The sequence below is a fragment of the Mercurialis annua genome, linkage group LG4, assembly GCF_937616625.2.
Source record: "Mercurialis annua linkage group LG4, ddMerAnnu1.2, whole genome shotgun sequence".
Taxonomy (NCBI): Eukaryota; Viridiplantae; Streptophyta; class Magnoliopsida; order Malpighiales; family Euphorbiaceae; genus Mercurialis; species Mercurialis annua.
The window spans coordinates 6,392,697-6,464,785 of NC_065573.1; positions in this window are offsets into that span (position 1 = coordinate 6,392,697).

The window sequence follows — 72,089 nt, forward strand, 5'->3', positions numbered from 1 at the left end:
TAGTTCCTTAGACTATATTACTCGAGTATCGGCAATATTACTGTAGACACTCTAGTCTACAATATTGCTCTGATACCGAGTTTGTCAGGACCCGATTTCCACTCAGAAACTCGTGTTGAGACCGGCGTTAGGGAATGGGAATGGTTGTTCTCAAACTCGTAGCAAGCCTAGGAAAAACAGTAAAAACTTTTTGCATTTTGAAAACATAAAAGGTCTCAATCTCTTTTTGCAAGTATTTCAAAACCTTTAGATAAACGTGTAATCAAAACTGTGCGATTGCATTTCTGGAGTTAGGGTAGGACGTGTACACTGCACGTATCCTAACACAACCCTGTCTGAAAACAATGCCAGCGGTGCAAACCGGTTATCACATCAAGTAACCTGTTTAAGCATTTCAAACAAATAATCAAAAAGCTTTTATCAAAACCAGGTTCTTTATAAACATCTGGCAAAAGCCCTTTTTGTATAAAACATGTCTTTTTCCCAAAATGATACTGACAGTAGTTTCAGATCAGAGTTTAAGCATTTACAAATGAACTACTGTGCGGAGCTAGAACTACTCTGCAGCTCTAGAGTGACCTTTATTTAATTACAACTTCCGGAGAAAGAACTGGAAGTCTTGTCACGTCAAAATATCATTTACCTGTGAAAGGGAAATCAACGGGGGTCAAATATGAGTAAATTCACATAGTTACTTAAGCATATTTGTAAAAGCAGAAATTGCACGTAAATACACTTTGTGCATCCAAATAACTGATCCAAATGAAACCCTAACAGAAACCCCATTTGGTTAACTATGGTTAATGCCACAGTTTATGCTCACGTGTTTAACACAGGATGAATTATGAACTCCTGTCATCACAGTCATCTTATCTCTGTGTAAGGTTTGTTGGGCCGTAAATTGAATTATTGGCTCCCTAGGATAACCTGTTAGGTCTAGGCCGCTTTGCAAGCATCTGGCCGAAGAACCCAACTAGTATGCAATGCAATGATTTATTAACACCGTGATCATACAGTCCTATTGTTGCCCAATAGATAGCACGTTCCAGTGGATCTATATAATGGTTTCAAATTGACTCTTTGCAATGCAATTTCAAACACATTTTTAGTTATTAATGTATTGACATCAATATTCAAAAGTAAATATGTGAACTCACAAAACCGTTATTTACAAAACCGTTTTCAGTCACTCTCTACTCTCCTGTTCCGGTAGCTTGCTTGCTCGTCGAATCTAGTTAGAAAAAAATTGTTAAACACAATTGAAGCAAGAATTCTAACTCTAAAGAGTAGACTCTCTACAGACAATAATAGACATATAACATATAACATATATAGTCTATTCTTATCATCGATACAAACTCATAGTCCTCTAACTATTAATCACTTTGATTAATAGAGGACCTAATTAAAACATCTCTAAGTTTTAATTAATCGAACTCCCTTAATTGTCCAAGTTCTTTTAATCCTTTAAACGTCCAGGTTTAAGGTTTAAAGTCCATTTGAATCATCCACAGTTCGACAATTACTTGCGTCGAAAGTTAGGGCAAAAAGCCCCAAAACATTCCTCCCTTCGAGTCATGGCAGCACGATCGTGCAACCCCGTGCACGGTCGTGCTGCCTGGTGCACGTTCGTAAATCCAGGCTAGAGCACGGTCATGCACTTTTGTGCACGGTCGTGCACCATGGCTGGTGCATGTTCGTGCACTATAAGTTCACGTTCGTGCACCAATCGTGCACAGCCCTGGGAAACGCGATTTCCCAGGCTTTCCAACGTGATTAAACATCAATTTTTGATCCTAAACACATATATAAACACCAATCTATCCATTTCCGCTATCGGAACGTAAAATCATTACTTATTCGTTCGATTTGATACGGTAACAGTTATATATTCGAATATAATCCATTTTCTATATAACCAAATTCAAAATAATGGTTATAACTTCGATTAATAATGGATTACCGAAGAAATTTCAGTTAAAAAGTAGAAACCGGATCCAAATAAAACATTTCATTTGAAATGTTTTAATATATAGTTTGGCTAAAAGCCAAACTAGCCCCTAGGTATTTACGCGTTGCTTTAACCTAAATTCTTAAATACTCGTCCCTAACAAAAACGGATAACGAACTCCGAATTTTAAGAAATTTTAACCACGAATTTCATAATTCGTAATTAGAATAAAAACGTAATTTTTTATTCTCATGAGACTTATATTTTATTTTTAATAAATCATTTAAGATTTATTAGGGCTAAATTAGACCCACTTAATAAAATTCCTATCTCCAAATTCTATAAAATTTTAGGAGTTACCCCTTAAAAATATTCCGTGAATATTGATTCCAAAAAGATTCACACAGGACTTATAAATTATTCTATTTTAATTTATAAGCATTTTTTAATTCCCCTTAGTTAAAATATAAATATCCAAATTTTATATTTTAACTTCTATAAATATTTTATATTTCCGGAGATACTATAAATTAAATTTATCCTAAAATTTAATTTACGTTCTCCCGGTCCTATAAATTATTCCTTACGTGGAATAATCTAATCCTTTAATTTTATGGGTTATTACATAAGGGGAACGTTTACAAACGTTACGAAACATATCCAAACGTTTCACATTTTTAGCGATTTAATCCAAATGTGAACAAACGTTATGAAACAAATCCTAACATTTCCCCTTTTTAGCGATTTAAGCCAAACATTTACAAACGTTACGAAACAAATCACCACGTTTCACCTTTTTAGCAATTTAAGCACCCTTTTTAGCGATTTAAGCCAAACGTTTACAAATTTACGAAACAAAACCAAACGTTTCTCCTTTTTAGAAATTTAGTCCAAACGTTTACAAACGTTACGAAACAAATCCCACTGTTTCACCTTTTTAGCAATTTAAGCCATACGTTACGGAACAAAACCAAACGTTTCACATTTTTAGCGATTTAAGCCAAACGTTTACAAACATTACGAAACAAATCCAAACGGTTCACCTTTTAGCGATTAAGCCAAACGTTACAAACGTTACGAAACAAAACAAAACGTTTATAAATGTTTGGCTTAAATCGCTAAATTGGGGAAACGTTTGGATTTGTTTCGTAACGTTTGTAAACATTTGGCTTAAATCGCTAAAAAGATGAAACGTTTGGATTTGTTTCGTAACGTTTGTAAATGTTTGGCTTAAATCGCTAAAAAGGTGAAACGTTTGGTTTTGTTTCGTAACGTTTGTAAATGTTTAGCTTAAATTGCTAAAAAGATGAAACACTTGGATTCGTTTCGTAGCGTTTGTAAACGTTTGGCTTAAATTGATAAAAAGGTGAAACGTTTGGATTTATTTCGTAACGTTTGTAAACGTTTGGCTTAAATCGCTAAAAATGGGAAACGTTTGGTTTTGTTCCGTAACATTTGTAAACGTTTGGCTTAAATTGTTAAAAAGGTGAAACGCTTGGATTTTTTCGTAACGTTTGTAAAGGTTTGGCTTAAATTGCTAAAAAGGTGAAACGCTTGGATTAGTATCGTAAAGTTTGTAAACGTTTGGCTTAAATTACTAAAAAAGTGAAACGTTTCCCCTTTTTAGCGATTTAAGCCAAACGTTTGAAAATGTTATAAAACAAATCCAAGCGTTTCACCTTTTTTGCAATTTAAGCCAAACGTTACGAAACAAATCCAAACGTTTCACCTTTTTAGCGATTTATGCCAAACGTTTACAAACGTTACGAAACAAATCCAGATGTTTTCCCTTTTTAGAAATTTAAGCCAAACGTTTACAAACTTTACGAAACAAATCCAAATGTTTCACATTTTTAGCGATTTAATCCAAACATTTACAAATGTTACGAAACAAATCCAAGTGTTTCACCTTTTTAGCAATTTAAGTAGAACGTTTACAAACGTTTCGAAACAAATCCAAACGTTTCACCTTTTTAGTGATTCAGGCCAAACATTTACAAACGTTATGAAACAAATCAAAATGTTTCACCTTTTTAGCGATTTAAGCCAAACGTTACGAAACAAAACCAAACGTTTCACCTTTTTATCGATATAAGCCAAATGTTTACAAACTTTCACTTTTCAGCAATTTAAGCCGAACGTTTACAAACGTTATGAAACAAATCCAAACGTTTAAACTTTTTTGTGATTGAAGCCAAACGTTTACAAACGTTACGAAACAAATCCAAACGTTTAGCCTTTTTAGCGATATAAGTCAAACGTTTACAAGCTTTATGAAACAAATCCAAACGTTTCACTTTTTTAGCAATTTAAGTCAAACGTTTACAAACGTTACGAAACAAAACCAAATGTTTAAAATATTTTAAAACAAACCCAAACGTTTTACCTTTTTTGCAATTTAAGCCAAACGTTTACAAACGTCACAAAACAAATCAAAACGTTTCTCCTTTTTAGCAATTTAAGCCAAACGTTTACAAACGTTACGAAACAAATCCAAGCGTTTTACCTTTTTAGCAATTTAAGCCAAATGTTTACAAACATTACGAAACAATTCCAAATGATTCCCTTTTTTTAGCGATTTAAGCCAAACGTTTACAAACGTCACAAAACAAATCCTAACATTTCACCTTTTTATCGATTGAAGCCAAACGTTTACAAACGATATGAAACAAAACCAAACATTTCACCGTTTTAGCAATTTAAGCCAAACATTTACAAACGTTACGAAACAAATCTAAAAGTTTCACCTTTTTAACAATTTAAGCCAATCGTTCACAAACGTTACAAACAATTCTAAACGTTTCACCTTTTTAGCGATTTAAGCCAAACATTTACAAACGTTACGAAACAAATCCAATAGTTTCACCTTTTTAGCGATTGAAGTGGAACGTTTACAAACGTTACGAAACAAAACCAAACGTTTAAAATGTTACGAAACAAATCCAAACGTTCCACTTTTTTAGCGATTTAAGCCAAATGTTCTCAAACGTTACGAAACAAATCCAAGCGTTTCATCTTTTTACCAATTTAAGCCAAACGTTTACAAACGTTACGAAACAAATCCAAACATTTCACCTGTTTAGCGATTGAAGCCAAATGTTTACGAACGTGGCGAAACAAAACCAAAACGTTTATAAACGTTACGAAATAAATCCAAACATTTCACCTTTATAGCGATTTTAGCCAAACGTTTATAAAGGTTACAAAATAAATCCAAACGTTTCCCCATTTTAGTGATTAAAGCCAAACGTTTAAAACGTTGCGAAACAAATCCAAGCGTTTCACTTTTTTAGCAATTTAAGCCAAACTTTTACAAACAGTACAAAATAAAACCAAACATTTCACCTTTTTAGCGATTTAAGCCAAACGTTTATAAAGGTTACGAAACTAATCCAAACGTTTCCCAATTTTAGAGATTTAAGCCAAACATTTACAAACGTTACGAAACAAATCCAAGCGTTTCACATTTTTAACGATTTAAGCCAAACGTTTGTAAATGTTATGAAAAAAATCCAAAGGCTTCACCTTTTTAGCGATTTAAGCCAAACGTTAACAAACGTGATGGAAAGACACCAAACGTTTCACATTTTTAGCGATTTAAGCCAAACTTTTACAAACGTTACGAAACAAATCCAAACGTTTCCCCATTTAAGCATTTTAAGCCAAACGTTTACAAACATTACGAAACAAATGTAAGTGTTTCCCCATTTTAGCAATTTAAGCCAAATGTTACAAACGCTACGAAACAAATCCAAACATTTCACCTTTTTTGCTATTTAAGCCAAACGTTTACGAACGTTACGAAACAAATCCAAACGTTTCCCCATTTAACGATTTAAGCCAAACATTTACAAACGTTACAAACAAATCTAAACATTTCGCCTTTTTAGAGATTTAAGCCAAATGTTTACAAACGTTACGAAACAAATCCAAACATTTCCCCATTTTAGCGATTTAAGGCAAACATTTGTAAACGTTACGAAACTAATCCATGCGTTTCACCTTTTTAGCAATTTAAGCTAAACGTTTACAAACATTACGAAACGAATCCAAACATTTCCCTATTTTAGCGATTTAAGTCAAATGTGTACAAACGTTATCAAACAAATCCAAACGTTTCACCTTTTTAGCGATTTAAGCCATACGTTTACATATGTTATGAATCAAATCCAAACGTTTCATCTTTTTAGCAATTTAAGCCAAACGTTTACATATGTTATGAAACAAATCCAAACGTTTCACAATTTTAGGTATTTAAGCCAATAAAAACGACACGAAACAAATCCAAACGTTTCACATTTTTAGCGATTTAAGCCAAACGTTTATAAACATTACGGAACAAAACCAAACATTTCACCTTTTTAGCTATATAAACCAAACGTTTGTAAACGTTACGAAACAAATTCAAATGTTTCCCTTTTTCAGCGACTTAAGGCAAACGTTTACAAATGTTACGGAACAAAACCAAACGTTTCACATTATAGCGATTTAAGCCAAACGTTTACAAACAATACGAAACAAATCCAAGCGTTTCCCCTTTTTAGCGATTTAACCCAAACGTTTACAAACTTTAAGAAACAAATCCAAATGCTTTACATTTTTAGTAATTTAATCCAAACGTTTACAAATGTTACGAAATAAATCCAAGCGTTTCACCTTTTTAGCAATTTAAGCCAAACGTTTACAAACGTTATGAAACTAATCTAAACGTTTCTCTTTTTTACTGATTGCAGCTAAACATTTACAAACGTTACGAAACAAGTCAAAATATTTCACCTTTTTAGCGATTTAAGCCAAACGTTTACAAACGTTACGAAATAAATCCAAACGTTTCATGTTTTTAGCTATTTAATCCAAACGTCTACAAACGCTACGAAACAAATCCAAGCGTTTTACCTTTTCAGCAATTTAAGCCGAACGTTTTGAAATGTTCTGAAACAAATCCAAACGTTTAAAATTTTTTGGGATTGAAGCCAAACGTTTACAAACGTTACGAAATAAATCCAAACTTGTCACCTTTTTAGCGATTTAAGACAAACTTTGCAAATGTTACAAAAAAACCAAGCCTTTCACCTTTTTAGAAATTTTAGCCGAACGTTTACAAACGTCATGAAACAAATCCAAACGCTTCACCTTTTTACGAAACAAATCCAAGCGTTTCAGACGTTTTAAATCCAAGAGTTTGGCTTCAATGGCTAAAAAGGTGAAACGTTTGGTTTTGTTTCGTAACATTTGTAAACGTTTGGCTCAAATTGCTAAAAATGTGAAACGTCTGGTTTTGTTTCGTAACGTTTTAAACGTTTGGTTTTGTTCCGTAACGTTTGTAAATATGAAATATTTGGATTTGTTTCATAACATTGGTAAACGTTTGGCTTAAATCGCTAAAAAGGTGAAATGTTTTAAACGTTTGGCTTAATTCGCTAAAAATGTAAGCCAAACGTTTAAAACGTTACCAAACAAAACCAAACGTTTCACCTTTTTAGCTATTTAAGCCAAACGTTACGAAACAAAACCAAGTGTTCAACTTTTTCCCAATTTAAGCCAAACGTTTATAAACGTTACGAAACAAATCCAAACATTTCACCTTTTTAGCGATTTAAGCGAAACATTTACAAACGTTACAAAACAAAACCAAACGTTGACAACCGTTACGAAACAAAACCAAACATTTCACCTTTTTAGCGATTTAAGCCAAACATTTACAAACTTGACGAAACAAACCCAAACGTTTCACCTTTTTAGCGATTTAAGCCAAACGTTTACAAACGTTTACGAAACAAAACAAAATGTTTAAAACATTACAAAACAGACCCAAATGTTTCACCTTTTTAGCAATTTCAGCCAAACGTTTACAAACGTTACGAAACAAATCTAAATGTTTCACCTTTTTAGCAATTTAAGCCAAACGTTTACAAACGTTATGAAACAAATCCAAGCGTTTTCCTATTTAGCAATTTAAGCCAAACGTTTACAAACGCTACGAAACAAAACCTAACGTTTAAAACGTTACGAAACAAATCCAAACGTTTCCCTTTTTTTAGCGATTTAAGCCAAACATTTACAAACGTTACGAAACAAATCCAAACGTTTCACCTTTTCATCGATTGAAGCCAAACGTTTACAAATTCTATGAAACAAAACCAAACATTTCCCTTTATTAGCAATTTAAGCCAAATGTTTACAAACGTTACGAAACAAATCCAAACGTTTCCCCTTTTTAGAGATTTAAGCGAAACATTTACAAACGTTACAAAACAAAACCAAACGTTGACAACCGTTACGAAACAAAACCAAACATTTCACCTTTTTAGCGATTTAAGCCAAACGTTTACAAACTTGACGAAACAAACCCAAACGTTTCACCTTTTTAGCGATTTAAGCCAAATGTTTACAAACGTTTACGAAACAAAACAAAATGTTTAAAACATTACAAAACAAACCCAAATGTTTCACCTTTTTAGCAATTTCAGCCAAACGTTTACAAACGTTACGAAACAAATCCAAATGTTTTACCTTTTTAGCAATTTAAGCCAAACGTTTACAAACGTTATTAAACAAATCCAAGCGTTTTTCCTATTTAGCAATTTAAGCCAAACGTTTACAAACGCTACGAAACAAAACCTAACGTTTAAAACGTTACGAAACAAATCCAAACGTTTCCCTTTTTTTAGCGATTTAAGCCAAACCTTTACAAACGTTACGAAACAAATCCAAACGTTTCACCTTTTTATCGATTGAAGCCAAACGTTTACAAATTCTATGAAACAAAACCAAACATTTCCCTTTATTAGCAATTTAAGCCAAATGTTTACAAACGTTACGAAACAAATCCAAACGTTTCACCTTTTTAGCAATTTAACCAATCATTTACAAACGTTACTAAACAAATCCAAACGTTTCACCTTTTTAGAGATTTAAGCCAAACATTTACAAACGTTACGAAACAAATCCAAACGTTTCACCTTTTTAGCGATTGAAGTCAAATGTTTACAAACGTTACAAAACAAAACCAAACGTTTAAAATGTTACGAAACAAATCAAAACATTTCACTTTTTAATTCAGCCAACTGTTTTCAAACGTTACGAAACAAATCCAAGCGTTTCACCTTCTTAGCAATATAAGCCAAACGTTTACGAAGTTTTCAAAACAAATCCAAACGTTTCACCTTTTTAGCGATTGAAGCCAAACGTTTACGAATGTGATGAAACAAAACCAAACGTTTATAAACGTTACGAAACAAATCCAAACGTTTCACCTTTATAGCGATTTAAGCCAAACGTATATAAACGTTACAAAATGAATCCAAATGTTTCCCCATTTGAGCGATTTAAGCCAAACGTTATGAAAAAAATCCAAGTGTTTCACCTTTTTAGCAATTTAAGCCAAACGTTTACAAACATTACGAAACAAAACCAAATGTTTCCCCTTTTTAGCGAGTTAAGCCAAATGTTTATAAACGTTACAAAACATATCCAAACGTTTCCCCATTTTAGCGATATAAGCCAAACGTTTACAAACGTTACGAAACAAATCCAAGCGTTTTACCTTTTTAGCGATTTAAGCGAAACGTTTACAAACGTTACGAAACAAATCCAACCTTTTTAGCGATTTAAGCCAAAACGTTTACAAACGTTACGAAACAAATTCAAATGTTTCACCTTTTAGCAATTTAAGTTAAACATTTATAAAAGTTACGAAACGAATCCAAACGTTTCACCATTTTAGCAATTTATGCCAATCGTTTACAAATATTACGAAACGAATCCAAACATTTCCCCATTTAGCGATTTAAGTCAAATGTGTACAAACGTTATGAAACAAATTCAAATGTTTCACCTTTTTAGCGATTTAAGCCAAACGTTTACATATGTTAGGAATCAAATCCAAACGTTTCAGCTTTTTAGCAATTTAAGCCAAACGTTTACATATGTTATGAAACAAATCCAAACGTTTCACATTTTTAGTTATTTAAGCCAATACAAACGATACAAAACAAATCCAAACGTTTCACATTTTTAGCGATTTAAGCCAAACGTTTATAAATGTTACGAAACAAAACCAAACATTTCACCTTTTTAGCGATATAAGCCAAACGTTTGTAAACACCACGAAACAAATTCAATCGTTTCCCTTTTTCAGTGACATAAGGCAAACGTTTACAAACGTTACGGAAAAAACCTAACGTTTCACATTTTAGCGATTTAAGCCAAACGTTTACAAACGATACGAAACAAATCAAAACTTTTCCCCATTTTAGCAATTTAAGCCAAACGTTTACAAACGTTACGTAACAAATGCTAGCGTTTCCCTATTTTAGCGATTTAAACCAAATGTTTACAAACGTTTCGAAACAAATCCAAACGTTTCACCTTTTTATCTATGTAAGCTAAACGTTTACAAACGTTACGAAACAAATCCAAACGTTTTCCCATTTTAACGATTTAAGCCAAACGTTTACAAACAAATCCAAACGTTTCACATATTTAGCGATTTAAGCCAAACGTTTACAAACGTTAGGAAACAAATCCAAACGTTTCACCTTTTTAGCAATTTAAACCACCTTTTTAGCTATTTAAGTCCAACGTTTACAAATTTACGAAACAAAACTAAATGTTTCCCCTTTTTAGAAATTTAAGCCAAACATTTACAAACGTTACGAAACAAATCCAAGCTTTTTACCATTTTAGCAATTTAAGCTAAACGTTTGCAAATGTTACAAAACAAAACCAAATGTTTCACATTTTTAGCGGTTTAAGCCAAACGTTTACAAACGTTACGAAACAAATCAAAACGTTTCACCTTTTTCGCTATATAAGTCAATCGTTTACAAACGTTATGAAATAAAACCAAGCGTTTATAAACGTTTGGGTTATATCGCTAAAATGGGGAACCGTTTGGATTGGATATGTTTCATAACGTTTGTAAACGTTTGGCTTAAATCGCTAAATATGTGAAACGTTTGGATTTGTTTCGTAACATATGTAAACGTTTGGCTTAAATTGCTAAAAAGGTGAAACGCTTGGATTTGTTTCATAACGTTTGTACACATTTTACTTAAATTGCTAAAAGGTGAAACGTTTGGATTCGTTTCGTAATGTTTATAAACGTTTACTTATATCGCTAAAAAGGGGAAACGTTTGGATTCGTTTCGTAACTTTTATAAACGTTTGGCTCAAATTGCTAAAAGGGTGAAACGCTTGGATTTTTTTCGTAAAGTTTGTAAACGTTTGGCTTAAATTGCTAAAAAGGTGAAACGTTTCCCCTTTTTAGCAGTTTGAGCCAAACGTTTATAAACGTTACGAATCTAATCCAAACATTTGACATTTATAGCGATTTAAGCCAAACGTTTGCAAACGTTACGTAACAAATCCAAACGTTTCCCCATTTTAGCGATTTAAGCCAAACATGTACAAACGTTACGAAATAAATCCAAACTTTTCACCTTTTTAGCAATTTAAGCCACCTTTTTAGCGATTTATGTCAAACGTTTATAAATTTACGAAACAAAACCAAACTTTTCCCGTTTTTAGAAATTTAGCCAAACGTTTACAAACGTTACGAAACAAATCCAAGCGTTTCACCTTTTTTGCAATTTAAGCATAACGTTTACAAACGTTAACAAAACCAAACTATTCATATTTTTAGTGATTTAAGCCAAACGTTTACAAAATTACGAAATAAAACAAAATGTTTACAAACGTTTGGCTTAAATCGCTAAAATGTGGAAAGAGTTGGATTTGTTTCGTAACGTTTGTAAACGTTTGGCTTAAATCGCTAAAAAAGTGAAACGTTAGGATTTGTTTCGTAACTTTTGTAAACGTTTTGTTAATACCTCTAAAATGGTGAAACGATTCGTTTTGTTTCGTAACGTTTACAAAACGTTTGGCTTAAATTGCTTAAAAGGGAAAACGCTTGGATTTTTTTTGTAATGTTTGTAAACGCTTGGCTTAAATGGCTAAAATGGGGAAAAGTTTGGATTTGTTTCCTAACGTCTGTAAAAGTTTGGCTTAAATTGCTAAAAAGTTGAAATGCTTGGATTTGTTTCGTAACGTTTGTAAAGTTTCGCTTAAATTGCTGTAATACCCCGTAAATTTTAGCGCTTTTCCGACAACTTTTCCGGTCGTTATGAATTAAAAAATTTGAAGTTAATGGTCCGGTTCGAGTTGGTTCGTGATGGGTTGATGTGGTGGTTCAACCATTTATATTTTTTAAAATCAAAAAAAAAGGGGGGGTTTTATTGAATTCTCGGTCGAGAATATGGATTCTCGAACGAGAATCCAATTCCAGGCCTGGTCTCGTTCGAGACCAGGCCATTCTCGAACGGGAATCAGGCCTGCAAGGCCATTCCCGTTCGAGAAACCAACATTCCCTTGGACCCTTTCGTTTGGCCCTTTTCGACCTCGTTTACGGCCCGCTTCCTTGCATTATTTTAAGTCGATTTCTAAACAGAAAACCTAGATCACGCTGCAAGGTAGCCCTAGCCGTTTTTCGTTTGTTCTTTCGCTGAGAAACGAAGCCGTAATCATCCTCCAAAGATCGTTGTTCAGTAAGTATCTTTGATTCATTTGATTTCAGTTTTCTCTTGAAACGTCCTTCGGTTTTCTGATTCGTTCTTGCTCGTTTCTTAATCGAAATCAGAACCGTTTGATTCCAGACGTTCTAGACTCACGTACCTTCGATTTCCCATCTCGGTTTTGCTAAACGGTACGTAATCGATCCCGTTTCAATAGCCGCCGTTTCATCGTTTTTGTACGCAAATGTGTTTCTGTTTTGCTTAAATGGTTTCTGCCGAACCATTCCTTCCCTTTGGCTTGGATTTTGGCTTCCTTTATGTTATAAATATCTTAGAGGATTGGTCCTTAATGGTTTAATCTTTGGTCGTGGTTTTAAATCCGACAATTCGGATATATTGTAATGTATGTTTCTCGGTTTCATTTTTGTTATAGAGTTACTGTTAACATGTTTTCAATGTTTGGTTCTTGCCTAAGATGAGTTCTGGGTTGGTGTTATGTCCTTTGATCATACTCTAGTTGGATTATGATCTTAAGCTTGATTATGATTAAGAAATGGGTTTAGTAGCTTTAAATGGAAAATTTTGGTTTGTTAAGTTCTGTGCGTAGCCTCTCTGTTCATGGGCATATGAATTGGTTGTTCATTAGGTGAAGGTGATGGCTAAATAGCCATAAAGGTTACCAATTTATTTTGACTAAAACAAATGAATTCCTTTAGTTATTGTAAATTGAATCTATTTAATAATAACTTTGAATTTAGATATGTTATAAATGATATATTTAAACGATGGGTGTTTATAAATTAAGCTAATATAATTACTCGAGTAATTATAATTAATTTCAAATTTAAATTTGGTTTAATTGGTTAAATTACAATTTAGCCCCTGAACTTATTCTACAACCTTATTAAATGGTCTTTTGACTAGTAACTTTATATTTGGTTTTTATTATAAGCAAAAGCAATTAATTTGATTATGGATATCAATTTGGCTAAAGTACAATTTAGTCCTTATTTGGCAAAAGTACGATTTAGTCCCTAAACTTTTATTAACTTAAAATGATTAAGTTTTTGATTTGTAACTTGGGTTACTTAGAATTGAAGTTATTGAGTTCCGCTTTTAAAATGGATTATTATTTTGTTAAATTGTTTTATAAATATAAACTCGGGTTTATATTTGATAAACGTTTTGAGTCGGATTAGACTTGGGTCATCCGACAAGTGAGGTTAGCTTGGTAGTTTGTGATAACTCGGCTAACCCACTATTTGGAAATTATTTATTATTTAAAGTTATTAAATAATATTTATAAATTGGATTTTAAGCAGGAACTCAGTAGACTTATATTAATTGGGCTTTATTTACCTAATGGGTATTATTTGTGTGTGCTTTGGATTTTTTAGTCCGACATGTTATTTGTGCTAGTCCTATGTGGTGTTTAGTACTCTCTAGAGTTAGGGTCTGTTTTTAATAATTATTTTATTTGTCTAGACCCGTCTACTGTTCGTGCTTCAGAGGCGAACCAGGATTAGTTGCTTGCCGGTTTTTCACGTGGATTAGCAAGCAGTGAGTTTGTACTTACTATTTACCGCTTTATTAAGTAAATTGTTATTTTAATATTAATTATATACTGTACGTATATTTCGAACTGTTTTTATATTATGGCATTCTAGTTGGAACATGCTACCTAATGGGCATCATTAGGACTGCGTGCGCACCGGTATTGATCTGGGTAAGGTATATATGGAAATGTGGTAACTCGGTGTGAGCATAGCTCTCGGGACCAGGTAGAGTAACTCGGTGTAGCTCAGCTCTCGGGACTCTGGTATAAGTGTGGTCAGTGGTAACTCGGTGTAGCTCAGCTCTCGGGACCAGACCTATTGGATTGTGATATTTATTTAGAATTGTGGATTAGGGTTCCAACTATTATCCGTAATATCGTTATTAAATGTTTTAAACGTTTTAAAGGTTTTCAGCTTAATAAATGTAAATAGTGGTATGAACTCATCTCAGTATATCTGACCCCGTTGTTTTCCAAATTTTCCCCAGGGTTATGATCTGAGAGAGTCCAAGTGATCTCCGCATTTACTTTTCCTCGGAGGTTCCATTTATTTTAGTAAAACTGTGAAACTGTTTTATTATTAGACCGCAGTAGTAACTAGACGTCTTTATTATTATTATTTATTTTGTCGAATTGGTTCGACTGGTTATATTGCTCTGGCATGCTGTATTATTTACATTGATTTATGATGAATCTATTTTAGACTCGGAATTGAATAAGCATGTCATATTAACTGTTAAATATTATAACTGCTAGTTTTAGGCTGAAGTCTCGGTTGCCCCCGAGCATTGGTTTTCTGCAGGTTTATGTGTTTATATATTAAATGAAAGGCTAGCTACGGGTTTCGGTACTACATTACCCATACCCCAGCGCCGGTCGCGATTCATGAAAATGGGTCGTGACAATTGCTAAAATAGGGAAACGTTTAGATTTCTTTCGCAACGTTTGTAAATGTTTTGTTTAAATCGCTAAAATGTGAAACGTTTGGATTTGTTTCGTAACGTTTTAAATGTTTCTTTTTGTTTCATAACGTTTATAAACGTTACGAAACAAAACCAAACGTTTCACCTTTTTATCGATTTAAGCCAAACGTTTATAAACGTTATGAAACAAATCCAAACGTTTCACCTTTTTAGCGATTTAAGCCAAATGTTTACATACGTTACGAAAGAAATCCGAACGTTTCACCTTTTTAGTGATTGAAGCCAAACGTTTACAAACGTTAAGAAACAAATCAAAATATTTCACCTTTGTAGCGATTTAAGCCAAATGTTTACAAACGTTACGAAACAAATCCAAACGTTTCACCTTTTTATTGATTGAAGCCAAACGTTTACATATGCTACGAAACATATCCAAACGTTTCCCCATTTCAGCGATATAAGCCAAACGTGTACTAACGTTACGAAACAAAACCAAACGTTTCCCCTTTTTAGCTATTTAAGCCAAATGTATACAAATGTTACGAAACAAATCCAAACGTTTCATCCTTTTAACGAATTAAGCCAAACGTTTATAAACGTTACGAAACGAATCAAAACGTTTCACCTTTTTAGTGATTTAAGCCAAACGTTTACAAACGTTACGAAACAAATCCAAATGTTTCCCCATTTTTGCAATTTAAGCCAAACGTTATGAAGTAAATCCAAACATATCCACTTTTTAGCGATTTAAGCCACCTTTGTAACGATTTAAGCCAAGAGTTTATAAATTTACGAAACAAAACCAAACGTTTCACCTTTTTAGCAATTTAAGCCAAACGTTTACAAACGTTACGAAACAAATCCAAGCGTTTCACCTTTTTAGCAATTTAAGCCAAACGTTTACAAACGTTACGGAACAAAACCAAACGTTTCATAATTTTAGCGATTTAAGCCAAACGTTTACAAAATTACGAAATAAAACCAAGCGTTTATAAACGTTTGGCTTAAATCGCTAAAATGGGGAAACGTTTAAAAAATTTAAAAAATTTCGAAATAAAACCAAACATTTACAAACGCTACGAAACAAAGCCAAACGTTTCCCCTTTTATGCAATTTAAGCCAAACGTTTACAAACGTTACGAAACAAAGCCAAATGTTTCACCTTTTTAGCGATTTAAGCCAAACGTTAATAAACGTTACGAAACAAATCCAACCGTTTCACCTTTTTAGCGATTTAAGCAAAATGTTTACAAACATTACGAAACAAATCCGACAGTTTCACCTATTTAGTGATTCAAGCCAAACGTTTACAAACGTTACGAAACAAATCCAAACGTTGCACTTTTTAGAGATTTAACCCAAACGTTTACAAATGTTATGAAACAAATCCAAACGTTTCACCTTTTTATCGATTGAAGCCAAACGTTTAGAAACGTTACGAGACAAATCCAAACGTTTCCCCTTTTTAGCATTTTAAGCCAGACGTTTATAAATGTTACGAAACGAATCCAAACATTTCACCTTTTAAGCGATATAAGCCAAACGTTTACAAACGTTACGAAACATACAAACGTTACGAAACAAATCCAAACGTTTCACCTTTTTTGCGATATAAGCCACCTTTTTAGCGATTTAAGCCAAGCGTTTAAAAATTAACGAAAAAACAAAACATTTCACCTTTTTAGCAGTTTAAGTCAAACGTTTACAAACGTTTCGAAACAAATACAAGTGTTTCACCTTTTTAGCAATTTAATACAAACGTTACCGAACAAAACCAAACATTTCACATTTTTAGCAGTTTAAGTCAAACATTTAAAAAATTTCGAAATAAAACCAAACATTTATAAACGTTTGGCTTAAATCGCTAAAATGGGGAAACAATTGGATTTGTTTCATAACGTTTCTAAACGATTGGCTTAAATCTCTAAAAGCGTGAAACGTTTGGATTTGTTTCATAATGTTTGTTAACGTTTGAATTAAATCGCTAAAAAGGTGAAACGTTTGGTTTTGTTTCGTAGCATTTGTAAACGTTTGGCATAAATTTCTAAAAAGGTGAACCGCTTGAATTTGTTTCGTAACGTTTGTAAACGTTTGGCTTAAATGGCTAAAATGGAGAAACGTTTAGATTTGTTTCCTGACGTTTGTAAACGTTTGGCTTAAAATGCTAAAAAGTTGAAACACTTGGATTTGTTTCGTAACATCTGTAAACGTTTGGATTTGTTTCGTAAAGTTTGTAAACGTTTAGCTTAAATCGCTAAATATGTGAAACGTTTGGATTTGTTTCGTAACGTTTTAAACGTTTGGTTTTGTTTCGTACGTTTACAAACGTTACGAAAAAAAACCAAACGTTTCACATTTTTAGTAATTTTAGTCAAACGTTTACAAAAGTTACGAAAAAAAACCAAACGGTTCACCTTTTTAGCGATTTAAGCCAAACGTTTATAAACGATACGAAACAAATCCAAACGTTTCACCTTTTTGACTATTTAAGCCATATGTTTACAAACGTTACGAAACAAATTCGAACATTTCACCTTTTTAGTGATTTAAGCTAAACGTTTACAAACGTTATAAAACAAAACCAATCGTATATAAACGTTACGAAACAAAACCATACATTTCACCTTTTTAACGATTTAAGGAAAATGTTTACAAACATTACGAAACAAATCCAAACGTTTCACCTTTTAAGCGATTTAAGCCAAAGGTTTACAAACATTACGAAACAAATCCAAACGTTTCCCCTTTTTATCGATTGAAGCCAAACGTTTACAAACGTTACGAAACAAATCCAAACGTTTCCCTATTTTAGTGATTTAAGCCAAACGTGTGCAAACGTTACGAAACAAAACCAAACGTTTCGCCTATTTAGCAATTTAAGCCAAATGTTTACAAATGTTACCAAACAAATCCAAACGTTTTGCCTTTTTAGCGATATAAGCCAAACGTTTACAAATGTTACCAAACGAATCCAAATGTTTCACCTTTTTAGAAAATTAAGCCAAACGTTTACAAACGTTACGAAACAATTCCAAATGTTCCCCCATTTTAGCGATTTAGGCCAAACGTGTACAAACGTTACGAAACAAATCCAAGCGCTTTACCTAATTAGCAATTTAAGCCAAATGTTTTGGATTTGTTTCGCAACGTTTGTAAACGTTCGGCATGAATCGCTAAAAAGGTGAAATGTTTGAATTTTTCGTAATGTTTTAAACGTTTGGCTTAAATCGCTAAAATGGGGAAACGTTTGGATTTGTTTCGTAACATTTGTAAACGTTTGGCTTAAATTGCTAAAAATGTGAAACGCTTGGATTTGTTTCTTAACGTTTGTAAACGTTTAGCTTAAATTTCTAAAAAGGGGAAACGCTTGGATTTGTTTCGTTACGTTGGTAAACGCTTGCCTTGAATGGCTAAAATGGGGAAACGTTTGGATTTGTTTCCTAACGTTTGTAAAAGTTTGGCTTAAATTGCTAAAAAGTTGAAATGCTTGGATTTGTTTCGTAACGTTTGTAAAGTTTCGCTTAAATTGCTAAAATAGGGAAACGTTTAGATTTCTTTCGCAACGTTCGTAAATGTTTTGCTTAAATTGCTAAAATGTGAAACGTTTGGATTTGTTTCGTAACGTTTTAAATGTTTCTTTTTGTTTCGTAACGTTTATAAATGTTACGAAACAAAACCAAACGTTTCACCTTTTTATCGATTTAAGCCAAACGTTTATAAACGTTATGAAACAAATCCAAACGTTTCACCTTTTTAGCGATTTAAGCCAAATGTTTACATACGTTACGAAAGAAATCCGAACATTTCACCTTTTTAGTGATTGAAGCCAAACGTTTACAAACGTTAAGAAACAAATCAAAATGTTTCACCTTTTTAGCGATTTAAGCCAAACGTTTACAAACGTTACGAAACAAATCCAAACGTTTCACCTTTTTATTGATTGAAGCCAAACGTTTACATATGCTACGAAACATATCCAAATGTTTCCCCATTTCAGCGATATAAGCCAAACGTGTACTAACGTTACGAAACAAAACCAAACGTTTCCCCTTTTTAGCAATTTAAGCCAAATGTTTACAAATGTTACGAAACAAATCCAAACGTTTCATCCTTTTAACGAATTAAGCCAAACGTTTATAAACGTTACGAAACGAATCAAAACGTTTCACCTTTTTAGTGATTTAAGCCAAACGTTTACAAACGTTACGAAACAAATCCAAATGTTTCCCCATTTTTGCGATTTAAGCAAACGTTATGAAGTAAATCCAAACATATCCACTTTTTAGCGATTTAAGCCACCTTTGTAACGATTTAAGCCAAGAGTTTAAAAATTTACGAAACAAAACCAAACGTTTCACCTTTTTAGCAATTTAAGCCAAACGTTTACAAACGTTACGAAACAAATCCAAGCGTTTCACCTTTTTAGCAATTTAAGCCAAACGTTTACAAACGTTACGAAACAAAACCAAACGTTTCATAATTTTAGCGATTTAAGCCAAACGTTTACAAAATTACGAAATAAAACCAAGCCTGTATAAACGTTTGGCTTAAATCGCTAAAATGGGGAAACAATTGGATTTGTTTCGTAACATTTGTAAGCGTTTGGCTTAAATCGCTAAATAAGTGAAACGTTTGGATTTGTTTCGTAACTTTTGTAACCGTTTGGCTTAAATCGCTAAAAAGGGGAAACGTTTGGTTTTGTTTTGTAACGTTTGTAAACGTTTGGCTAAAATTGCTAAAAAGGTGCAACGCTTGGATTTGTTTCGTAACGTTAGTAAACGTTTGGCTTAAATGGCTAAAATGGGGAACCGTTTGGATTTGTTTCCTAATGTTTGTAAGCATTTGGCTTAAATTGCTAAAAAGTTGAAACGTTTGGATTTGTTTCGTAACGTTTGTAAATATTTTGCTTAAATCGCTAAAAATGTGAAACGTTTGTATTTGTTTCGTAACGTTTTAAATGTTTGGTTTTATTTCGTAATGTTTACAAACGTTACGAAACAAAACCAAATGTTTCACCTTTTAAGCAATATAAGCCAAACGCTTACAAATGTTAGGAAACAAAACCAAATGTTTCACCTTTTTAGCGAATTAAGGCAAACGTTTATAAACGTTACGAAAAAAATCCAACCGTTTCACCTTTTTAGCGATTTAAGCCAAATGTTTACAAACGTTACGAAACAAATCCGAAAGTTTCACCTTTTTAGCGATTTAAGCCAAACGTTTACAAACATTACGAAACAAATCCTAATGTTGCACCTTTTTCGCGATTTAAGCCAAACGTTTACAAGCGTTACGAAACAAATCCAAACATTACACCTTTTTATCGATTGAAGCCAAACGTTTACAAATGTTACGAAACAAATCCGAACGTTTCACCTTTTTAGCGATTTAAGCCAAACGTTTATAAAAGTTTCCCCTTTTAAGCATTATAAGCCAAACGTTTACAAATGTTACGAAACAAATCCTAACGTTTCACCTTTTTAGCAATTTAAGCAAAAACATCTACAAACGTTACGAAACAAATCCAAGCGTTTGATCTTTTTATTGATTGAAGTCAAACGTTTAGATATGTTACGAAACATATCCAAACGTTTCCCCATTTTAGCGATATAAGCCAAACGTGTACTAACGTTATGAAACAAAACCAAGCGTTTCAACTTTCTAGCAATTTAAGCCAAACGTTTACAAACGTTATGAAACAAAACCAAATGTTTCACCTTTTAGCGATTTAAGCCAAACGATTACAAACGTTACGAAACAAATCCAAACTTTTCACCTTATTAGCAATTTAAGCCAAACTTTTACAAACGTTACGGAACAAAACCAAACGTTTCACATTTTTAGCGATTTAAGCCAAACGTTTACAAAATTTCGAAATAAAACCAAACGTTTATAAACGTTTGGCTGAAATTGCTAAAATGGGGAAACGATTGGATTTTATTCGTAACGTTTATAAACTTTTGCCTTAAATCGCTAAAAAGGTGAAACGTTTGGATTTGTTTCGTAACGTTTGTAAATGTTTGGCTTAAATCGCTAAAAAGGGGAAACATTTGGTTTTGTTTCGTAAAGTTTGTAAACGTTTGGCTTAAATTTCTAAAAAGGTGAAACGCTTTGATTTGTTTTGTAAACGTTTGGCTTAAATGGCTAAAATTGGGAACCGTTTGGATTTGTTTCCAAACGTTTGTAAACATTTGGCTTAAATTGCTAAAAAGTTGAAACGCTTGGATTTTCTTCGTAACGTTTGTAAAGGTTTGACTTAAATCACTAAAATGTGAAACGTTTGGATTTGTTTCGTAACGTTTTAAACGTTTGGTTTTGTTTCGTAACATTTACAAACGCTACGAATCAAAGCCAAACGTTTCCCCTTTTATGAAATTTAAGCCAAACGTTTACAAACGTTTACGAAACAAAACCAAATGTTTCACCTTTTTAGCGATTTAAGCCAAACGTTAATAAACGTTACGAAACAAATCCAACCGTTTCACCTTTTTAGCGATTTAAGCAAAATGTTTACAAACATTACGAAACAAATCTGACAGTTTCACCTATTTAGTGATTCAAGCCAAACGTTTACAAACGTTACGAAACAAATCCAAACGTTGCACTTTTTAGCGATTTAAGCCAAACGTTTACAAATGTTATGAAACAAATCCAAACGTTTCACCTTTTTATCGATTGAAGCCAAACGTTTAGAAACGTTACGAGACAAATCCAAACATTTCCCCTTTTTAGCATTTTAAGCCAGACGTTTATAAATGTTACGAAACGAATCCAAACATTTCACCTTTTAAGCGATATAAGCTAAACGTTTACAAACGTTACGAAACATACAAACGTTACGAAACAAATCCAAACGTTTCACCTTTTTTGCAATATAAGCCACCTTGTTAGCGATTTAAGCCAAGCGTTTAAAAATTAACGAAAAAACAAAACATTTCACCTTTTTAGCAGTTTAAGTCAAACGTTTACAAACGTTTCGAAACAAATACAAGTGTTTCACCTTTTTAGCAATTTAATACAAACGTTACCGAACAAAACCAAACATTTCACATTTTTAGCAGTTTAAGTCAAACATTTACAAAATTTCGAAAGAAAACCAAACATTTATAAACGTTTGGCTTAAATCGCTAAAATGGGGAAACAATTGGATTTGTTTCATAACGTTTCTAAACGATTGGCTTAAATCTCTAAAAGCGTGAAACGTTTGGATTTGTTTCATAATGTTTGTAAACGTTTGGCTTAAATCGCTAAAAAGGTGAAACGTTTGGTTTTGTTTCGTAGCGTTTGTAAACGTTTGGCATAAATTTCTAAAAAGGTGAACCGCTTGAATTTGTTTCGTAACGTTTGTAAACGTTTGGCTTAAATGGCTAAAATGGGGAAACGTTTAGATTTGTTTCCTGACGTTTGTAAACGTTTGGCTTAAAATGCTAAAAAGTTGAAACACTTGGATTTGTTTCGTAACATCTGTAAACGTTTGGATTTGTTTCGTAAAGTTTGTAAACGTTTAGCTTAAATCGCTAAAAATATGAAACGTTTGGATTTGTTTCGTAACGTTTTAAACGTTTGGTTTTGTTTCGTACGTTCACAAACGTTACGAAAAAAACCAAACGTTTCACCTTTTTAGTAATTTTAGTCAAACGTTTACAAAAGTTACGAAACAAAACCAAACGGTTCACCTTTTTAGCGATTTAAGTCAAACGTTTATAAACGATACGAAACAAATCCAAACGTTTCACCTTTTTGACTATTTAAGCCATATGTTTACAAACGTTACGAAACAAATTCGAACATTTCACCTTTTTAGTGATTTAAGCTAAACGTTTACAAACGTTACAAAACAAAGCCAATCGTTTATAAACGTTACGAAACAAAACCATACATTTCACCTTTTTAACGATTTAAGGAAAACGTTTACAAACATTACGAAACAAATCCAAACGTTTCACCTTTTAAGCGATTTAAGCCAAAGGTTTACAAACATTACGAAACAAATCCAAACGTTTCCCCTTTTTATCGATTGAAGCCAAACGTTTACAAACGTTACGAAACAAATCCAAACGTTTCCCTATTTTAGTGATTTAAGCCAAACGTGTGCAAACATTACGAAACAAAACCAAACGTTTCGCCTATTTAGCAATTTAAGCCAAACGTTTACAAATGTTACCAAACAAAACCAAACGTTTCGCCTATTTAGCAATTTAAGCCAAACGTTTACAAATGTTACGAAACGAATCCAAATGTTTCACCCTTTTAGCAAATTAAGCCAAACGTTAACAAACGTTACGAAACAATTCCAAACGTTCCCCCATTTTAGCGATTTAGGCCAAACGTGTACAAACGTTACGAAACAAATCCAAGCGTTTTACCTATTTAGCAATTTAAGCCAAATGTTTTGGATTTGTTTCGCAACGTTTGTAAACGTTCGGCATGAATCGCTAAAAAGGTGAAATGTTTGAATTTTTCGTAATGTTTTAAACGTTTGGCTTAAATCGCTAAAATGGGGAAACGTTTGGATTTGTTTCGTAACATTTGTAAACGTTTGGCTTAAATTGCTAAAAATGTGAAACGCTTGGATTTGTTTCTTAACGTTTGTAAACGTTTAGCTTAAATTTCTAAAAAGGGGAAACGCTTGGATTTGTTTCGTTACGTTTGTAAACGCTTGCCTTGAATGGCTAAAATGGGGAAACGTTTGGATTTGTTTCCTAACGTTCGTAAAAGTTTGGCTAAAATTGCTAAAAACTTGAAACGCTTGGATTTGTTTCGTAACGTTTGTAAAGGTTTCGCTTAAATCGCTAAAATAGGGAAACATTTGGATTTTTTTCGTAGCGATTGTAAATGTTTGGCTTAAATTGCTAAAAATGTGAAACACTTGGTTTTGTTTCGTAACATTTTAGACGTTTCTCTTTGTTTCGTAATGTTTACAAACGTTACGAAACAAAACCAAACGTTTCACCTTTTTAGCAATTTAAGCCAAATGTTTACAAACATTACGAAACAAAACAACATTTCACCTTTTTATCGATTTAAGCCAAACGTTTATTAACGTTACGACACAAATCCAAACGTTTCTCTATTTTAGCAATTTAAGCCAAATGTTTACAAACGTTACGAAACAAATCCAAACATTTTACCTTTTTAGCAATTTAAGCCAAACGTTTACAAACCTTAAAAAACAAAACCAAAAGTTTATAAACGTTACGAAACAAAACCAAACGTTTCAAATTTTTAGCGATTTAAGCAAAACGTTTACAAAAGTTACGAAACAAATCCAAAGGTTTCACCTTTTGTGCGATTTAAGCCAATTGTTTACAAACGTTATGAAACAAATTCAAACGTTTCACCTTTTTATTGATTGAAGCAAACGTTTACATATGTTACGAAACAAATCCAAACGTTTCCCCATTTTTGCGATATAAGCCAAACGTGTACTAACGTTACGAAACCAAACCAACCGTTTCACCTTTTTAGCAATTTAAGCCAAACGTTTACAAACATTACGAAACAAATCCAAACATTTCACCTATTTAGCGATTTAAGCCAAACGTTTATAAACATTACGAAATGAATCCAAACGTTACACCTTTTTAGCAATTTAAGCCAAACATTTACAAACGTTACGAAACAAATCGAAACGTTTCCCCATTTTTGCGATTTAAGCCAAACATTGCGTTTGTAAACGTTTGGCTTAAATTGCTAAATAGGTGAAATATTTGGATTTGTTTTGTAACGTTTGTAAACGTTTGGCTTAAATTGCTAAAAAGTTGAAACGCTTGAATTTGTTTCGTAGCGTTTGTAAACGTTTGGCTTAAATGGGGAAACATTTGGATTTGTTTCGTAAAGTTTGTAAACGTTTGGCTTAAATCGCTAAAAATGTGAAACGTTTGGATTTGTTTTGTAATGTTTTAAAGGTTTGGTTTTGTTTCGTAACGTTTACAAACGTTACGAAACAAATCCAAACATTTCACCTTTTTAGTAATTTAAGCCAAACGTTTACAAACGTTACGAAACAAAACCAAACGTTTCCCCTTTTTAGCGATTTAAGCCAAACGTTTATAAACGTTACGAAACAAATCCAAACGTTTCACCTTTTTAGCGATTTAAGCCAAATGTTTATAAACGTTAAGAAACAAATCCGAACGTTTCACCTTTTTAGCGATTTAAGCCAAACGTTTACAAACATTACAAAACAAAAGCAATCGTTTATAAATGTTACGAAACAAAACCAAAAGTTTCACCTTTTTAGAGATTTAAGCCAAACGTTTACAAACGTTACGAAATAAATCCAAATGTTTCCCCTTTTTAGCGATTTAGGCCAAACGTTTACAAACATTACGAAATAAATCCAAATGTTTCCCCTTTTTATCGATTGAAGCCAAACGTTTACAAATGTTACAGAACATATCCAAACGATTCCCGATTTTAACGATTTAAGCCAAACGTGTACAAATGTTACGAAACAAAACCAAACGTTTCATCTTTTTAGCAATTTAAGACAAACGTTTACAAATGTTACGAAATAAATCCAAACGTTTCACCTTTTTAGCGATTTAAGCCAAATGTTTATAAACGTTACGAAACGACTCCAAACGTTTTACCTATTTAGGATTTAAGCCAAACGTTTACAAACATTACAAAACAATTCACCCATTTTAGCGATTTAAGCCAAACGTGTACAAACGTTACGAAACAAATCCAAGTGTTTCACCTTTTTAGCAATTTAAGCCAAACGTTTTGGATTTGTTTCGTAACATTTGTAAATGTTCGGCATGAATCGCTAAAAAGGTGAAATGTTTGGATTTGTTGTGTAACGTTTGAAAAGTTTGGCTTAAATCGCTAAAATGGGGAAACATTTGGATTTGTTTCGTAACATTTGTTAACGTTTGTCTTAAATTGCTAAAAAAGTGAAACGCTTGGATTTGTTTCGGAACATTTGTAAACGTTTGGCTTAAATTGCCAAAAAGGTGGAACGCTTGGATTTGTATCATAACATTTGTAAACGTTTGGCTTAAATTGCTAAAAAGGCGAAACTCTTGGTTTTGTTTCGTAACGTTTGTAAAGGTTTGGCTTAAATCGCTAAAAGTGTGAAACGTTTGGATTTTTTTGTAACGTTTTAAACATTTTGTTTTGTTTTGTAACGTTTGTAAACGATTGAATTAAATCTCAAAAAAGGTGAAACATTTGGATTTGTTTCGTATTGTTTGTAAACGTTTGGCTTAAATTGCTAAAAAGGCAAAAAATCTTGATTTGTTTCGTAACATTTTGTAAACGTTTTTCTTAAATCGCTAAAAAGGTGAAACGTTTGGATTTGCTTCGTACCGTTTGTAAATGTTTTGCTTAAATCTTAAAAAAAGGTTACACGTTTGGGTTTTTTCGTAAGGTTAGTAAACGTTTGGCTTAAATCGTTAAAAAAGTGAAACGTTTGGATTTGATTTGAACGTTTGTACACGTTCGGCGTAAATCGCTAAAACTGTGAAACGTTTGGATTTGTCTCGTAACCTTTGTAAACGTTTGGCTTAAATCGCTAAAAATGTGAAACGTTTGGATTTGATTCGTAACATTTGTAAATGTTGTGCTTAAATCGCTAAAAAGGTGAAACGTTTGGATTTGTTTCATAACGTTTGTAAACGTTTGTCTTAAATTACTAAATAGGTGAAATGTTTAGATTTGTTCCGTAACGTTTGGCTTAAATTGCAAAAAAAGTAAAACGTTTGGTTTTATTTTGTAATGTTTGTAAACGTTCGGCTTAAATTACTAAAAAGGTGAAACGTTTGGGTTTTTTTTGTATCGTTTGTAAAAGTTTGGCTTAAATTGGTAAGAAGGTGAAACGTTTAGATTTGTTTCGTAACGTTTGTAAACGTTTGGCTTAAATTGCTAAAAATGTGAAACGTTTGGATTTATTTCGTGAAGTTCTAAACGTTTGGCTTAAATTACAAAAAAGATTAAACGCTTGGATTTGTTTCGGAACATTTGTAAACGTTTGGCTTAAATTGCTAAAGAGGTGAAACACTTGGATTTGTTTCGTAACGTTTGTAAACGTTTGGCTTAAATTGCTAAAAAGGTAAAACGCTTGGATTTGTTTCGTAACGTTTGTAAACGTTTGGCTTAATTTCCTAAAAAGGCGAAACGCTTGGATTTGTTTTGGAACGTTTGTAAGCGTTTAGCTTAAATTGCTAAAAAGGTGAAACACTTGGTTTTGTTTCATAATGTTTGTAATGGTTTGGCTTAAATCGCTAAAAAAGTGAAACGTTTGGATTTGTTTCGTAACGTTTTAAATATTTGTTTTCTTTTTCGTAAGGTTAGTAAACGTTTGGCTTAAATCATTAAAAAGGTGAAATGTTTGGATTTGTTTCGTAAAGTTTGTTAACGTTTGGCATAAATTGCTAAAAAGGCGAAACATTTGAATTTGTTTCATAATATTTTGTAAACATTTGGCTTAAATCGCTAAAAAGGTCAAACGTTTGGATTTGTTTCGTTACGTTTGTAAATGTTTGGCTTAAATCTCAGAAAAGGCGAAACATTTGAATTTTTTTGGTAACATTTGTAAACTTTTGGCTTAAATCGATACAATGGTGAAACGTTTGGATTTGTTTCGTAACGTTTGTAAACGTTTGGCTTAAATCGCTAAAAAGGTGAAACGTTTGGTTTTGTTTCGTAACATTTGTAAACGTTCGGCTTAAATCGCTAAAAAAGTAAAACGTTTGGATTTGTTTTGTAACGTTTGTAAACGTTTGGCTTAAATCGCCAAAAAGGCGAAACGTTAAGATTTGTTTCAGATCGTTTGTAAACGTTTGCCTTAACCGCTAAAAATGTGAAACGTTTTGGATTTGTTCCGTATCCTTTGTAAACGTTTGGCTTAAATTGCTAAAAAGGTGAAACATTTGGTTTTGTTTCGTAACTTTTGTAAACGTTCGACTTAAATAGCTAAAAAGGTGAAACTTTTGGATTTTTTTGTAAACGTTTAGCTTAAATTGCTAAAAAGGTGAAACGCTTGGATTTGTTTCGTAATGTTTGTAAACGTTTTGCTTAAATTGCTTAAAAGGTAAAACGCTTGGACTTGTTTCGTAACTTTGTAAACATTTGGCTTAAATCGCTAAAAAGGTGAAACGTTTGGATTTATTTCGTAACGTTTGTAAATGTTTGGCTTAAATCGCTAAAAAGGTAAAACGTTTGAAATTTTGTAACGTTTGTAAACGTTTGGCTTTAATTGCAAAAAAGGGGAAACACTTGGATTTGTTTCATAATGTTTGTAAAAACGTTTGGACTTGTTTTATAACGTTTTAAACGTTTGGTTTTATTTCGTAAGAATTGTAAACGTTCAGCTTAAATTGCTAAAAATGTGAAACGTTTGTATTTGTTTCGTAACGTTTGTAAATGTTTGGCTTAAATCGCTAAAAAGGTCAAACGTTTGGATTTGTTTCGTAACATTTGTAAACGTTTGGCTTAAATTGCTAAAAAGGTGACACATTTGGATTTGTTTCGTAACCTTTGTAAACGTTTGGCTTAAATCGCTAAAAAGGCGAAAAGTTTAATTTTGTTTCATAACCTTTGTAAACGTTGGGCTTAATCGCTAAAAAGGTGATACGTTTGGATTTGATTCGTAATGTTTATAAATGTTTTGCTTAAATTGCTAAAAAGGTGACAAGTTTGGATTTGTTTGGTAACGTTTGTAAATGTTTGGCTTAAATCACTAAAAAGATGAAACGTTTGGATTTGTTTCGTAACGTTTGTAAACGTTTGGCTTAAATCGCTTAAAAGGTGAAACATTTGGATTTGTTTCATATCGTTTGTAAATGTTTGGCTTAAATAGCTAAAAAGGTGAAACGTTTGGATTTGTTCCGTAACGTTTGAAAATGTTTGGCTTAAATCGCTAAAAAGGTGAAACGTTTGGTTTTGTTTCGTAACATTTGAAAACGTTCAGCTTATATTGCTAAGAAGGTGAAACGTTTGGATTTGGTTTGTAACCTTTGTAAACGTTTGGCTTAAATCGCTAAAAAGGTGAAACGTTTAGATTTATTTCGTAATGTTTGTAAACGTTTGGCTTAAATTGCTAAAAAGGTGAAACGTTTGGATTTGTTTCGTAACCTATGAAACATTTGGTTTAAATTGCTAAAAAGGTTAAACGCTTGAATTTGTTTCGTAACGTTTGTAAACGTTTGACTTAAATTACAAAAAAGTTGAAACGCTTGGATTTGTTTCGGAATGTTTGTAAACGGTTGGCTTAAATTGCTAAAAAGGTGAAACACTTGGATTTGTTTCGCAACGTTTGTAAACGTTTGGCCTAAATTGCTAAAAAGCTGAAACACTTGGTTTTGTTTCGTAACTTTTGTAAAGGTTTGGGTTAAATCGCTAAAAATGTGAAACGTTTGGATTTGTTTCGTAACGTTTTAAACGTTTGGTTTTGTTTTGTAACGTTTGTAAATGTTTTGCTTAAACCGCTAAAAAGGTGAAACGTTTGGATTTTCTTCGTAACGTTTGTAAAAGTTTGGATTAAGTTGCTAAAAAGGCGTAAAGTTTGGATTTGTTTCGTAACATTTTATAAACATTTGGCTTAAATCGCTAAAAAGGTGAAACGTTTGGATTTGTTTCGTTACATTTATAAATGTTTGGCTAAAATCGCTAAAAAGGTGAAACGTTTGGATTTGTTTGGTAACATTTGTAAGCGTTTGGCTTAAAATGTTAAAAAGGGTTAATGTTTGGATTTGTTTCATAACGTTTTTAAACGTTTGGCTTAAATCGCTAAAAAGGTGAATCCTTTGGATTTGTTTCGTAACGTTTGTAAACGTTTGGCTTAAATCGCTAAAAAGGTGAAACATGGATTGGTTTCGTTACGTTTGTAAACATTTGACTTAAACTGCTCAAAAGGTGAAACATTTGGATTTGTTTCATAACTTTTGTAAACGTTTGGCTTAAATCGCTAAAAAAGTGAAACGTTTGGATTTGTTTCGTAAAGTTTGGAAACGTTTGGCTTAAATCGCTAAAAAGCTGAAACGTTTGGATTTGTTTCGTAACGTTTGTAAACGTTTTGCTTCAATCGCTAAAAAGGTGAAACGTTTGGATTTCTTTCGTAACGTTTGTAAACGTTTGGCATAAATCGCTAAAAAGTTGAAATGTTTGGATTTGTTTCGTAACGTTTTAAACGTTTGGCTTAAATCGCTAAAATGCGGAAATATTTGGATTTGTTTCGTGACGTTTGTAAATGTTTGGCTTAAATCGCTAAAAAGGTGAAACGTTTGGATTTGTTTCGTAAAGTTTGTTAACGTTTGGCTTAAATTGCTAAAACAGGCGAAGTATTTGGGTTTATTTCATAATATTTTGTAAACATTTGGCTAAAATCGTTAAAAATGTCAAAAGTTTGGATTTGTTTCGTTACGTTTGTAAATGTTTGTCTTAGATCTCTGAAAAGGCGAAACGTTTGAATTTGTTTGGTAACGTTTGAATTTGTTTGGCTTATATCGATAAAAAGGTGAAACGTTTGGATTTGTTTCGTAACGTTTGTTAACGTTTGGCTTAAATCGCTAAAAAGGTGAAACGTTTGGATTTGTTCCGTAACGTTTGTATATGTTCGGCTTAAATCGCTAAAAAAGTGAAACGTTTGGTTTTGTTTCGTTACGTTTGTATATGTTCGGCTTAAATAGCTAAAAAAGCGAAACGTTTGGATTTGTTTTGTAACGTTTGTAAACGTTTAGCTTAAATCGCCAAAAAGGCGAAACGTTAAGATTTGTTTCGTATCGTTTGTAAATGTTTGGCTTAAATTGCTAAAAATATGAAACATTTGGATTTGTTTCATAACGTTTTAAACGTTCGGTTTAAATTGCTAAAAAGTTGGAACGCTTGGATTTATTTTGTAACGTTTGTAAACGTTTAGCTTATATTGCTAAAATGTTGAAACGCTTAGATTTGTTTCGTAACGTTTGTAAACGTTTGCCTTAACCGCTAAAAATGTGAAACGTTTGGATTTTTTTCGTATCGATTGAAAACGTTTGGCTTAAATTGCTAAAAAGGTCAAACGTTTGGTTTTGTTTCGTAACTTTTGTAAACGTTCGACTTAAATCGCTAAAAAGGTGAAACTTTTGGATTTTTTCTAACTTTTGTAAACGTTTAGCTTAAATTGCTAAAAAGGTAAAACGCTTGGATTTGTTTCGTAATGTTTGTAAACGTTTGGCTTAAATTGCTTAAAAGGTGAAACGCTTGGATTTGTTTCGTAACGTTTGTAAATATTTGGCTTAAATCGCTAAAAAGGTGAAACGTTTGGATTTGTTTCGTAACGTTTGTAAATGTTTGGCTTAAATCACTAAAAAGGTAAAACGTTTGAAATTTCGTAACGTTGTAAACGTTTGGCTTTAATTGCAAAAAAGGTGAAACGTTTGGATTTGTTTCATAACGTTTGTAAACGTTTGGCTTAAATTGCTGAAAAGGTGAAATGTTTGGATTTGTTTCATAAAGTTTTAAACGTTTGGTTTTTTTTCGAAATGTTTGTAAACGTTCAGCTTAAATTACTAAAAATGTGAAACGTTTGTATTTGCTTGGTAACGTTTGTAAGCGTTTGGCTTGAATCGCTAAAAAGGTCAAACGTTTGGATTTGTGTCGTAACGTTTGTAAACGTTTGGCTTAAATTGCTAAAAAGGTGACACATTTGGATTTGTTTCGTAACCTTTGTAAACGTTTGGCTTAAATCGCTAAAAAGGCGAAACGTTTGGTTTTATTTCATAACCTTTGTAAACGTTGGGCTTAAATCGCTAAAAAGGTGATACGTTTGGATTTGATTCGTAATGTTTGTAAACGTTTTACTTAAATTTCCAAAAAGTGACAAGTTTGGATTTGTTTGGTAACGTTTGTAAACGTTTGGCTTAAATCACTAAAAAGATGAAACGTTTGGATTTGTTTCGTAACGTTTGTAAACATTTGGCTTAAATCGCTTAAAAGGTGAAATATTTGGATTTGTTTCATATCGTTTGTAAATGTTTGGCTTAAATCGCTAAAAAGGTGAAACGTTTGGATTTGTTCCGTAACGTTTGAAAATGTTTGGCTTAAATCTCTAAAAAGGTGAAACGTTTGGATTTGATTCGAACGTTTGTACACGTTCGGCGTAAATCGCTAAAACTGTGAAACGTTTGGATTTGTCTCGTATCCTTTGTAAACGTTTGGCTTAAATCGCTAAAAAGGTGAAACATTTAGATTTGTTTCGTAAAGTTTGTAAACGTTTGGCTTAAATTGCTAAAAATATAAAACGTTTGGATTTGTTTCGCAACGTATTAAACGTTTGGTTTAAATTGCTAAAAAGGTGAAACGCTTGAATTTGTTTTGTAACGTTTGTAAACGTTTGACTTAAATTATAAAAAACGTGAAACGATTGGATTTGTTTCGGAATGTTTGTAAACGTTTGGCTTAAATTGCTAAAAAGGTGAAACACTGGGATTTGTTTCGTAACATTTGTAAACGTTTGGCCTAAATTGCTAAAAAGGTGAAACGCTTGGTTTTGTTTCGTAACGTTTGTAAAGGTTTGGCTTAAATCGCTAAAAATGTGAAACGTTTGGATTTGTTTCGTAACGTTTTAAACGTTTGGTTTTGATTTGTAACGTTTGTAAACGTTTGGCTTAAATCGCTAAAAAGGGGAAACGTTTGGATTTGCTTCGTAACGTTTGTAAACGTTTGGATTAAATTGCTAAAAAGGCGTAAAGTTTGGATTTGTTTCGTAACATTTTATAAACATTTGGCTTAAATCGCTAAAAAAGTGAAACGTTTAGATTTGTTTCGTTATGTTTATAAATGTTTGGCTAAAACCGCTAAAAAGGTGAAACGTTTGGATTTGTTTGGTAACGTTTGTAAACGTTTGGCTTAAATCGCTAAAAAGGTGAAACCTTTGGATTTGTTTCGTAACCTTTGTAAATGTTTGGTTTAAATAGCTTAAAAGGTGAAACATTTGGATTTGTTTCTTATTGTTTGTAAATGTTTGGCTTAAATCGCTAAAAAGGTGAAACGTTTGGATCTGTTCCGTAACGTTTGAAAGTTTTTGGCTTAAATCGCTAAAAAGGTGAAACATTGGTTTTGTTTCGTAACATTTGTAAACGTTCAGCTTATATTGCAAAGAAGGGGAAACATTTAAATTTGTTTTGTAACCTTTGTAAAAGTTTTGCTCAAATCGCTAAAAGGGGAAACGTTTAGATTTGTTTCGTAATGTTTGTAAACGTTTGGCTTAAATTGCTAAAAATGTGAAACGTTTGGATTTGTTTCGCAACGTATTAAACGTTTGGTTTAAATAGATCAAAAGGTGAAACGCTTGAATTTGTTTCGTAACGTTTGTAAACGTTTGACTTAAATTACAAAAAACGTGAAACGCTTGGATTTGTTTCGGAATGTTTGTAAACATTTGGCTTAAATTGCTAAAAATGTGAAACACTTGGATTTGTTTCGTAACGTTTGTCAACGTTTGGCCTAAATTGCTAAAAAGGTGAAACGCTTGGTTTTGTTTCGTAATGTTTTTAAAGGTTTGGCTTAAATCGCTAAAAATGTGAAACGTTTGGATTTGTTTCGTAATGTTTTAAACGTTTGGTTCTTTTATAACGTTTGTAAACGTTTGACTTAAATAGCTAACAAGGTGAAACGTTTGGATTTGTTTTGTAACGTTTGTAAATGTTTGGATTAAATTGCTAAAAAGGCGTAAAGTTTGGATTTGTTTAGTAACATTTTATAAACATTTGGCTTAAATCGCTAAAGAGGTGAAACGTTTGGATTTGTTTCATTGCGTTTGTAAATGTTTGGCTAAAATCGCTAAAAAGGTGAAACGTTTAAATTTGTTTGGTAACATTTGTAAACGTTTGGCTTATAACGTTAAAAAGGGGAAACGTTTGGATTTGTTTCGTAACGTTTGTAAACGTTTGGCTTAAATCGCTAAAAAGGTGAAACCTTTGGATTTGTTTCATATAGTTTGCAAACGTTTGGCTTAAATCGCTAAAAAGGTGAAACACTTGGATTGGTTTCGTTATGTTTGTAAACATTTGGCTTAAACTGCTCAAAAGGTGAAATATTTGGATTTATTTCATAACTTTTGTAAACGTTTGGCTTAAATCGCTAAAAAAGTGAAACGTTTGGATTTGTTTCGTAAAGTTTGTAAACGTTTGGCTTAAATCGCTAAAAAGGTGAAACGTTTGGATTTGTTTCGTAACGTTTGTAAACGTTTGGCTTCAATCGCTAAAAAGGTGAAACGTTTAGATTTGTTTCGTAACGTTTGTAAACGTTTGGCATAAATGGCTAAAAGTTGAAATGTTTGGATTTGTTTCATAACGTTTTAAACGTTTGGCTTAAATTGCTAAAATGGGGAAATATTTGGATTTGTTTCGTAACGTTTGTAAATGTTTGGCTTAAATCGCTAAAAAGGTGAAACGTTTGTATTTGTTTCGTAACGTTTCAAACATTTGGCTTACATCGCTAAAATGAGGAAATGGTTTGAATTTTTTTCGTAATGTTTGTAAACGTTTGGCTAAAATCGCTAAGAAGGGGAAACGTTTGGTTTTGTTTCATAACGTTTCTAAACGTTCGACTTAAATCGCTAAAAAGGTGAAACGTTTGGATTTGGTTCGTAACGTTTATTAATGTTAGGCTTAAACTGCTAAAAAGGTGAAATGCTTGGATTTGTTTCGTAACGTTTGTAAACGTTTGGCTTAAATTACTAAAAAGGTTTAACGCTTGGATTTGTTTCGGAACGTTTGTAAACGTTAAGCTTAAATTGCTAAAAAGTTGAAACGCTTGGTTTTGTTTCGTAATGTTTGTAATGGTTTGGCTTAAATCACTAAAAATGTGAAACGTTTGGATTTCTTTCATAACGTTTTAAACATTTGTTTTTTTTGTAAGGTTTGTAAACGTTTGGCTTTAATCACTAAAAAGGTGAAACGTTTGAATTTGTTTCGTAAAGTTTGTTAACGTTTGGCTTAAATTGCTAAAAAGGCGAAACATTTGGATTTGTTTCATAATATTTTGTAAACATTTGGCTTAAATCGCTAAAAAGGTCAAACGTTTGGATTTGTTTCATTACGTTTGTAAATATTTGGCTTAATTCGCTAAAAATGCGAAACGTTTGAATTTGTTTGGTAACGTTTGTAAACGTTTGGCTTAAATCGATAAAAAGGTGAAACGTTTGGATTTGTTTCGTAACGTTTGTAAACGTTTGGCTTAAATCGATAAAAAGGTGAAACGTTTTGTTTTGTTTCGTAACGTTTGTATACGTTTGGCTTAAATCGCTAAAAAGGCGAAAAGTTTGAATTTGTTTGGTATCGTTTGTAAACGTTTGGCTTATATCGATAAAAAGGGGAAACGTTTGGATTTGTTTCGTAACGTTTGTAAACGTTTGACTTAAATCGCTAAAAAGGTGAAACGTTTTGTTTTGTTTCGTAACGTTTGTATACGTTTGGCTTAAATCGCTAAAAAGGTGAAACGTTTGGATTTGTTCCGTAACGTTTGAAAACGTTTGGCTTAAATCTCAATAAAGGTGAAACGTTTGGTTTTGTTTCGTTACGTTTGTATATGTTCGGCTTAAATCGCTAAAAAAGTGAAACGTTTAGATTTATTTTGTAACGTTTGTAAACGTTTGGCTTAAATCGCCAAAAAGGTGAAACGTTTAGATTCAATTAGTATCGTTTGTAAACGTTTAGCTTAAATTGCTAAAAATATGAAACGTTTGGATTTGTTTCGTAACGTTTTAAACGTTTGGTTTAAATTGCTAAAAAGTTGGAACGCTTGTATTTGTTTCGTAACGTTTGTAAACTTTTGGCTTAAATTGCTAAAAAGGTGAAACGCTTGGTTTTGTTTCGTAATGTTTGTAATGGTTTGGCTTAAATTGCTAAAAATGTGAAACGTTTGGATTTGTTTCGTTACGTTTTAAATATTTGTTTTCTTTTTCGTAAGGTTAGTAAACGTTTCTCTTAAATCACTAAAAAGTTGAAATGTTTGGATTTGTTTCGTAAAGTTTGTTAACGTTTGGCTAAAATTGCTAAAAAGGCGAAACATTTGGATTTGTATCATAATATTTTGTAAACATTTGGCTTAAATCGCTACAAAGGTCAAACGTTTAGATTTGTTTCATTACGTTTGTAAATGTTTGGCTTAAATCTCAGAAAAGGCGAAACATTTGAATTTTTTTGGTAACATTTGTAAACTTTTGGCTTAAATCGATACAAAGGTGAAACGTTTGGATTTGTTTTGTAACGTTTGTAAATGTTTGGCTTAAATCGCTAAAAAGGTGAAACGTTTGGTTTTGTTTCGTAACGTTTGTAAACGTTCGGCTTAAATCGCTAAAAAAGTGAAACGTTTGGATTTGTTTTGTAACGTTTGTAAACGTTTGGCTTAAATCGCTAAAAAGGAGAAACGTTAAGATTTGTTTCAGATCGTTTGTAAACGTTTGCTTTAACCGCTAAAAATGTGAAACGTTTTGGATTTGTTTCGTATCGTTTGTAAACGTTTGGCTTAAATTGCTAAAAAGGTGAAACATTTGGTTTTGTTTCGTAACTTTTGTAAACGTTCGACTTAAATCGCTAAAAAGGTGAAACTTTTGGATTTTTTTGTAACTTTTGTAAACGTTTAGCTTAAATTGCTAAAAAGGTGAAACGCTTGGATTTGTTTCGTAATGTTTGTAAATGTTTGGCTTAAATTGCTTAAATGGTGAAACGCTTGGATTTTTTTCGTAACTTTTGTAAACATTTGGCTTAAATCGCTAAAAAGGTGAAACGTTTGGATTTATTTCGTAACGTTTGTAAATGTTTGGCTTAAATCGCTAAAAAGGTAAAACGTTTGAAATTTCGTAACGTTTGTAAACGTTTGGCTTTAATTGCAAAAAAGGGGAAACACTTGGATTTGTTTCATAATGTTTGTAAACGTTTGGCTTAAATTGCTGAAAAGGTGAAACGTTTGGATTTGTTTTATAACGTTTTAAACGTTTGGTTTTATTTCGTAAGGTTTGTAAACGTTCAGCTTAAATTGCTAAAAATATGAAACGTTTGTATTTGTTTCGTAACGTTTGTAAATGTTTGGCTTAAATCGCTAAAAAGGTCCAACGTTTGGATTTGTTTCGTAACGTTTATAAACGTTTAGCTTAAATTGCTAAAAAGGTGACACATTTGGATTTGTTTCGTAACCTTTGTAAACGTTTGGCTTAAATCGCTAAAAAGGCGAAAAGTTTAATTTTGTTTCATAACCTTTGTAAACGTTGGGCTTAATCGCTAAAAAGGTGATACGTTTTGTCACGACCCATTTTCATGAATCGCGACCGGCGCTAGGGTATGGGTATGGTTGTACCAAAACCCGTAACTAGCCTTGCGGATAACCAATTTATAACATTTAAAACAATGTACCTGCAGAAAACCACATGCTCGGGGGCAACCGAGACTTCAGCCTAGTCTAGCAGTTAAATAAGCAACATATATTCAAAGTATACTTATCTGAAATTATAACTCCAACAGTATGGCAATATAATATAAATACCATAAATACTGTAATCATGCCAATAGCGATAAAGTAACACCAACAATCAACAGTCTAAAAATATAATAAAAGACTAATCATATATAATCTAATACTACTACTGCGGTCTAAGAGTTTAAAACAATTCGACTCTTTTATTCTGAAAATAAAAAAAGGAACCTCCGAGAATGAATAAACGGAGATTGACCAAACGCTCAAATCATAAACCTGGAAAATTTGGGAAAACAACGGGGTCAGATTTACTGAGTAGAGTTTATATAACCATGTACATTTATTAAGTTAAAAACTTTTAAAACGTTTAATAAAACATTTTCATTATGGATTATCAATGAAACCCTAAACCACAATTCTAAATCCATTGTCGTGTCGTTGAGACGTATCTCAATAACCGATCCCCGACTATCACTTAATAAATAGTGAGCCCAGGAGACGTATCTTCCACCGGTGCCCTCACTAAGGTGAGACGTATCTCAAACCTACCTCAATACCATAATCATTACCGGTGCGCACGCAGTCCCGATGATGCCCATCGAGTAGCACGTTCCAAATCAAATCCACAATGCCGAAAACAGTTCAAAAGCTGCTTATACATATATATATATATATATACAAAATAATACATTTGCTTAATAAAGAGGTAAATAGAGATATAAACTCACTGCTTGCTATTCCACGTGAAACCGACAAGCACCTAACTCTGGTTCGCCTCTGAAGTACGAACAGTCGACGGGTCTAAATAAAATATTAAAATCATAATTAAAATCAGACCCTAACTCTAAAGAGTACTAAACACCACATAGGACTAGTACACACAACAACACGCCAATGTATAATCAAACACAGAAGATTAAAACGTATTAAAACTATAACCCAAGTTATAGAAAGCAAACCAAATAAGTTATATATATTAAATTACAATTCAAGTAATTTATTAAACAATTTAATTTAACCCAAGTTAAAAATTCATATCAGTGAGTCAGCCGAGTTATTAAAAACTACCAAGCTTCTTCCCACTTGTCGGGCGACCATAGTCTAACCCAAACAAAACTTTATTAAATTTATAAACCCGAGTTTATAATTTATCTACTTGATAAAATAATTATCTATATTAAAATAGAATTTAATATCTTATAATTCAAGTAACCCAAGTTACAACCAACACTTAATTATTTTAAGTTTATAAAAAGTTTAGGGATTAAACTGTACTTTAGCCAACTAGGGACTAAACTGTACTTTAGCCAACTAGGGACTAAATGGTACTTTAGTCAATTGGATATTTAAAATCAAATTAATTGCTTTTGTTTATAATTAAAAACCAACTATAAAGTTATTAACCAAAAATCCACTTAATTAAGTTATAAAATAAGTTCAAGGGCTCAATTGTAAATTAGCCAAAAATAACATTTAAATCAAAATTAATTATGATCGCCCGCGTAATTATACTAATTTAGATTATAAACTAATTATCGTTTTCAAGTTGTCAAATTAAAATCAAACGAAATCCAAACGTTAAAAACAAACAATTATAGTTCAATTGATTTAAACTAACAATTTGGTGCCTAACATGGCCATTTAGCCATCTTCCCCAATTCAAATCAAATCCATGCCGCCAACCCTTTGCTGCAATCATTCAAGAACTTAAAACTAAAACTAAACCTAGGTCTTGCTTTTTCTAACATCACTTTAAGAACCTATAAAGCCTATTAGTTATCTTCTCAAATTCAAATGGAAACCCATCCCCGCCATCACTATTTGCTGTAAAACATACATGAAACTATAACCTGAAATTAAACATAAGTCTTGATTCTCTTATTAACACAAACAATTATTCTTAAAACTTGACCAACTAACAAGATACAATATCAATAACATATTACAGAAACCATGGCGATCAAGAATCCAACTACGGCAGCTACATAATTGCAAAACAGAATAATACTACGCGGAATTACGATGAAACGGCAGCGACTATATCGTATTGAATTACGTACCGTTTTGACGAAAACAAAGATGAGAATTGTAGGGAATTGAGTCTACAATCTCCGGGATCAAACGGTTCTGATTTCGATCTAGAAACGAAAGAGCACGAATCAAATAATGAAAGTGTCGATAATGGCTAAAACTGGAAATCAATAACGATTGAACTTACCGGAACTTGCTCGAACGGAATTGGGGTTTAAGTTTAATGAAGTTCAGATTATACCAAAGAGGAATGGCGGCTAGGTTTGTTAAGAAAAGAATGAAATTTTAGGTTAGAAAAGAAAACAAAGAAGAAACGTGAAGTCAGTAAACTGTATATGAAGAAAGGAAGATGAAGTTTGGGTATTTGCTTCTATCTCATAATTATTAGCATGGCTTATTAAATAACTAAATGGGCTTATTTATTCTTACAAAAAGAATAAGCCTTATCACGTTGATCCAATTCATAAGGCATGCATGGGTCTTCACTTTTCATGCATTCATATTCTTTTCCTTCTCTTTTTTCTTCTTTTAAATTTAATAATACACACTAAACACGAATCGGACCACGATTGAATCAACGAGCGACTCAAATAAAATTAAATAAAAATATATAATAATAATAATAATAAATAATAAATTACTTAAAACTTGACGGAATGCAAAAATTTATAATTAAAGTTAAAAAAATAATTTAAAAATACGGGATATTACATTCTCCCCAACTTATTAAAAATTCGTCCTCGAATTTAACACGATAAGCAATTAGCACCAGAGAACACGTAACACAATAAAAATTTCATAAAAATCACAGAAAATCAAGATATCGCACCTCACGGAAAAAGAAAAGGATAGCGATTCCGCATATCGGACTCCGTCTCCCAAGTGCACTCCTCAACAGAATGATTCCGCCACAGAACTTTGACCATCGGAATCTCCTTGTTCCGTAATCTACGCACTTGCGTATCGACAATCTCAACTGGCTGTTCCTCATAGGACAGCTCCTGGTCAATCTCAACGCTCTGGGGCACAATCATATGTGAAGGATCTGAGATGCACTTCCTCAGCAGAGAAACATGAAATACAGGATGCACTAACGACATGTCTGGCGGCAGAACCAGACGATAAGCCACTGCTCCAATCCTCTCTGAAATCTCATAAGGACCAATGTACCTCGGTGCCAACTTTCCCTTGACACCAAAACGAACCACGCCTTTCATAGGCGAAACACGAAGAAACACAAAGTCTCCCACCTGAAACTCGATGTCTTTTCTCTTCGGATCAGCATAACTCTTATGCCGACTAAAAGCTGTCTCCAACCTCCGTTTTATCAACGGTACCTTCTCTGAGGTAATCTGAATAATCTCAGCACCAGACAACTTCCGCTCGCCGACCTCTTCCCAGCATATAGGAGATCGACACTTGCGTCCGTACAGAGCCTCATAAGGTGCCATCTCAATGCTCGCATGATAACTGTTATTGTAGGAAAACTCAATCACCGGCAAATGAGTATCCCAGCTACCCTGAAAATCAAGAATGCACATCTTGAGCATATCCTCCAATGTCTGAATAGTCCTCTCAGACTGTCCGTCAGTTTGAGGATGAAAAGTTGTACTGAAGTCCAAACGAGAACCCAAGGACTCCTGTAATGCTTTCCAGAACCTCGAAGTGAAAACAGAACCTCTGTCGGAAACAATCGAAACCGGTACACCATGCAAACTGACAATCCTGTCGATGTACAACTGAGCCAACTTCGAAGCAGGATAGGAAACCTTGATCGGAAGGAAATGAGCTGACTTGGTCATACGGTCAACTATCACCCAGATGGAATCGTACCCCTGTCGAGTACGTGGTAAACCAACAACAAAGTCCATGGAAATCCGCTCCCACTTCCACTCTGTAATAGGTAGTGGCTGCAGATAGCCAAAAGGTCTCTGATGTTCCAGCTTCACCTGCTGGCAAGTCAGACACTTGGAAACGTACTCTGCAACATCTTTCTTCATTCCGCTCCACCAATACGTACCCTTGAGGTCATGGTACATCTTGGTAGACCCCGGATGAACACTGTAAGCTGACCTATGCGCTTCCTCCAGAATCTGGTCTCTCAAACCATCTGAATTCGGAACGCACAGTCTAGAACCAAACCTGAGAACTCCGTCAACAAAAACAAACTCAGAATTCCCATCCAGATGGATCTCATCCATAATCCGTTTCAATTGTGGATCCTCAGCTTGTAAAGCTTTAATCCTATCAATCAAAACCGGCTGCACCTGCAGTTGTGCCAACAAACTCCCGTTCTGAGAAACCTGAAAACCGTAGCCCGAAGCTATCAAACCATGCCACTCCCTAACCATGGGTCTACGTCCAACCTCAGAAATATGGGCTTAACTGCCCGAAGACTTGCGACTCAACGCATCGGCTACCACATTAGCCTTACCAGGATGGTACTGAATAGTACAGTCGTAGTCTTTCAGCAATTCTAGCCACCTCCTCTGTCTCAGATTCAGCTCTCGCTGATCAAAGATGTACTTCAGACTCTTGTGATCAGTGAAGATCTCGCAAGTCGCACCGTACAAGTAGTGCCTCCAGATCTTCAGAGCAAAAACCACAGCAGCTAACTCCAAGTCATGTGTAGGGTAATTCACCTCATGCTTCTTCAGCTGACGAGAAGCATAGGCGATCACCTGGCCATGTTGCATCAACACGCAACCCAAGCCAATCCGAGAAGCATCGCAGTACACAGTAAAACCCTCTATGCCAGAAGGCAACGCCAAAACAGGAGCTGTAGTCAGAATCTCCTTCAGCTTCTCGAAACTTTTCTCACACTTATCGGTCCACTCAAACTTAACACCCTTATGTGTCAGCTTAGTCAAAGGTGCAGATATCCGAGAGAAATCCTACACGAACCGACGGTAATAGCCAGCTAACCCAAGAAAACTCCTAATCTCGGTAACTGACCTCGGCCTCAGCCAATCTATAACCGCCTCAATCTTTTTAGGATCAACCTTGATCCCATCCTTCGACACCACGTGTCCTAAGAAGGTAACCTGTTCCAGCAAAACTCGCACTTTGAGAACTTAGCATACAACTGATGCTCTCGCAAGGTCTGTAGTATAGTTCTCAAGTGATAAACATGCTCCTCCTCATTCCGAGAATAAATCAGGATGTCATCAATGAAGACGATAACAAATTGATCTAAAAACGGCTTGAAGACCCGATTCATCATGTCCATAAACGCTGCTGGTGCGTTAGTCAACCCAAACGACATGACTAGAAACTCAAAATGCCCATAACGCGTTCTGAAAGCAGTCTTAGGCACATCGACGTCCCGAATCCGAAGTTGATGATACCCGGATCTCAAGTCAATCTTGGAAAAGCACTTCGCACCCTGCAACTGATCAAACAAGTCGTCGATGCGAGGAAGGGGATATCTGTTCTTGATGGTAGCCTTATTCAACTGCCTGTAGTCGATACAAAGCCGAAAGGAACCATCTTTCTTCTTAACAAACAGAACTGGAGCACCCCACGGAGAAGTACTCGGTCTGATGAAACCATTGTCTAACAGTTCTTGCAACTGCTCCTTCAACTCCTTCAGTTCAGCAGGAGCCATCCGATACGGCGGTATCGAAATAGGACCAGTTCCAGGAACAACGTCAATGCAGAACTCGATATCCCGATCAGGTGGTAATCCAGGCAACTCCTCTGGAAAAACGTCAGTGAACTCATTCACTATAGGGACAGTGTTCATACCGCCCACCCCAGCATCCATGTCTCGAACCACAGCTAAGAAAGATTGACAACCCTTACTCATCATCCGCTTTGCCTTGATCGCAGAAATCAGATTCTTCGGTGTCTCCGCCTTTTCCCCTTGAAAAGAAAAGGGTAGATCACCTGGAATCCGAAACTCAACCGACTTCCCTCGACAGTCGATCGAAGCATAATGGCGCGCCAGCCAATCCATCCCCAAAATCACGTCAAAAGAAAGAACATCTAAAACAACTAAGTCAGCAGGCAAGTCTCTTCCATGGATAACCACGGAACACGATGGATACACAACGTCCACCACCACACAATCAGCCAAGGGAGTAGAAACAGATAAAGGTTCACACAGACTTGTTGGTGTTACACCCAGCTTAGCAGCAAAACACGTAGACACAAAAGAATGGGTTACACCCGCATCAAATAAAACAAGAGCATCTACGAAAGAAATCTGAAGAGTACCTTGCACCACTGCGTTAGATGCATGGGCATCCTGAGAAGTCAAGGCAAAAACTCTGGCCTGACCCTGACTCTGCTGCTGTGAACTCTGTCCGGTACCATAGCTGCTAGAACCTCTATCGCTGTTGCCACGGCCTCCAAAACCACGCCCTCCAGAACCTCGGCCCCGTTGGCCACCAAAAGAAGCAGCAGGTTGAGAAAACCATGCTGGTGTAGAGAATGCTGGTCTCTGACTCTAATAGGATGGCTGAGCGACACTAGCTGCCGACATCTGCTGCCCAGATGCCTGACACTCTCTAGCAAAGTGACCCGGCTGGCCACAAGTAAAACAACCCCCTGGTGCTAAACGAAACTCGCCTGGATGTCGACGTCTGCAGTTCTGGCAGAAAGGGAAACTAGCACCTCCGCTGTTACCGCGCCCAAAAATGCGGCTGCTACCGTTGTTGCCTGAACTGTAGGTGTACGGCTGATAACTCTTCTTGACACCCCTCTTCTTGTTCTTGTACTAAGAAGGTGCCGATTGGTAGCTACCACCACCACTCTGCTGTCCAGGGCCAGAAGACTTCTTAGTCTGAGAAGGACCAGAAATATCCCCAAACTGCAATAATGAGCTCTCCATACGCCGAGCACTGTCTACTACGCCGACCCAACCTCACGAACTCTGTCGTGTACTCGGATACTGACCTATCATCCCTAGTAAGTGAGAGCAACCTGTCTCTGTGACCCTCTGTCACTGAAAACGGAAAGAAGAAAGCTCTGAATCTCGCCACAAACTGAGCCCAAGAGATGGTAGCCATGTCAGCATGAATAGAGCTATGAAACCAGTCCCCAGCTGAACCCTTCATAGACATTTCGACTAGAACGACGGTCTGACGCTCAGTAGCCTGAAGTCGCCGAGCATTCTGCTCAACCTCCTCGAGAAAATCCAGCGCGTCTCCAGAACCGTCAAACTCAGTTGGCTTTAGCCTCATGTAAGCCAATACCAGATCCCTGTCAGCGGTTCCGACACCACCAACTACTGCACCACCAGCCTGTGGTTGCTGTTGCTGAGCAATCTGACCCAAAACCGCATACTGATCCTGCAAAGCGACCTGTCCCGCTTGCAGCTGAACCTGGTTGAGTTGTAACACGGCGACTCCAGCCAAAAACGTGTTGAAGTCGAAATCGTCCAACTCAGGTTGTGCCGCACCTGGTGCTTGAGCACCCCCTACAGCACCGCGTCCTACGCCTCTGCCTCTACCTCTGCCAGCTTGGCCTCGGCCACCACGACCTCGACCAACTCGACCCAGACCAGCTGGGCCTCTGCCTGCTAGTCCTCTACCAGCATGAACCTCTGGTTCATTCTGATCCACCTCCATAGAGATCGCGTCATCAACATCAGAATTTCGCTGAGCCGCAGCACGAGTACGAGTATTCATTACTAAGAATGAAACAAAAATTCTCAAAACAAACAATATTTAACCAAATAAACACAACATGGCGAATCAGCCAACAAGTAATCACCCAAGTTAAAACAACCATATAATAAGCAATAAGCAATTTAATTCACACGACTGACTCACGACATTCCTATAGGAGTAGGCAGAAAGTTTTGAAAACAAAAGATGACGTTTCAAAGACAAGACTCGAATCCTAATTCCGCAGTAGTTCCTAGGGCAAATTAACCACTTAACATGCCAAACAAATAAACACTTAACATTTAAAAGGCCTTGGTTTGAAACCAAAGCTCTGATACCAAGTTTGTCACGACCCATTTTCATGAATCGCGACCGGCGCTAGGGTATGGGTATGGTTGTACCAAAACCCGTAGCTAGCCTTGCGGATAACCAATATATAACATTTAAAACAATGTACCTGCAGAAAACCACATGCTCGGGGGCAACCGAGAATTCAGCCTAGTCTAGCAGTTAAATAAGCAACATATATTCAAAGTATACTTATCTGAAATTATAACTCCAACAGTATGGCAATATAATATAAATACCATAAATACTGTAATCATGCCAAAAGCGATAAAGTAATCACCAACAATCAACAGTCTAAAAATATAATAAAAGACTAATCATATATAATCTAATACTACTACTGCGGTCTAAGAGTTTAAAACAATTCGACTCTTTTATTCTGAAAATAAAATAAGGAACCTCCGAGAATGAATAAACGGAGATCGACCAAACGCTCAAATCATAAACCTGGAAAATTTGGGAAAACAACGGGGTCAGATTTACTGAGTAGAGTTTATATAACCATGTACATTTATTAAGTTAAAAACTTTTAAAACGTTTAATAAAACATTTTCATTATGGATTATCAATGAAACCCTAAACCACAATTCTAAATCCATTGTCGTGTCGGTGAGACGTATCTCAATAACCGATCCCCGACTATCACTTAATAAATAGTGAGCCCAGGAGACGTATCTTCCACCGGTGCCCTCACTAAGGTGAGACGTATCTCAAACCTACCTCAATACCATAATCATTACCGGTGCGCACGCAGTCCCGATGATGCCCATCGAGTAGCACGTTCAAAATCAAATTCACAATGCCGAAAACAGTTCAAAAGCTACTTATACATATATATATATACAAAATAATACATTTGCTTAATAAAGAGGTAAATAGAGATATAAACTCACTGCTTGCTATTCCACGTGAAACCGACAAGCACCTAACTCTGGTTCGCCTCTGAAGTACGAACAGTCGACGGGTCTAAATAAAATATTAAAATCATAATTAAAATCAGACCCTAACTCTAAAGAGTACTAAACACCACATAGGACTAGTACACACAACAACACACCAATGTATAATCAAACACATAAGATTAAAACGTATTAAAACTATAACCCAAGTTATAAAAAGCAAACCAAATAAGTTATATATATTAAATTACAATTCAAGTAATTTATTAAACAATTTAATTTAACTCAAGTTAAAAATTCATATCAGTGAGTCAGCCGAGTTATTAAAAACTACCAAGCTTCTTCCCACTTGTCGGGCGACCATAGTCTAACCCAAACAAAACTTTATTAAATTTATAAACCCGAGTTTATAATTTAGCTACTTGATAAAATAATTATCTATATTAAAATAGGATTTAATATCTTATAATTCAAGTAACCCAAGTTACAACCAACACTTAATTATTTTAAGTTTATAAAAAGTTTAGGGATTAAACTGTACTTTGGCCAACTAGGGACTAAACTGTACTTTAGCCAACTAGGGACTAAATGGTACTTTAGTCAATTGGATATTTAAAATCAAATTAATTGCTTTTGTTTATAATTAAAAACCAACTATAAAGTTATTAACCAAAAATCCACTTAATTAAGTTATAAAATAAGTTCAAGGGCTCAATTGTAAATTAGCCAAAAATAACATTTAAATCAAAATTAATTATAATCGCCCGCGTAATTATACTAATTTAGATTATAAACTAATTATCGTTTTCAAGTTGTCAAATTAAAATCAAACGAAATCCAAACGTTAAAAACAAACAATTATAGTTCAATTGATTTAAACTAACAATTTGGTGCCTAACATGGCCATTTAGCCATCTTCCCCAATTCAAATCAAATCCATGCCGCCAACCCTTTGCTGCAACCATTCAAGAACTTAAAACTAAAACTAAACCTAGGTCTTGCTTTTTCTAACATCACTTTAAGAACTTATAAAGCCTATTAGTTATCTTCTCAAATTCAAATGGAAACCCATCCCCGCCTTCACTATTTGCTGTAAAACATACATGAAACTATAACCTGAAATTAAACCTAAGTCTTGATTCTCTTATTAACACAAACAATTATTCTTAAAACTTGACCAACTAACAAGATACAATATCAAGAACATATTACAGAAACCGTGGCGATCAAGAATCCAACTACGGCAGCTACATAATTGCAAAACAGAATAATACTACACGGAATTACGATGAAACGACAGCGACTATATCGTATTGAATTACGTACCGTTTTGACGAAAACAAAGATGAGGATTGTAGGGAATTGAGTCTACAATCTCCGGAATCAAACGGTTCTGATTTCGATCTAGAAACGAAAGAGCACGAATCAAATAATGAAAGTGTCGATAATGGCTAAAACTGGAAATCAATAACGATTGAACTTACCGGAACTTGCTCGAACGGAATTGGGGTTTAAGTTTAATGAAGTTCAGATTATACCAAAGAGGAATGGTGGCTAGGTTTGTTAAGAAAAGAATGAAATTTTAGGTTAAAAAAGAAAACAAAGAAGAAACGTGAAGTCAGTAAACTGTATATGAAGGAAGGAAGATGAAGTTTGGGTATTTGTTGCTATGTCATAATTATTAGCATGGCTTATTAAATAACTAAATGGGCTTATTTATTCTTATAAAAAGAATAAGCCTTATCACGTTGATCCAATTCATAAGGCATGCATGGGTCTTCACTTTTCATGCATTCATATTCTTTTCCTTCTCTTTTTTCTTCTTTTAAATTTAATAATACACACTAAACACGAATCGGACCACGATTGAATCAACGAGCGACTCAAATAAAAGTAAATAAAAATATATAATAATAATAATAATAAATAATAAAATACTTAAAACTTGACGGAATGCAAAAATTTATAATTAAAGTTAAAAAAATAATTTAAAAATACGGGATATTACACGTTTGGATTTGATTCGTAATGTTTATAAACGTTTTGCTTAAATTGCTAAAAAGGTGACAAGTTTGGATTTGTTTGGTAACGTTTGTAAATGTTTGGCTTAAATCACTAAAAAGATGAAACGTTTGGATTTGTTTCGTAACGTTTGTAACGTTTGGCTTAAATCGCTTAAAAGGTGAAACATTTGGATTTGTTTCATATCGTTTGTAAATGTTTGGCTTAAATCGCTAAAAAGGTGAAACGTTTGGATTTGTTCCGTAACGTTTGAAAATGTTTGGCTTAAATCGCTAAAAAGGTGAAACGTTTGGTTTTGTTTCGTAACATTTGAAAACGTTCAGCTTATATTGCTAAGAAGGTGAAACGTTTGGATTTGGTTTGTAACCTTTGTAAACGTTTGGCTTAAATCGCTAAAAAGGTGAAACGTTTAGATTTATTTCGTAATGTTTGTAAACGTTTGGCTTAAATTGCTAAAAAGGTGAAACGTTTGGATTTGTTTCGTAATGTATTAAACATTTGGTTTAAATTGCTAAAAAGGTGAAACGCTTGAATTTGTTTCGTAACGTTTGTAAACGTTTGACTTAAATTACAAAAACGTTGAAACGCTTGGATTTGTTTCGGAATGTTTGTAAACGGTTGGCTTAAATTGCTAAAAAGGTGAAACACTTGGATTTGTTTCGCAACGTTTGTAAACGTTTGGCCTAAATTGCTAAAAAGGTGAAACATTTGGTTTTGTTTCATAACTTTTGTAAAGGTTTGGGTTAAATCGCTAAAAATGTGAAACGTTTGGATTTGTTTCGTAACGTTTTAAACGTTTGGTTTTGTTTTGTAAAGTTTGTAAATGTTTTGCATAAACCGCTAAAAAGGTGAAACGTTTGGATTTTCTTCGTAACGTTTGTAAACGTTTGGATTAAGTTGCTAAAAAGGCGTAAAGTTTGGATTTGTTTCGTAAGATTTTATAAACATTTGGCTTAAATCGCTAAAAAGGTGAAACGTTTGGATTTGTTTCGTTACGTTTGTAAATGTTTGGCTAAAATGGCTAAAAAGGTGAAACGTTTGGATTTGTTTGGTAACATTTGTAAGCGTTTGGCTTAAAATGTTAAAAAGGGTTAACGTTTGGATTTGTTTCGTAACGTTTTTAAACGTTTGGCTTAAATCTCTAAAAAGGTGAATACTTTGGATTTGTTTCGTAACATTTGTAAACGTTTGGCTTAAATCGCTAAAAAGGTGAAACAATTGGATTGGTTTCGTTACGTTTGTAAACATTTGGCTTAAATCGCTAAAAAGGTGAAACGTTTGGATTTGTTTCGTAAAGTTTGTAAACGTTTGGCTTAAATCGCTAAAAAGGTGAAACGTTTGGATTTGTTTTGTAACGTTTGTAAACGTTTTGCTTCAATCGCTAAAAAGGTGAAACGTTTGGATTTCTTTCGTAACGTTTGTAAACGTTTGGCATAAATTGCTAAAAAGTTGAAATGTTTGGATTTCTTTCGTAACGTTTTAAACGTTTGGCTTAAATCGCTAAAATGGGAAAACATTTGGATTTGTTTCGTAACGTTTGTAAACGTTTGGCTTAAATCGCTAAAAAGGTGAAACGTTTGGATTTGTTTCGTAAAGTTTGTTAACGTTTGGCTTAAATTTCTAAAAAGGCGAAGTATTTGGATTTATTTCATAATATTTTGTAAACATTTGGCTAAAATCTTTAAAAAGGTCAAAAGTTTGGATTTGTTTCGTTACGTTTGTAAATGTTTGTCTTAGATCTCTGAAAAGGCGAAACGTTTGAATTTGTTTGGTAACGTTTGAATTTGTTTGGCTTATATAAATAAAAAGGTGAAACCTTTGGATTTTTTTCGGAACGTTTGTAAACGTTTGGCTTAAATCGCTAAAAACGGTGAAACGTTTGGTTTTGTTTCTTAACATTTTTAAACGTTTGGCTTAAATCGCTAAAAAGGTGAAACGTTTGGATTTGTTCTGTAACGTTTGTATATGTTCGGCTTAAATCGCTAAAAAAGTGAAACGTTTGGTTTTGTTTCGTTACGTTTGTATATGTTCGGCTTAAATAGCTAAAAAAGCGAAACGTTTGGATTTGTTTTGTAACGTTTGTAAACGTTTGGCTTAAATCGCCAAAAAGGCGAAACGTTAAGATTTGTTTCATATCGTTTGTAAACGTTTGGCTTAAATTGCTAAAAATATAAAACATTTGGATTTGTTTCATAACGTTTTAAACGTTCGGTTTAAATTGCTAAAAAGTTGGAACGCTTGGATTTATTTTGTAACGTTTGTAAACGTTTAGCTTCTATTGCTAAAATGTTTTAACGCTTAGATTTGTTTCGTAAAGTTTGTAAACGTTTGCCTTAACCGCTAAAAATGTGAAACGTTTGGATTTGTTTCGTATCGATTGAAAACGTTTGGCTTAAATTGCTAAAAAGGTGAAACGTTTGGTTTTGTTTCGTAACTTTTGTAAACGTTCGACTTAAATCGCTAAAAAGGTGAAACTTTTGGATTTTTTTGTAACTTTTGTAAATGTTTAGCTTAAATTGCTAAAAAGGTGAAACGCTTGGATTTGTTTCGTAATGTTTGTAAACGTTTGGCTTAAATTGCTTAAAAGGTGAAACGCTTGGATTTGTTTCGTAACGTTTGTAAATATTTGGCTTAAATCGCTAAAAAGGTGACACATTTGGATTTGTTTCGTAACCTTTGTAAACATTTGGCTTAAATCGCTAAAATGGTGAAACGTTTGGTTTTATTTCATAACCTTTGTAAACGTTGGGCTTAAATCGCTAAAAAGGTGATACGTTTGGCTTTGATTCGTAATGTTTGTAAACGTTTTACTTAAATTGCTAAAAAGTGACAAGTTTGGATTTGTTTGGTAACTTTTGTAAACGTTTGGCTTAAATCACTAAAAATATGAAACGTTTGGATTTGTTTCGTAACGTTTGTAAACGTTTGGCTTAAATCTCTTAAAAGGTGAAACATTTGGATTTGTTTCATATCGTTTGTAAATGTTTGGCTTAAATCGCTAAAAAGGTGAAACGTTTGGATTTGTTCCGTAACGTTTGAAAATGTTTGGCTTAAATCGCTAAAAAGGTGAAACGTTTGGTTTTGTTTCGTAACATTTGAAAACGTTCAGCTTATATTGCTAAGAAGGTGAAACGTTTGGATTTGTTTTGTAACCTTTGTAAACATTTGGCTTAAATCGCTAAAAAGGTGAAACGTTTAGATTTGTTTCGTAACATTTGTAAACGTTTGGCTTAAATTGCTAAAAATATAAAACGTTTGGATTTGTTTCGCAACGTATTAAACGTTTGGTATAAATTACTAAAAAGGTGAAACACTTGAATTTTTTTTGTAACGTTTGTAAACGTTTGACTTAAATTACAAAAAACGTGAAACGCTTGGATTTGTTTCGGAATGTTTGTAAACGTTTGGCTTAAATTGCTAAAAAGGTTAAACACTGGGATTTGTTTCGTAACGTTTGTAAACGTTTGGCCTAAATTGCTAAAAAGGTGAAACGCTTGGTTTTGTTTCATAACGTTTGTAAAGGTTTGGCTGAAATCGCTAAAAATGTGAAACGTTTGGATTTGTTTCGTAACATTTTAAACGTTTGGTTTTGTTTTGTAACGTTTGTGAACGTTTGGCTTAAATCGCTAAAAAGGGGAAACGTTTGGATTTGCTTCGTAACGTTTGTAAACGTTTGGATTAAATTGCTAAAAAGGCGTAAAGTTTGGATTTGTTTCGTAACATTTTATAAACATTTGGCTTAAATCGCTAAAAAGGCGAAACGTTTAGATTTGTTTTGTTATGTTTATAAATGTTTGGCTAAAACCGCTAAAAAGGCGAAACGTTTGGATTTGTTTGGTAACGTTTGTAAACGTTTGGCTTAAATCGCTAAAAAGGTGAAACCTTTGGATTTGTTTCGTAACGTTTGTAAATGTTTGGTTTAAATAGCTTAAAAGGTGAAACATTTGGATTTGTTTCATATTGTTTGTAAATGTTTGGCTTAAATCGCTAAAAAGGTGAAACGTTTAGATCTGTTCCGTAACGTTTGGAATTTTTTGGCTTAAATCGCTAAAAAGGTGAAACGTTGGTTTTGTTTCGTAACATTTGTAAACGTTCAGCTTATATTGCAAAGAAGGTGAAACATTTAAATTTGTTTTGTAACCTTTGTAAAAGTTTGGCTCAAATCGCTAAAAAGGTGAAACGTTTAGATTTGTTTCGTAATGTTTGTAAACGTTTGGCTTAAATTGCTAAAAATGTGAAACGTTTGGATTTGTTTCGCAACTTATTAAACGTTTGGTTTAAATAGATCAAAAGGTGAAACACTTGAATTTGTTTCGTAACGTTTGTAAACGTTTGACTTAAATTATAAAAAACGTGAAACGCTTGGATTGGTTTCGGAATGTTTGTAAACATTTGGCTTAAATTGCTTAAAAGGTGAAACACTTGGATTTGTTTCGTAACGTTTATAAACGTTTGGCCTAAATTGCTAAAAAGGTGAAACGCTTGGTTTTGTTTCGTAACGTTTGTAAAGGTTTGGCTTAAATCGCTAAAAATGTGAAACGTTTGGATTTGTTTCGTAATGTTTTAAACGTTTGGTTTTTGTATAACATTTGTAAACGTTTGACTTAAATCGCTAAAAAGGTGAAACGTTTGGATTTGTTTCGTAACGTTTGTAAACGTTTGGATTAAATTGCTAAAAAGGCGTAAAGTTTGGATTTGTTTAGTAACATTTTATAAACATTTGGCTTCAATCGCTAAAAAGGTGAAACGTTTGGATTTGTTTCATTGCGTTTGTAAATGTTTGGCTAAAATCGCTAAAAAGGCGAAACGTTTAGATTTGTTTGGTAACATTTGTAAACGTTTGGCTTAAAACGTTAAAAAGGGGAAACGTTTGGATTTGTTTCGTAACGTTTGTAAACGTTTGGCTTAAATCGCTAAAAAGGTGAAACCTTTGGATTTGTTTCATATAGTTTGCCAACGTTTGTCTTAAATCGCTAAAAAGGTGAAACACTTGGATTGGTTTCGTTACGTTTGTTAACATTTGGCTTAAACTGCTCAAAAGGTGAAATATTTGGATTTGTTTCATAACTTTTGTAAACGTTTGGCTTAAATCGCTAAAAAAGTGAAACGTTTGGATTTGTTTCGTAAAGTTTGTAAACGTTTGGCTTAAATCGCTAAAAAGGTGAAACGTTTGGATTTGTTTCGTAACGTTTGTAAACGTTTGGCTTCAATCGCTAAAGAGGGGAAACATTTCGATTTGTTTCGTAACGTTTGTAAACGTTTGGCATAAATCGCTAAAAGTTGAAATGTTTGGATTTGTTTCGTAACGTTTTAAACGTTTGGCTTAAATTGCTAAAATGGGGAAACATTTGGATTTGTTTCGTAATGTTTGTAAATGTTTGGCTTAAATTTCTAAATAGGTGAAACGTTTGTATTTGTTTCGTAACGTTGTAAACGTTTGGCTTAAATTCCTAAAAAGGTGAAACGCTTGGTTTTGTTTCGTAATGTTTGTAATGGTTTGGCTTAAATCACTAAAAATATGAAACGTTTGGATTTCTTTCATAACGTTTTAAACATTTGTTTTTTTTTGTAAGGTTAGTAAACGTTTGGCTTTAATCACTAAAAAGGTGAAACGTTTGAATTTGTTTCGTAAAGTTGGTTAACGTTTGGCTTAAATTGCTAAAAAGGTAAAACATTTGGATTTGTTTCATAATATTTTGTAAACATTTGGCTTAAATCGCTAAGAAGGTCAAACGTTTCGATTTGTTTCATTACGTTTGTAAATGTTTGGCTTCAATCGCTAAAAAGGCGAAACGTTTGAATTTGTTTGGTAACGTTTGTAAACGTTTGGTTTAAATCGATGAAAAGATGAAACGTTTGGATTTGTTTCGTAACGTTTGTAAATGTTTGACTTAAATCGCTAAAAAGGTAAAACGTTTTGTTTTGTTTCGTAACGTTTGTATACGTTTGGCTTAAATCGCTAAAAAGGTGAAACGTTTGGATTTTTTCCATAACGTTTGAAAATGTTTGGCTTAAATCTCAATAAAGGTGAAACGTTTGGTTTTGTTTCGTTACGTTTGTATATGTTCGGCTTAAATCGCTAAAAAAGTGAAACGTTTTGATTTATTTTGTAACGTTTGTAAACGTTTGGCTTAAATCGCCAAAAAGGTGAAACGTTTAGATTCAATTAGTATAGTTTGTAAACGTTTGGCTTAAATTGCTAAAAATATGAAACGTTTGGATTTGTTTCGTAACGTTTTAAACGTTAGGTTTAAATTGCTAAAAAGTTGGAACGCTTGGATTTATTTTGTAACGTTTGTAAACGTTTAGCTTATATTTCTAAAATTTTGAAACGCTTAGATTTGTTTCGTAACGTTTGTAAACGTTTGCCTTAACCGCTAAAAATGTAAAACGTTTGGATTTGTTTCGTATTGTTTGTAAACGTTCGACTTAAATTGCTAAAAAGGTGAAACATTTGGATTTTTTTTATAACGTTTGTAAATGTTTGGCTTAAATTGCTAAAAAGGTGAAACGCTTTGATTTGTTTCGTAACGTTTGTAAACATTTGACTTAAATTGCTAAAAAGGTGAAACGCTTGGATTTGTTTCATAACGTTTGTAAACATTTGGCTTAAATCGCTAAAAAGGTGAAACGCTTGGATTTGTTTCATAACGTTTGTAAACATTTGGCTTAAATCGCTAAATAGGTGAAACGTTTGGATTTGTTTCGTAACGTTTATAAATGTTTGGCTTAAATCACTAAAAAGGTAAAACGTTTGAAATTTCGTAACGTTTGTAAACGTTTGGCTTTAATTGCAAAAAAGGTGAAACGCTTGGATTTGTTTCCTAACGTTTGTAAACGTTTGGCTTAAATTGCTGAAAGGGTGAAACGTTTGGATTTGTTTCATAACGTTTTAAACGTTTGGTTTTATTTCGAAATGTTTGTAAACGTTCAGCTTAAATTGCTAAAAATGTGAAACATTGGCATTTGTTTCGTAACGTTTGTAAACGTTTGGCTTAAATCGCTAAAAAGGTGAAACGTTTGGATTTGTTTCGTAACGTTTGTAAACGTTTGTTTTAAATTGCTAAAAAGGTGACACATTTGGATTTGTTTTGTAACCTTTGTAAACGTTTGGCTTAAATCGCTAAAAAGGTGAAACGTTTGGTTTTGTTTCATAAACTTTGTAAACGTTGGGCTTAAATCGCTAAAAAGGTGATACGTTTGGATTTGATTCGTAACGTTTGTAAACATTTTGCTTAAATTGCAAAAAATATGACAAGTTTGGATTTGTTTCGTAACCTTTGTAAACGTTTGTCTTAAATCACTAAAAAGATGAAACGTTTGGATTTGTTTCGTAACGTTTGTAAACGTTTGGATTAAATCGCTTAAAAGGTGAAACATTTGGATTTGTTTCATATCGTTTGTAAATGTTTGGCTTAAATCGCTAAAAAGGTGAAACGTTTGGATTTGTTCTGTAACGTTTGAAAATGTTTGGCTTAAATCGCTAAAAAGGTGAAACGTTTGCTTTTATTTCGTAACATATGTAAACGATCAGCTTATATTGCTAAGAAGTTGAAACGTTTGGATTTGTTTTGTAACCTTTGGAAAAGTTTGGCTTAAATCACTAAAAAGGTGAAACGTTTAGATTTGTTTCGTAACGTTTGTAAATGTTTGGCTTAAATTGCTAAAAATGTGAAACGTTTAGATTTTCGCAATGTATTAAACGTTTGGTTTGAATTACTAAAAAGGTGAAACGCTTGAATTTGTTTCGTAACGTTTGTAAACGTTTGACTTAAATTACAAAAAAGGTGAAACGCTTGGATTTGTTTCGGATTTGGATTTGTTTCGTAAAGTTTGTAAACGTTTGGCTTAAATCGCTAAAAAGGTGAAACATTTGTATTTGTTTCGTAATGTTTGTAAACGTTTGGCTTCAATCGCTAAAAAGGTGAAACGATTGGATTTGTTTCGTAACGTTTGTAAACATTTGGCATAAACCGCTAAAAGGTTGAAATGTTTGGATTTGTTTCGTACCGTTTTAAACGTTTGGCTTAAATCCCTAAAATGGGGAAACATTTGGATTTGTTTCGTAACGTTTGTAAACGTTTGGCTTAAATCGCTAAAAAGGGGAAACGTTTGTATTTGTTTCGTAACGTTTTAAACGTTTGGCTTAGATCGCTTAAATGAGGAAACGTTTGAATTTTTTTCGTAATGTTTGTAAACGTTTGTCTAAAATCGCTAAGAAGGGGAAACGTTTGGTTTTGTTTCATAACGTTTGTAAAAGTTCGACTTAAACCGCTAAAAAGGTGAAACGTTTGGATTTGGTTCGTAATGTTTGTAAATGTTAGGCTTAAACTGCTAAAAAGGTGAAACGCTTGGATTTGTTTCGTAACGTTTGTAAACGTTTGGCTTAAATTGCTAAAAAGGTGAAACAGATTTGTTTCGTAACGTTTGTAAATGTTTGCTTTAAATTGCTAAAAAGGTGAAACGCTTGGATTTGTTTCATAACGTTTGTAAACGTTTGGCCTAATTTGCTAAAGAGGTGAAATATTTGAATTCGTTTAATAACCTTTGTAAACCTTTTGCATAAATCGCTAAAAAGGTGAAATGTTTGGATTTGTTTCATAACGATTGTAAACGTTTGGCATAAATCGCTAAAAAGGCGAAATATTTGGATTTGTTTCGTAACGTTTTAATTTTTTGCTTAGATCGCTAAAATGAGGAAACGTGTGAATTTGTTTCGTAACGTTTGTATACGTGTAGCTAAAATCTCTAAAAAGGTGAAACGTTTGGATTTGTTTCGTAATGTTTGTATACGTTCGGCTTAAATCGCTAAAATGGGGAAACGTTTGGATTTGTTTCGTAACGTTTTAAACAGTTGGTTTTGTTTCGTAACATTTCATATGTGCGGCTTATATCGCTAAAAATGGGAAATGTTTGGTTTTGCTTCGTTATGTTTGAAAACGTTTCCCCAAATCGTTTTACCTTTTCACGTTTGGATTTTTTCGTAACGTTTTAAACGTTTGAATTTGGATTTTTTTTCGTAACGTTTTAATAGTTTGGTTTTGTTTCGTAACGTTTGTAAACGTTTGCCTTAACCGCTAAAAATGTAAAACGTTTGGATTTTTTTCGTATTGTTTGTAAACGTTCGACTTAAATTGCTAAAAAGGTGAAACATTTGGATTTGTTTTTGTAACGTTTGTAAATGTTTGGCTTAAATTGCTAAAAAGGTGAAACGCTTGGATTTGTTTCGTAACGTTTGTAAACATTTGGCTTAAATTGCTAAAAAGGTGAAACGCTTGGATTTGTTTCGTAACGTTTGTAAACATTTGGCTTAAATCGCTAAAAAGGTGAAACGCTTGGATTTGTTTCATAACGTTTGTAAACATTTGGCTTAAATCGCTAAAAAGGTGAAACGTTTGGATTTGTTTCGTAACGTTTGTAAATGTTTGGCTTAAATCACTAAAAAGGTAAAACGTTTGAAATTTCGTAACGTTTGTAAACGTTTGGCTTTATTTGCAAAAAAGGTGAAACGCTTGGATTTGTTTCATAACGTTTGTAAACGTTTGGCTTAAATTGCTGGAAGGGTGAAACGTTTGGATTTGTTTCATAACGTTTTAAAAGTTTGGTTTTATTTCGAAATGTTTGTAAACGTTCAGCTTAAATTGCTAAAAATGTGAAACGTTTGCATTTGTTTCGTAACGTTTGTAAACGTTTGGCTTAAATCGCTAAAAAGGGGAAACGTTTGGATTTGTTTCGTAACGTTTGTAAACGTTTGGTTTAAATTGCTAAAAAGGTGACACATTTGGATTTGTTTTGTAACCTTTGTAAACGTTTGGCTTAAATCGCTAAAAAGGTGAAACATTTGGTTTTGTTTCATAAACTTTGTAAACGTTGGGCTTAAATCGCTAAAAAGGTGATACGTTTGGATTTGATTCATAACGTTTGTAAACATTTTGCTTAAATTGCAAAAAATGTGACAAGTTTGGATTTGTTTCGTAACCTTTGTAAACGTTTGTCTTGAATCACTAAAAAGATGAAATGTTTGGATTTGTTTCGTAACGTTTGTAAACGTTTGGCTTAAATCGCTTAAAAGATGAAACATTTGGATTTGTTTCATATCGTTTGTAAATGTTTGGCTTAAATCGCTAAAAAGGTGAAACGTTTGGATTTGTTCCGTAACGTTTGAAAATGTTTGGCTTAAATCGCTAAAAAGGTGAAACGTTTGGTTTTGTTTCGTAACATATGTAAGCGATCAGCTTATATTGCTAAGAAGTTGAAACGTTTGGATTTGTTTTGTAACCTTTGGAAAAGTTTGGCTTAAATTGCTAAAAAGGTGAAACGTTTAGATTTGTTTCGTAACGTTTGTAAATGTTTGGCTTAAATTGCTAAAAATGTGAAACGTTTAGATTTTCGCAATGTATTAAACGTTTGGTTTAAATTACTAAAAAGGTGAAACGCTTGAATTTGTTTCGTAACGTTTGTAAACGTTTGACTTAAATTACAAAAAAGGTGAAACGCTTGGATTTGTTTCGGATTTGGATTTGTTTCGTAAAGTTTGTAAACGTTTGGCTTAAATCACTAAAAAGGTGAAACGTTTGTATTTGTTTCATAATGTTTGTAAACGTTTGGCTTCAATCGCTAAAAAGGTGAAACGATTGGATTTGTTTCGTAACGTTTGTAAACATTTGGCATAAACCGCTAAAAGGTTGAAATGTTTGGATTTGTTTCGTACCGTTTTAAACGTTTGGCTTAAATCCCTAAAATGGGGAAACATTTGGATTTGTTTCGTAACGTTTGTAAACGTTTGGCTTAAATCGCTAAAAAGGTGAAACGTTTGTATTTGTTTCGTAACGTTTTAAACGTTTGGCTTAGATCGCTTAAATGAGGAAACGTTTGAATTTTTTTCGTAATGTTTGTAAACGTTTGTCTAAAATCGCTAAGAAGGAGAAACATTTGATTTTGTTTCATAACGTTTGTAAAAGTTCGACTTAAATCGCTAAAAAGGTGAAACGTTTGGATTTGGTTTGTAATGTTTGTAAATGTTAGGCTTAAACTGCTAAAAAGGTGAAACACTTGGATTTGTTTCGTAACGTTTGTAAACGTTTGGCTTAAATTGCTAAAAAGGTGAAACAGATTTGTTTCGTAACGTTTGTAAATGTTTGCTTTAAATTGCTTAAAAGGTGAAACGCTTGGATTTGTTTCATAACGTTTGTAAACGTTTGGCCTAATTTTCTAAAGAGGTGAAACATTTGAATTCGTTTCATAACCTTTGTAAACCTGTTGCATAAATCGCTAAAAAGGTGAAATGTTTGGATTTGTTTCATAACGATTGTAAACGTTTGGCATAAATCGCTAAAAAGGGGAAATATTTGGATTTGTTCCGTAACGTTTTAATTTTTTGCTTAGATCGCTAAAATGAGGAAACGTGTTAATTTGTTTCGTAACGTTTGTATACGTGTAGCTAAAATCTCTAAAAAGGTGAAACGTTTGGATTTGTTTCGTAATGTTTGTATACGTTCGGCTTAAATCGCTAAAATGGGGAAACGTTTGGATTTGTTTCGTAACGTTTTAAACAGTTGGTTTTGTTTCGTAACATTTCATATGTGTGGCTTATATCGCTAAAAATGGGAAACGTTTGGTTTTGTTTCGTTATGTTTGTAAATGTTTCCCCAAATCGTTTTACCTTTTCACGTTTGGATTTTTTCGTAACGTTTTAAACGTTTGAATTTGGATTTTTTTTCGTAACGTTTTAATAGTTTGGTTTTGTTTCGTAACCTTTAAAACGTTTGGCTTAAATCGCTAAAAATGGGAAACGTTTGGTTTTGTTTCGTAACGCTTGTAAACGTTTCCCCAAATCGTTTTACCTTTTTCACGTTTGGTTTTGTTTCGTAACGTTTTTAACGTTTGGATTTGGATTTGTTTCGTAATGTTTTAAACGTTTGGATTTGTTTCGTAACGTTTTAAACGTTTAGCTTAAAGCGCTAAAAAGGTGACAAGTTTGGATTTGTTTGGTAACGTTTGTAAACGTTTGACTTAAATTGCTAAAAAAGGTGAAACGCTTGGATTTGTTTCGTAATATTTGTAAACGTTTGATTTTGTTTTGTAACAGCGCTAGGGTATGGGTATGGTCGTACCAAGACCCGTAGCAAGCCTCGCGGAAATCAATCAAACACATTAACCTGCATAAACTGCTCGGGGGCAACCGAGAGTCCAACCTAAGTCTAGTAATTTATATTACAGTTCTAATATAAATAACTAAAATATTTAAAATAGTCAACAACATGCCTTAAATATAATATTAAAATAATCCTGAGTAAACATGCCAACAATAAATAATTGATCAAATTGACAATCCCAAAGTGCAATAAGAAAAGTAATATATAAACTTGTTCTACTGCGGTCTAAGAGTTCGAAACAGTAACTAGTTTAAATAACATAAAACCTCAGAGGAATCAAAAGAATCGGAGTGGACCAGCTTTCAAATCATAAACCTGTAAAATTTGGAAAAACAACGGGGTCAGATATACTGAGATGAGTTCGCAATACTATCTACATTTATTAAGTTTAAAACCCTTAAATTAAAATATTTTATACTAATATAATATGATTATGGAAAACAGTAGTGAAATGATTCCATCGTGAGTATGACATAGCATACTGATAAACCCAGAGTGGACGGGAACATATCCTCGTCATATACCAACGTAAGCAAGACATTAGTCTGCCGATCCCAAAATACTTACCGGTGCACACAGTCTCGATACAAGCCTATTGAGCAGCTCGTTTCAATCCAGATCCATAATCCGTAAAAAATAGTTCAAAAGCATTTATAATATTAAAATATGATGCGGTACTTTATAAAGCGGCAAATAGCACTACAAACTCACTACTTGCTTATCCACGTGAAACTTCGGCAAACAGCTAAACCTGGTTCGACTCCGGAGCGCGAGTAGTCGAATAGTCTAAAAATAAATTATACGTTAAAATCGCTCCAACCCAGTGTTTTAAAAACCGGACCGGCCGGTCCGACCGGTTGAACCGCGAACAGGCTAGTGGTCCAGTCTGAAACTGCGAAAAACCGGATCTTTTGAACCGGATCGGGCCGGATTGAACCGGTAAAAAACCGGTGAATCAGTAATGTTTTTAAATTTTTTAAATCTATTAAACCGGTTGAATCGGTCATTGAACCGGTTCAACCGGTTGAACCAGAAACCGATGGACTCACCGGTTCGGCCACCAGTTCGGTTTTTAAAAACTGTTCCAACCCCTAACTCTAAGAATACTAGACACCACGTAGGACTAGCACAATTAATCAGACAATTAAATAACACATCGAGAAAGCACAATTCTCAACTAAATTATAATGTCGTAATAATTCAAGACCATTGAGTTCACAGTTAAAATTCAATCCGAAAATATTATTAAAATAATATTTAAATGATAACTTAAATAAATTCCTCAACTAGTGGATTAGCCGAGTTTCTAAAAACTATCAAGCTAATCCCACATGTCGGGCGACCCAAGTCTAACCCGACCCAACCATAAAATTAGAATTATAAGCCACAATTTATAATTTAATATTTAATAAAATATTGGTTAAATATCATGTAACTGTAATTATCAGCAAAATACCTCAGATAATTAAATAACAAATTAAAGCTAAAATATCACTTTAGTCCGCTAAGCAAAAATCTCAAAGTATTAATTAAATAATAATTATTAATTTAATTTTTAAATAACTCAAATATTATTTTTAAGTTTTTAAAATATATTATTACAAATTTTCAAATTAAAATGATATTCCCAATTTACCATTCAAAATTTATAAATCAATTAATAATTTCAATTATAACTAGTTAATAATTAACCTTAGGGAATTATTCAATTTACTCAAAATTATTCAATGATTGAAACCAACTTTTAGCCACAACAGAATTAAAATAAACCAACCAACCCATGACACATCATCGTCTTCTACAATTGATCACCCAAAGACACAATTTCAATTCCTCATTGATAGAAGCTTAAAACCCGCCATTCTTAACCAAACATAACATACTAACCTTTGATTGTTCAACTACCAACTATCAACCTAATGAATCATAAATAATCTAAAACACATAATCAGGACTCAAGATCATAAAGCAATCAAATATAAACTCCACACAACATCACGTAACTTCACTGAACTTTCGAATGACAACCGAACCGAAACGTTGAGAATGCTCATAATTGATAGTTTAAACCAATCGCTATTCAAAATACAATAACTCATAATCATAATATAACAAAATCATAAAGTAAGATGACTAAATGATGTCGACAGTAAGCATATAACACATCTCAGTTAAGAACAAATCAACACGGTGAGACGACGACGACTGAAACGGAAAATCTACGTACCGCTTGACGGAATTCCAAAAGTAAAGTTGTAGAGGGATGAGTCTACTTTCACGGGGAAGAAACAAAATTGGATCCGGTCTAGAAATGGCTACGAAGAAATCAAAATACGAAGGTATCGTTTAGAACTCAAAACAAAATGTAATTTGAAAACGATAAATCGGCGGCGGTTATAACGGGAAAGATAACGTCCCATTTCACGAAAACGAAGCTCGGTCTCGAAGATTAATGAGTCTACTATCGCTGGAGAGAATCAGAACTTATTTCGGTTCTGAAACGCACGTTAAATTTGATTTAAAACGGAAGTAGCGTAAAAGACCAAAGCTGAAAAAAAAACAGAATTTAACTTACCAAATACTAGAGTTTGGAGGATGATTAGCTCAGTAATTTCCAGAGATTATGGAGAAGAAGGGGTGGCTAGGGTTTGAGGGAAGTATGAGGGAGAGATTGGGTTTAGAAAATGTTTTAAAATATTGAGGAAATCGCGAGAAATCCGGGGTAGAAGGAGTCATGTGCAAACTACACTCACTGGTCTCGAACGAGACCAGTGCAGAAATGCACAGGTCTCGTTTGAGACCTGTGATTTCAAGGCTGAGGTTGGGCCACTCCAAGGCCCAACCGAAATAAAAATCCCCAAGGCTAAACCAAACCCAAATCGAACCTAACCAAACCGACAAACGAATTTCAAATACGTAAACGACTTAAAATATAACCGAAACTCGCAAAATAAATTACAAAATTTTACGGGATATTACATTCTTCCCAACACAATAAACACACAGGACATAAAATAAAACAAAAAAAATTAAAACTCATAAAATCGCATAAACCCAATTCTCGTACCTCAAGGAAATAGAAAAGGATAGCGACTCCGCATATCCGACTCGGTCTCCCAAGTGCACTCCTCAACAGAATGGTTCCGCAAAAGAACCTTGACCATCACAATCTTTTTGCTCTGTAACTTACGAACCTGCATATCAACAATCTCGACAGGCTGCTCCTCATAAGATAACTCGTGGTCAATCTCAATACTCTGTGGTACTATCACGTGAGAAGGATCAAATATACTTCCGCAACATGGAAATGTGAAACATAGGGTGAACTAACAACATATCTGGCGGCAACGCTAACTTGTACGCCACTGCTCCAATACGCTCAATGATCTCATACAGACCAACATACCTCGGTGCTATCTTCCCCTTAACACCAAAATGCACAACGCCTTTCATAGGCGAGACCCGAAGAAACACGAAATCTCCAACCCGAAACTGAATGTCTTTCCTCTTCGGATCAGCATAACTCTTATGCCGACTAAAAGCTGTCTCTAACCTCCGTTTGATCAACGGTACCTTCTCTGAGATAATCTGAATAATCTCTGCTCCCGAGAGCTTACGCTCGCCAACCTCCTCCCAACAGATGGGAGATCTACACTTGCGCCCGTACAAAGCCTCATAAGGTGCGATCTTGATACTAGTGTGGTAACTATTGTTGTAGGTAAACTCAATCAAAGGCAAATGAGTATCCCAGCTACCCTGAAAATCCTGAGCATGTCCTCCAAAGTCTGAATAGTCCTCTCTGACTGACTGTCATTCTGAGGATGAAAAGCAGTACTGAAATCCAACCTCGAACCTAAAGATTCCTGCATCGCCTTCCAAAACCGAGAGGTGAAAACTGAACCTCTGTCCGAAACTATCGACACTGGTTGTCATAACCGTAACCTAATTTCGTTTAGAATTCAATAAGTAATTTCATTTAGAATTCAATATGCATTGCATATCATGTATAATTATTATAAAAGAGAAATTGAAATAAGGATATAGGCATTTTAGATGTCAAAAATAAATTGAAAACAAAAGTTACGATTAGTTTAATTGAATCAGTATAATTGAACAAAAGGAAAAACTCAAGGATTGAAAAATATGTTTAATATATCATTGAGGGCTTAAGAGGATGTTTGTATTAAGAATATCTATCTATGTGTAAATGTCAAAATTATCCTTGAGAGTTTCTAAGTGTTTAGCCAATGTTAAAGATCTAAGTATATTTTGGTAATTTCATAATTAGTTAGATTACTTAAACATGGAGACTTTGCAAACAAAATTCACAACATAAAACCTAATTATAAAACTCCAAAGCTTTAATTCTGATTATTCTTGAGGTCTAGGAAGAGATTCAAGATCATTTGGTAATAAATGTTTTCTAAATAGCTTGTGTATTTGAAGTTTACCTAGTGATATCATATTCTGTTTTTGAATTTAGTATTTACAGTTTAGTGCGAGATGCATATCTCGATTTCTATAAGTCCAAATATGTTCTGTTTTCTAATATAGAAACTTTAGTGTGTATCCTATAACTTTTATTCTTTGAGGTTAATCTGGTTCGGTCTTATTAATACCGTAATTGACGATGACATTTTATTACTTCAACTGTGAAGACAGTCTGAACACACCTCACTAAAAATCGTATAACTCATTGCTTAGAAATTGAAATGATGAGATTCCTTTTGAATTGGATTCTAGACTCAAAGGACTAAATGTTAACATATGGGTTTGTTAAAATTATGTCAATACTATTCACAGGACTTGTTTGAATAGAGGCTTAATGTGCTGCCTACTAAGGCATATTTGTTGCTAAGTTCATAATCATACATAAAGCATATAGAAATTCATTTATAGGAGCTGAATTTAGGTTAAATGAGTATTGGATATCTTTATAGGTATGTATATGTGATTGTGATGGTGTTTTGTGATTTACATTACTCATTTAGGTGCTCGTTTTGGCAACGACGGTTCAAGTAGAAAGTAAGGCAGCTTGTGACGTGATTTTGGAATAGTTTTGGTTGTTGTGTGGTGAGTAGATATACTAGCCCTTGCTACTGAAATAAATATGCTATTTTGATATTCAAAATGTCAAGGTTTATTGCGTTTTAAATGGTTATATATGGTTGTTTTGGAATGCACGAAAGGTGTTCGATGAAATGTCTTGTTTAAATATTTTAAATACTACCTTTGGTAAATGTTGTATAAAATAAAAGAAGTTTTTAATTGAATCTATATAAGTGTTTGATTTTAGTAAAGCTTTGATGCTTTTGAAATAATGAGTATTTGTTTATGAATGTGTAAAACCTTTCGGCAATTCAATAGTCGTTTGATTTGGTTAAGTTTTGAATGAGAATTTGAAATGGTTTTACTATTGAATTGTATTGCGTTTTGATGAAATGATTTGAGATTTATTTTTACATGATATGCCTACTCTGTAATGGTACACATTTGAGAGGTGCTGAGTTGTGATATGCACCTGGTTATGTGCTGAGTTAGTGATATGCACATGTGAGATATTATGAGTGTCTATGCGCATTTGACACAGGGCACTTGATTGATGGCCAGTGAAGGGGGAAGGGCTGTGCCGTGTTAATGACGGAGAAGGGTTAGCCGTCTAGTGTGCCTAGATATGTTGGTTAGACTGTAGATCAGTGTTATGTTCCTGATTACAGGTCTATGGTCTGTATTATTGTTACAGGGTAACATATCACTGTTATAGTTGATGATTAATACAACTATGTTTCATAAGTAAAGGGAAATTGTTTTGATATTCGTTAATATTTGTAAATGCTTTCGTGATGAACTTTACAAGTATTTTGTATTGTATTGAGTTGTTCTTTAGTATACGTTATTATATGATATGCTTACTTTAAGTATATAAATGTTTTATGCTTGTTATGTCTATTCACTGAGCTTTCGCTCATTTTAGTTGTTTTAAAACCTTTTCAATTAGCAGGGCAATCTACAGGACAATTGACTAGAGAGGGAGTTGGGCTTAGAGTTTGGGCTTGAGACATAGAGGTTAGCCACATCTCCGAGTTTTGAGATGTCTTGATGTTTTTGTTTGGAATAAACTTATTTGTATCTAAATATATATTTTGAATCATATGTATAAAAGTTTGTAACAATACTTAATTTTCATATAGTGGTTTAAATAAAATGTTGTATAAAAGGTTTTCATATATTTGTGCTTAATTATTTATAGAACACGTTTTAAAATGTTGATTTGGAGATAAATATATTTTAAATAATCATCAATCTCGTGCTAAGTAAGGCGAGGTTTGACACTGGTACACCATGGAGACTAACAATCCGGTCAATGTACAATTGTGCCAACTTCGAAGCCTGATAAGTAACCTTGATCGGTAAGAAGTGAGCTGACTTGGTCAAACGGTCAACTATCACCCAAATCGAATCATACCCCTGCCGGGTACGTGGCAAACCAACCACAAAATCCATAGCGATTCGCTCCCATTTCCATTCTGGAATAGGTAGCGGTTGCAGATATCCAAACAGTCTCTGATGCTCTAAATTTACATGCTGGCAAGTCAAACACTTAGACACAAACTCTGCAACAACCTTTTTCATTCCGCTCCACCAGTACGTACCCTTGAGATCATGATACATCTTGGTAGAACCCGAATGAACACTATAAGATGACTTGTGCGCTAACTCCAGAATCTGGTCTCTCAAACCATCTAAATCAGTAACACACAGTCGAGAACTATACCTAAGAACTCCATCCGCCAGAACAAACTCAGAATTCCCATCCAGATGGATCTCATCCATAATTTGTTTCAATTGTGGATCCTCAGGTTGTGAAGCTTTGATCCTATCAATCAAAACCGGTTGCACCTGCAACTGTGCCAACAAACAACCTCTCTGCGAAACCTGAAATCTGTATCCCAAAGCTAACAAACTATGCTACTCATGAATCATGTGTCTCCGCCCAACCTCAGAAATATGGGCCAAACTGCCCGAGCACTTGCGACTCAACGCATCGGCTACCACATTAGCCTTACCCGGATGGTACTGAATAGAACAATCGTAGTCTTTCAGTAGCGATTTAAGCCAAACGTTAGGAAACATAACCAAACGTTTATAAAGGATATAAAACAAAACCAAACGTTTCACCTTTTTAGCGATTTAAGCCAAACATTTACAAACGTTACGGAACAAAAACAAATGTTTCAAATTCTTAGTGATTTAAGCCAAACGTTTACAAACGTTACGGAACAAAACCAAACGTTTTAAACGTTACGAAACAAATCCAAAAGTTTCACCTTTTTAGCAATTTAAGCCAAAAGTTTTCAAACGTTACGAAACAAAACCAAACATTTACAAACGTTACGAAACAAATACAAACGTTACGAAACAAATACAAACATTAACAAAGTTACAACGTTTGGATTTGTTTCGTAACGTTTGTAAACGTTTAGCTCAAATCGCTAAAAAGGTGAAACGTTCGGTTTTGTGTCGTAACGTTTAGCTTTCCCCATTTTAGCGATTTAAGCCAAACGTTTAAACAAATCCAAATGTTTCACATTTTTAGCGATTAAAGCCAAACGTTTATAAACGTTACGAAACAAAGCCAAGCGTTTAGAAACGTTATAAAACAATTCCATGTGTTTCGCCTTTTTAGTAATTTAAGCCAAATATTTACAAACGTTACGAAACAAATCCAAGTGTTTCACAATTTTAGTGATTTAAGCCAAACGTTTACAAAGGTTACGAAACAAAACCAAACGTTTCACCTTTTTGTTTCATAACGTTTGTAAACGTTTGGCTTAAATCGTTTGGATTTGTTTCGTAACGGTTTCAACGTTTGGCTTAAATCGCTAAAATGGGGAAATGTTTGGATTTGTTTCGTAACGTTTTTAAACGTTCGGCTTAAATTTCTAAAAAGGTGAAACGTCTCGATTTGTTTCGTAACGTTTGTAAATGTTTGGCTTCAATCACTATAAAGGGGAAACGTTTGGATTTGTTTCATAACGTTTATAAACGTTTGGCTTCAATCACTAAAAAGGTGAAAAGTTTGGATTTGCTTCGTAACGTTTGTAAACCATTTGGCTTAAATCGCTAAAAAGGTAAAACATTTGGTTTTGTTTCGTAACGTATGTAAACATTTGGTTTATAAACATTTTGTTTAAATTGCTAAAAAGTTTAAACGCTTGGATTTGTTTCGTAACGTTTGTAAATGTTTGGCTTTGTTTTGTAACGTGTGTAAACGTTTAGCAAAAATGGCTAAAAGGTTAAACGTTTAGTTTTTTTTCATAACGTTTTAAACGTTTGGATTTGTTTCGTAACATTTCTACACGTTTGGCTTAAATCGCTAAAAAGGTGAAACGTTTGGCTTTGTTTCATAGCCTTTGTAAAGGTTCGGCTTAAATCGCTAAAAAGGGGAAACGTTTGGATTTGTTTCGTAACGTTTTAAACGTTTGGCTTAAATTGCTAAAATGGGGAAACGCTTGGATTTTTTTTGTAACGCTTGGATTTGTTTCGTAACGTTTTAATCGTTTGGCATAAATTGGTCGGTTTATAAACATTTACGAAACTAATCCAAACGTTTCCCCATTTTAGCGATTAAAGCCAAACGTTTACAAACTTTACGAGAAACATCCAAGCGTTTCACCTTTTTAGCAATTTAAGCTAACGTTTAAAAACATTACGAAACAAAACCAAACATTTCACATTTATTTAAACATTTAAACCTAACGTTTAAAAACGTGAAACGTTTGGATTTTTTTTGTAACGTTTGTAAACATTTGGCTTAAATCGCTAAAATGGTGAAACGTTTGGTTTTGTTTCGTAACATTTGTAAATGTTTGGCTTAAATCGCTAAAAAGGTGAAACATTTGGATTGGTTTCGTAACGTTTGTAAATGTTTGGTTTGTAAACATTTCTCATTTTTAGCGATTTAAGCCAAACATTTACAAATGTTACGAAATAAATCCAAACGTTTTACCTTTTTAGCGATTTAAGCCAAACGTTTACAAAAGTTACGGAATAAAACCTAACGTTTTAAACGTTACGAAACAAATCCAAAAGTTTCACCTTTTTATGGATTTAAGCCAAAAGTTTACAAACGTTATGAAACAAAACCAAACGTTTACAAACGTTACGGAACAACACCAAACGTTTTAAAATGTTACGAAACAAATCCAAACATTTCACTTTTTTAGCAATTGAAGCCAAACGTTTACAAACGTTACGAAAAAAAACCAAACGTTTATAAATGTTGCAAAATAAATCCAAACGTTAGGTAACGTTTTAAACGTTTGGCTTAAATCCCTAAAATAGGAAATGTTTGGATTTGTTTCGTAACGTTTTAAACGTTTGGCTGAAATTGCTAAAAAGAAGAAACGTTTGGTTTTGTTTCGTAATGTTTTAAACGTTTGGATTTCTTTCGTAACGTTTGTAAACGTATGGCTTTAATTGTTAAAACGTGAAATGTTTGGATTTGTTTCGTAACGTTTTAAACGTTTGGTTTTGTTTCGTAACGTTTATAAACGTTTGGTTTTGTTTCGTAACGTTTATAAACGATCAACTTAAATCGGTAAAAAGGTGAAACGTTTGGATTTGTTTCGTAACGTTTGTAAACGTTTGGCTTAAATAGCTAAAAAAGTGAAACGTTTGGATTTATTTCGTTACGTTTGTAAACGTTTGGCTTAAATAGCTAAAAAAGTGAAACGTTTGGAATTTTTTTGTAACGTTTGTAAACGAATTGCTTAAATCGGTAAAAAGGGGAAACGTTTGGATTTGTTTCGTAACGTTTGTAAACGTTTGGATTAAATCGCTAAAAATGTGAAACATTTGGATTTGTTTCGTAATGTTTGTAAACGTTTGGCTTAAATCGCTAAAAATGGCAAAGGTTTGGATTTGTTTCGTAACGTTTGTAAATGTTTGGCTTAAATTGCTAAAAAGGTCAAACGTTTGGATTTGTTTCGTAACGCTTTAAACGTTTGGTTTTGTTTCGTAACGTTTAGCTTAAATCACTAAAAAGGTGAAACGTTTGGATTTATTTCGTAACATTTGTAAAATTTTAGCTTAATTTGCTAAAAAGGTGAAACGTTTGGATTTGTATCGTAACATTTTGTAAACGTTTGGCCTAAATTGCTAAAAAGGTGAAACGTTTGGATTTTTTCGTTACGTTTGTATACGTTTGGCATAATTGCTAAAAAGGGGAAACGTTTAGATTTGTTTCGTAACGCTTGTATACGTTTGGCTTAAATTGCTGAAAAGGGGAAACGTTTGGATTTGTTTCGTAACGTTTTAAACATTTGGTTTAAATTCCTAAAAAGGTGAAACCCTTGGATTTGTTTCGTAACGTTTGTAAACGTTTGGCTTAAATTGCTAAAAAGTTGAAACCCTTGGATTTGTTTCGTAACGTTTGTAAACGTTTGTCTTAAATCGCTAAAAAGGTGAAATGTTTGGATTTGTTTCGTAACGTTTGTAAACATTTGGCTTAAATTGCTAAAAAGGTGAAACGTTTGGTTTTGTTTCGTAACGTTTGTAAACGTTCGGCTTAAATAGCTAAAAGGGGAAACGTTCTGATTTGTTTCGTAACATTTGTAAACGTTTGGCTTAAATTGTTAAAAAGGTGAAACACTTGGATTTGTTTCGCAACGTTTAGCTTAAATTAATAAAAAAATGAAAGGCTTGGATTTGTTTCGTAACGTTTGTAAACATTTGGCATAAATTGCTAAAAATGTGAAACGCTTGGTTCTGTTTTGTAACGTTTGTATAGGTTTGGCTTAAATCGCAAAAAATGTGAAATGTTTGGGTTTGTTTCGTAACGTTTGGCTTAATTTGCTAAAAAGGTAAAACGTTTGGATTTTTTTCGTAAACTTTGTAAACGTTTGGCTTAAATCGCTAAAAAGGTGAAACGTTTGGATTTGTTTCGTAACATTTGTAAACGTTGTGCTTAAATCGCTAAAAAGGTGAAACGTTTGGCTTTGTTCCGTAACGTTTGAAAACATTTGGCTTATATCGCAAAAAAGGTGAAACGTTTGGTTTTGTTTCGTAACGTTTGTAAACATTCGGCCTAAATTGCTTAGAAGGTGAATCGTTTGGGTTTGTTTTGTAACATTTTTAAATATTTGGCTTAAATCGCTAAAAAGGTGAAACGTCAAGATTTGTTTCGTAATATTTGTAAACGTTTGGCTTAAATTGCTAAAAACGTGAAACGTTTGGATTTGTTTCGTAACGTTTTAAACGTTTGGTTTAAATTGCTAAAAAGGTGAAATGCATGGATTTGTTTCCTAACGTTTTTAAACGTTTTGCTTAATTTACTAAAAAGGTGAAACACTTGGATTAGTTCGGAACGTTTGTAAACGTTTGGCCTAAGGTGCTAAAATGGGGAAACGCTTGGATTTGTTTCGTAACGTTTGTAAACGTTGGCTTAAATCGCTAAAAAGGCGAAACATTTGGATTTGTTTCGTAGCGTTTGTAAACGTTTGGCTTAAATCGCTAAAAAAGTGAAACGTTTGGGTTTGTTTCGTAAAATTTGTAAACGTTTTGCTTAAATTGCTAAAAAGGTGACACGTTTGGATATGTTTCGTTGCCTTTGTAAACGTTTGGCTGAAATCGCTAAAAAGGGGAAACGTTTGGATTTGTTTTGTAACATTTGTAAA